Here is a 72,089-nt window from a genome sequence, read left to right on the forward strand (position 1 = left end):
CTTTTGATGTTGTAGGATGAGTGCCTTGCCTTCGTAGATAGAAGATGGTTTCTTGACAGCGGCTGCTCAAGGCACATGACCGGTGACATATCGCTTTTTATAGACTTCAAGGCGAAGAAAAAGGGATATGTTACTTATGGAGAGAACAACAAAGGAGCTATACTCGGCAAAGGTAGTGTAGGTAATCCCTCCACCACTACTATTTCAAATGTCCATTTAGTTGAGGGACTTAAACACAATTTGTTAAGCATAAGTCAACTATGCGACATGGGCTATAAAGTGTCGTTTACAAAAACTTGCTGCATAATTGAACATGTTGAACAAAACATTGTGTTTAAGGGTGTAAGAGTAAACAACATCTATATGCTTGACTTGTTTGATGTACCGTTAACAAATACTAAATGTCTAGTCACCTTGAATGATGATTCTTGGCTTTGGCATAGACGTTTAGCTCATGTTAACTTCGATTTGCTAAACAAGGTTGTATCTAAGGATCTAGTAGTCGGTCTACCAAAAATAAAATTTCAAAAAGACCACCTATGTGACGCGTGCCAAATGGGAAAGCAAACAAGGGTGTCTTTTAAATCTAAAAATGTAATTTCAACTTCACGACCCCTTGAGCTTCTCCATATGGACCTCTTTGGACCTTCTAGGACAAAGAGTCTAGGTGGAAATTACTATGGCTTTGTAATAGTTGATGACTACTCTAGATTCACTTGGACTATATTCCTTCATAGCAAAGATGAAACTTTTTTTTCTTCTGCTTTCTTTTTCCTTTTTACTGTTCTTTTCCCTTCTTCTGCTTTTAAAAATTTTGCAAATCTGTCCCAAAACAAAATGAATTCCAAAATAGTTACAATTCGTAGTGATCATGGTGGTGAGTTTCAAAATTACCACTTTGAGAAGTTTTGTGACAAGTATGGCATTGAGCATAACTTTTCAGCTCCTCGCACTCCACAACAAAATGGTGTTGTGGAGCGTAAAAATCGTGTTTTAGAGGAGTTGGCAAGAACAATGCTTAATGAGGGTGGATTACCAAAATACTTTTGGGCCGATGCTGTTAGCACAGCCTGTTATGTTCTAAACAGAATCTCAATTCGCCCTATTTTAAACAAAACCCCTTATGAACTTTTGAAAGGAAGAAAACCAAACTTGTCACATCTTCACGTATTCGGTTGTAAATGTTTTGTTCTGAATAACGGTAAGGAAAACATTGGGAAGTTTGATGCAAAAGCGGATGAAGGTATTTTTCTTGGTTACTCAATGTCAAGTAAAGCATATAGAGTGTATAATAAGCGTTTACTTACTGTTGAAGAGTCGGTTCATGTTTCTTTTGATGAGTCTTATCCGAAAAATGTCGGAAAAGGTATTTCTTTTGATGACGCAGGTGTATCTACAGAAGACATACTCAAGGAAGCTGTTGAGGAAACTGATCAGTCCAAAACAGCTGCCCATGAGAAGGAGGAAGATACAAGTCATGAAGAAATTGAGGAAGAAAAGACAGCTGAAGTGAATGATCTTCCAACAGCTTGGAGATCCTCAAAAGACCATCCCATTGACAACATTTTGGGAGACATTTCAAAGGGAGTAATGACCCGGTCTAAGATAAGTAACTTTTGTTCTCACTTCGCGTTTGTTTCACAAGTAGAACCTAAAAATGCCAAAGAGGCCTTGATTGATGAATTTTGGCTAATGGCCATGCAAGAAGAGCTTAATCAATTTAAAAGAAATGACGTTTGAGAACTTGTCCCTCGTCCGCGAGATCATCATATCATAGGCACTAAGTGGGTTTTTAGAAACAAACTTGATGAAAACGGAGTGATTACTAGGAACAAGGCACGCTTAGTAGCACAGGGATATAACCAAGAGGAGGGCATAGACTATGAGGAAACTTATGCTCCAGTTGCTCGCCTCGAAGCTATACGTCTTTTGCTTGCCTATCCGTGTTCTAAGGATTTTAAGCTTTACCAAATGGACGTAAAGAGTGCCTTTCTAAATGGTGTCATAAATGAAGAAGTATATGTTTCACAACCTCCCGGTTTTGAAAATGCTGAAAATCCAGATCATGTTTACAAATTAAAAAGAGCTTTGTATGGTCTTAAACAAGCCCTCGGGTTTGGTATGAAAGGCTTAGCAAATTTCTAATTGATCATGGATATTCAAGAGGTAAAGTGGACAATACTCTCTTTATTAAACACAAAGGGAAGCACATTCTTTTAGTTCAAGTTTATGTCGACGATATCATATTTGGTTCAACTAACATACACTTGGTCGAAGAATTTTCTAAGGTTATGCAGGGTGAATTTGAGATGAGTCTAATGGGGGAGCTGAACTACTTCCTAGGACTGCAAATAAAGCAACTTGATGAGGGTACAGCAGTATGTCAAACAAAATACTGCAGAGAACTACTCAAGCGCTTTGGAATGAATGACTCAAAATCGATTGACACCCCAATGCCTACCAACGGAAATCTAGACAAGGATGAGCATGGTAAGTGTGTAGATGTCAAAAGGTTCAGAGGTATGATCGGATCTCTCTTGTATCTTTCTGCTTCTAGGCCTGACATCATGTTTAGTGTTTGTATGTGTGCACGCTATCAATCAAATCCTAAGGAATCGCACCTTAAAGCGGTAAAGCGCATATTTAGATACCTTCACGGAACACCTAAATATGGGCTTTGGTACTCCAAAGGAAGTGATTGTAGCTTAGTAGGGTACTCCGATTCTGATTTTGCTGGCTGCAAATCAGATAGGAAAAGCACAAGTGGCACATGTCACCTGTTTTCAAACTCCTTGGTCAGTTGGCATAGCAAAAAGCAAGTTTCTGTGGCTTTGTCAACTGCTGAGGCAGAATACGTTGCAGCCGGTAGTTGTTGCGCTCAGATTTTATGGCTGAAGCAGCAACTACAAGACTTCAACATTCAACTCAAACGTATTCCTATCAAATGTGACAACACTAGTGCCATAAACCTTACTAAAAACCCTGTTTTACACTCACGCACTAAACACATAGAGATAAGACATCATTTCCTTCGTGATCATGTTGAAAAAGAAGACGTTGTCTTTGAGCACGTTGATTCCAAAAATCAGCTCGCTGATATTTTCACTAAACCATTGGCAACGGAACCTTTCTTCAACATTCGTCGCGAATTGGGAATTTTAGATCTTTCTCAATTGATGTCATAAACATGTTATCTCTTAATTATATTATGCCTCACCATGGTTAATAAGAGCTGTTTTAGATGTCAATTATCCATCACACGAGTTCTCCAACAGAGGTAATATCAATCCTTTCTACAATTTTCTTATTGCTAAGTGATTGTGTATGTTACATCAAATTGTCGCATCCTGCGAAAAATCAACCGGCGAGACTCAAAATAAAAACACACAGAGCCGCCACTGCGCGTTATTTATCCCAAGATAGGGAAAGGAAACGCTCAGAGAAACCTGGAAAGACATGGTCTCGCGACCAGAAAGAAAAGGTTCGGGAGTCGGTTACGCGAGGGGAAGGTATTAGCACCCCTCACGTCCTAGGTACTCCTAGGGATCCACGTCCTAGAAAAGAAAAGGTTGCTAAACATCACACACACACAGGGGAACGCAGGTGGGGTTAGGAGAAGGGAGCTCGATAAGGTATCGCACCTTATGCCTACATATCTTGTCTGGAACAAGAATCAGAGCCTCTGTAGTTCGGCTTACGCACGCCAAACAACACAAAACAATCAAACAAACAAAGGTGGCAAACATGGAGCCCGACAACCACTGGATGGAATTACGTCGGCATCCGAACCAAAACACACTCAAAAGGGCAAACGTGGAGCCCGACTGCCAATCCTGGGCTTACGTCGGCATCCGAACCAAAACACGCAGTCAGATAATAAGTAAACGCACGCAAAAAAGAAAAAGGTTGCCCGGAGTGGTCTCGCACGACCACCTGCCTACATACCTCGTCTGGAACGAGGATCAGGGCGATGTAGTTCCCCTGAAAGGGACTAAATTGCTAACCAGAAACCGGGGAAAGACACGCGACTAGGGAGCTGAGACTCGAGCCTAATGTTGTCATGCATCGTTTACCCTAAGTTCGGTTTTCTATCCTACTTGCATAAGCAAACTAACCTAACCAGGAAAGAAGCTAGCACACAAGCATACAATCATATATCATCAAATGAGAACAGGCATCTCAAACAAGCATGTCAATCAGAGATTCACAGAGCACGCACTATAGCCAAAACAAGGGGCTCACACAATAGGTTTGACTGCCTCAGCAAGTCGTCTGTACGGGCTGTGTTTGCTCTTAACCTTGCCATTACGAGGCTAAGGTGAAGCAGATGAAAGGATGAAGTGAGGATCAGACCTCACAGCTCTTATCCCTAACCAGGGAGAGCTTCTGACAAATGAGCATGGGTCCAGAATGGGGGGACCCTTCTATACTCGATGACTCTGACACAATGTGCACTGCACAGGATCTTGGGCTTTTGATCTCAATGCTACAACCATGTAATGGGAGCAAGGAGAAGACTCAACTGAATAGTGGGGGGTAGGCTGCATACCCCTACCTTCCACCAATTGCCTTATTTAAAGGACTTTCACCTGCTTGGGCTTAAAAATAAACAACCACAATCATTGCCTCTTAAGGAGGACTTCAGACATTTATTTGCCCGGCCCGGTAACAGCCGGGTCTCCAGACTACATGAAGTCAAGAGGACTTACCTCAATGCGAGTTCCTTAAGCAAAGCAAAGCAATAGTTCACAAGGAACTGAGCAACTAAAGTACCTGGAAACAGTCACACACAGTTAGTACTCAGACAGACAAAACCAAACAGCAAGTGTTCAATCAATCAAACTATACAAAACAATGCACAACAAAGCAAGCTCAAAGCTTAAACCTAAGCTTCATCACCTACAAAACAATGTTATGTTAGTGTACAAACATCAACAACATCAATTAAAATTGATTTGAACCATTATCCACAAGCTTTGCCTTTTGATCCTGAAAAATCAAGCAAACATTAGCAACTAGACCACTAGGCTAAGCCTAGGGTCCAAAGCAAGGGAAAAAATAGTAAACAGCAAGGTATTCACCAACCAAAATCAAATTAAAGTCAAACAAGAGCAAACATCATTGGTCTCATGTTTATATCATCCATCATGTTCATGCTATGCTCAAAACAATTCACATTAAGTCAAATGGAGCATCAAACATACAAACAGAAGTATTGCATTCAAATCCACACCAAAACACATCCAAAAATTCTCAAATTAATTACACCTAAACAGGGGGCAATCAAGGTCTACCATGTCAAATTTGAGCTCAATTGGGCAAATAGAACCATGTCAATGAAAATCAACAAAAACAGTCACAATTTCATGCTTCAAACCACAACATCCATGCATACATCCACTTCAAAAATTCATAACTCAATGAAAACAATAAAGAAATGGATGAGACCAAAACAGGGAGGTCCTAAAATGTGTCTAGTTCATGCATATCAAATTTCATGACCATACAATACAACATGAGCATTTCTCAATCATTCTACCAACCTATGTCATATGAACTTGCAAATTCAATCACCAGAAATGAAAAATCATGATCAAATAGAAAATACAGTGCAAAATTCCACAAAAATTCACCAAGCATCCTAACATGTCAACAATTCACCATGCAAAATTTCAATCAATTTCAACAAGTATAAGCCAATCAAAAAAATCCAGCAAGTTGACATAATGAGGCGTGACACAAATTGTCACACCTAAGTTCCAGAATTTGCTGCTCATTGACCAGGTATCAAAAATGCATGAAATTTACATAGAAATGAGCATCAATCAGTCAAGAATCATCACAAAAATTTTCAAGAATTTATTTTACATCATGTGCATTTCCCAATTAAAATGGTAAAGTGTGTCGAAATGTCATACATGTGAAAGAACCTTAGGTCAAACCAAAAATATACCATGCACAACTTTGACCAATAGGTCAAAAAAATTCTACACTCAACCACAAAGTCAACACAAAAATTTCCATATTTTTCTGAATTTTCTACTATTTTTTATGAATTATTAAACATGTTAATGAATTTTTATGATTTTCTAATGAATTAATATTAATTAAATTAAAACAATAATGGCAGAATTGTAATATTCAGTGGCGGGGGCGGTAAACGCGTTTTTTGAATTTTCAAAATGGAAATTGGATCAAACGAACACACATCATCATCTCCATCCATGAATTTTCCAGAAATATGAAGAACACTTCAAAACACCAAATCCGCAAATCCTAACCAAAATGCACAAACTCATAGTCGTTGGAACCGTATGAGCGAGAAGAACACGAATCTCAACTCCAATCAACCTAAAAATTCCTAAATCTCAAGAATCGTGTGATCTAGGGTTTTACATCTAAGTTTCGAGTCGCGATTTCTCAGCGCACAATCAACCATTTGCAATTCTAAAAGTAGCATGATAATCTACGTGACCTGCTCTACCACACGCACACAATGATTAGGCGAAAGCTTGAGATCGAATTTGGACCTACCTGCTATGGCAGCAGCGAATTATGATGAGTTGGCGCGCGATTTGGCGAAACAGTGACAGTGCAAGCTCGTGGCAGCAGTATGTGATGCTCAGGTTTGGTCAATTGTGCTCCTGTTGCTCGAAATCCAATTTCACCATGAATGAAGCTTCTTAGCACAGCTGCGATTTCATACTCTTCTCCCTCCAAATTAGCAAAACAGTTTGAGAGGATGATTATAGTGGTTGAATGCAACAAGAATCGTGTAAATTGGTTAAGGTTTGGTGAAGAAACTTGGATTTGAAGATTTTTGAGTTCTTGATGATTTTGAGAGAATTGGAATGGTTTTGAGATCTGAACTTGGTAATTGTGCATTCTGTTATGATTAGAAGGAGATTTAGATTATATATGATACCTTAATCTTCCACTAATCCACTTAATTAACCAAAAGCATTGTTAGTGTAAATGGCAATTTTCAAAGGAGGGGTAAAATTGGAATTTCACCATGACAGCTAGTGCCACCTGTTTTGACAGCACATACACCTTCTAAATATCACATGTGGACTGTAGAAACTTGTCCCATGCTTATTGGTCATGTATTTCTCAAAATCACATGTGGATGCAAAAATGTCCAATTTTCACCATTTCATTTTTCAAACCAAAACTCAAACCATATGCTTTGGCCACAAAGTGATGATTCAAACAAGCTTAAAATGCCATTCCTGAGGTGTTGGAAAAAATCCCATTCAAAAATTCCAATTATTTTGAGAGTTGGACAATTTTGCCCCTGGTCCAATTCAGCTGTCCAGTTGAAAAGCGACTTTTTGCCTTGGCCATTTTTGAACAAATCCAATGATGCACCCTCAAAGTACATGTCAAATGGAGTTTGTGCATATAAAGAACTTGCAATTTGGACAAAGTATGTGGTAATTATGGCCTCCTGATTACGGGTCATTTTTGAAATTCACTGAGCCATAACTTTCCAACCATACATGGGATTTTCAAGTTCTTGGACTTTTTGGAAAGGTGAGTTCAAGATCTACAACTTTCATGTTGAACACTTTCTCATTTGAAGCTTCCTTGGACACGTGGCTTTGAGGTCCAAAACTTTCCATTTTTGGAAACTTCAGTTACAAGTCACTTTCTATTTTTGGCAGTTTTTGTCCTGACTTGATTTTCTTCATTTTTAAGCTTTGCAATGTCAAATAACACTTGTTCCAACATGAATGAAGTGTATCCAACTCATTTCCACCTCCAAATCCATCAGATCATGTACAGTTGACCACAGTTGACTTTTCAACTGACAGATGAATTCGGCAATGCATAAATCAAATTGAGCTCCAATCTTCAACTGAAATGGCTCAAGGGTGCAACCCTAGCCTCCATAAGCACAAAATAATCACATAATGAACCCCATAACCATCATAACCCCATCTCCTGATCATGCCCTGACTGGCCCAATACAACTGATTAGGGTTGACCAGTGGTCAAAACCCTAATCTCAAGGAATCTTCTTCAAACTTCTGATGATACCCCACCATGATGATGATGATGTATCACTTCAATCAAGATGAAGACCAATATCCATTGAGAATCATGAAACCCTAATTCACAATCCAATCCTCAGATGGCCCATGATCAATCAATAAAACCCTAGGCTTGCCTTTGACTTTCCCATCTTCTGATCAAGACTTGGGAGGATAGCTTGCACAATGTAACCACATGATATGCAATATGCAATGCCTAATGACCTAAAAATGATATGTACAATGATAATGCTAGTCCCAAGAGAGGAGGGCAAATTTTGAGGTGTTACACAAATGTTCTTACTATAGTTGACACAAAATTTGATTGCATATACTCCTGTCCATATTGTGTGCACACTAATGAATTGACTTCTGAATCTCTGTTGAGCATAATCATCATGACAGTGCATAATGCATATTCATACTGCATTAAAATTCATTAAAAACAGGTTCAGCATCAGTATGCATCGACACAAACGAAGCCTGCATCGATCCATATATTCAAAAATTCAATTTTTTTCAAAAACTGCTTCAGGATGCATCGATGCATCCTTCGCATGTATCGATACACAGGGCAATTGTAAACATTTGGCATCGACGCATCCATCGCATGTATCGATACACATGACAATTCTGAATACTAGGCATCGACGCATGACTATCTGCATCGATACATACTGATGCTATCTGAATTAAATGCATTTCTTTCTCTCTCATGCATCGACACATCAGCCAATCATATCACTTCCTATCTCATTACTTCATCTCATCTGCCCTCAAAAACCCAAAACCAGTAGCTAACCTTAATCCTCCTCATCCTCACTCTCTCTCATAAACTTGGTAAAACCCTAAATCTCACATCACCATGCCTCCACGCACTATTCCAGCCAGAGCCAAAGGAAAAGGAAAGGGAAAGGAAGCAGCCGGTACTTCTCAGCAACCACCAGATGTTCCTTCAAACGCCTTAGACATTCTTCATCCTGCCATCACTGCTGAATTTGAGGAATCCTTCAAGACCAGGTTGGTAATGAAACCTCATATCTTTGATAAAACAGATGTTGTTCATCTGCACCTAAATGAAGTAGTTGAACTGTTACATGCACAAAGACTTGGGTCCTTTCTATCTACAAAAGATGACTATCATGAGGATTTCATCCGGGCCTTTTATGCTGGTTTACAAACTGGTAGAGGCTATATGTTCCGGTGTTCTATCGGTGTCAGAACATATACCTTTGAAGCTTGAGTCTGATTGGGAAACGGTATTTCAAATGCCGTCTCCGTCGATGGTTTTCAAGTGCTGGCATGACCTGCACTTTGATCCTGAATTTGACCTGAAGGACTTTACAACTTCTATCCTAAAGATTGATAGACCGTTGAGTGAGGACGAACACGTCACGTCAGGTATGATCAAGCAAACTCCGCGTATTCTTCACTGGCTTATCACACATATTCTGCGTCCAACAAACAGCGGACACTCTCGGTTGGACAGGCCCAGCATACATCTTCTCTACATTCTGCAAAATAAGGTTCTCCTAAATTGGGCGAACTACTTTGTTAAACGTCTATTTTTTGTGCGAGACACCTCCAAGAATGTGGCTCTAGGTTATGCATCTCAGATAATGAAAATTCTTAAGTATTGGAAAGTTGCAATACCCATTGTGCCCCTCCTATCTCCGTCGGCAGCTCAAGAGTTTGATTCTGCCACTCTATCGCATATGGGATATAGGTGGGACAAAGACCGCAGATGCTTCTATTTCTTCGAAAGAAAATCCAAAACCAGAATTTACAACTTTGATGTGCCTTCGGAACGCATCCATGTTGCTGAAGAACAACCTGATGAAGAAATGCAGGATGCGCCTGAAACAGAAGTGCCTCAACCTGAGGCCAATACTGGTTGGGGTGAGTGGGTGCCACGAAGGTGGTCTCCCACCAACTACGTACCTGAACCTGCAGCCCCTCCATTCGCCGGTGGTACTTCAGCCTCAACACCAAATGCGGACATCACTCACATGCTTCAACAGATGGAAATCGTCAACAAAGAACGCCATGAAGAAGCACGGTACTGGCATGTTCAACAAACTGAATGGCACAACGAGCATCGGGACTGGCATGATGAGCACACACGGATGTATCACAATCAACACGCTTGGCACCAAGACTTGGTTAAATGGCATCAGGTTTTCTACAACGAAATGTCCGGCTTTATGGATGATTGCCGTGAAAATCCTGGGATTATGGACAGCTTTAGAAGCATTGAAGTTCAGAATCGATTTAGGCGATACTCCTTCATGGGCCAAAATCCAGACACAATGCCTCCTCCTCCGCCTCCGCCAAGCTACCGAGATCCTGACAGACATGATGAGGAGTCCTATGGTGGCAACAATCCAAATTAACCAACCACCCTTCCATCTCACTGCATTCCATTTCATATTGCTCATGTTTTTATTTTGTTGCACAATATATGGTTTAGCTTATGTAACTCTTAAACTCGTTCGCACACTTAAAATGCTTTTCAAATTCTGTTTACATCTATTTGTTATTGCCCTTACTTTTTGAATGATTCTTTTGTGAATGATTCTTTAACTTGCAGCTTCTTTCTTTGTGATTGATAGCCTATTATCAAATCTTGCCATGCCCTGCTACACTTTCTGCTTGATAACTATGTTTCTTCCTCTTTTTGATGTTGACAAAGGGGGAGAAAACGCAGATATGCACAAACTCAGGGGGAGTATCACACATCTTGCCAAGAATTTGCCATCATCAAAAAGGGGGAGTTTGTGAAAGAATTCTTTAACTCGAATTAATTTTTAATGATAGCAAATTGTGTGATCATCATCCAAATTGATTGTGCATTGCATTACATGATATATTTGTGTTCTTATTTTGTCCATCATCCCACTTTATTGTTGCATAAACATACATACAAATCTACATTGAAAATTCCCTTCAAATAACAATTAAAATGCATTTTATATCAGTATGTATCAATACATGAGCCTCTGCATCGATACATGTAGCATGTGATTAATCACAAAACAATTTCTGTTCAGTATGCATCGATGCATACGAGCCATGCATCAATACATGGAAGGGCAAAAACTCTATGCATCGATACACACGAATTCTGCATTGATACATGACCACTTGAGACAGCCTGTGCATCAATACATGCGCAATAGGCATCGATACATGACCAACTTGAGACAGCCTGTGCATCAATACATAAGCATTAAGCATCGATGCATATCAGTGTAAAAATCACATGCATCGATACACACGATTTATGCATCGATACATGAGTAATTAATTTCACCAAATATTCACACAACTTACAGTATGTATCGATACACACTCCTATGCATTAATACACAAAGTTGTTTTAAGTCATAACAGCAACTGTTTTCTTGCAGCACATATAAGAACAGGTCTCTACAACAGATGAAGGCACGAATTCATTGAGGGAAAACAATTGAACACAGATCAAAAGCAGTGTTGGAGCAATTGTTTGTGAGCACATAGAAACCTGAAAGAGACTTCATCTTCTTCATCTTCTCAATCACTTCTCTTCAAGAACAATTACACATAACAATTCTTGTTCTTTGGATTAAAGAAGGATTGAGATAACGTTCAGTGGTACGATCAAGGATCTAGCTGTGGGTTGCAGTGGAACGATCGAGGATCTAGCTGAGTCGAAGATTGAAGGGGGTTTCTAGGAAAAACCTACTGGTTTGTCCTTCAAGAACTGGTGTGTTCTTGAGGGTTTGGGAGTCACATTTGCAGAACATATTCAGCCGCAGCGTTGCGTTTGGAGATCGGGGGATTTCGCAAGCAGGTCGTGGAACCGGTGAATTGTTTGCAACTTTGTGCAGGAAAATCTTGATCGAGCTCAAATCAAGTGAAGGTTTATACAAGAAGAGGTTCTTGGAGTTTAGAAATTCTGTCTTTGTATCAAAACCTTGTATCAACGGATTCGGCAATAATTGATAATCAAAGTTCTCAATTTCATTTGAAATTGAGAGGGAGACGTACCCACACGCGAGGACGACGTGGGGAACTTCCTTAACAAATCTCTGCGTATCGTACTCTTACCTTAATCTTCTTTACGTTTCAAAACTGTTTTGCAATTTCTGTTAGTGTGTGGTGATTGATCATTTTTTTGGACAACAGTGATAATAAAACCTTTAGTCATACACCATTTCTGTTTATCATCAAACACACACACACCAACTGTTTGACAAAACGGTTAACTTGATTGTGTTCATTGGAAATAGAATTTGAGGATAAGCGCATTCAATCTGTTAAAATTCTGTGTGTATTATTTCTGTCATTCTCATTAAAATCCAGCAACTGCACTTGCGTGTCCGGCTTTCTAGTAGCAGTTCAGAATAGACGGAAGTCGATTCGGGACTGCTTTTTCCGCCGCTTTTGAAAACTCTAATTAAACGTTAAATCCGTTAAATTTTTTTGGTGATCTATTCACCCCCCCTCTCGATCACTAGCCACACCGTCTAACAATCATTTGGATTTGGAGGTAGGCTAGTGTGCAGTGAAAAATATTTTCGAGAAACTTGTATCTTGTGAGATTAATACACACCCTTTCATACGCACTTGCTATAAGATGACCCATTTCAGAAAAGCACGTCAAAATTTCCTCCTGTACCGATCCACTAGTGCAAGGAATAAGACATTCATGAATTGCATCAAATTTTCTTTTTCCGTATACTCATGTGTATGGTTCTTTATAGGCCTTCACCTCTTTCATAAGATGTTGGGGGACAAATGAATGATCATCCTCTCCTTTACCGAGCAAAGTAGAAACAACTCGAAGACCATAATCACCCTCACCCTCAACATTGACGATCCGTTCAATCTATTTGTACATAAAAACTAGTATCTCGTCTATGAATTGTATTTTTGGTAGAGGCGGTGAAAGAGGTGGTTTGCTAATGCGAGCTCTTTTAAAAACACTTTTTTTTTGAGATTTTAGAATTGTAGAATCCGGAAAAAGTTTGCCAACATGTTCAAAATAGGAAGGAGACCACATCATTGAATTGACCTTCTTAGGAGCACCTTTTGTTTTTACCGGTTAAGATAGTGGTTTCAAATCATTGGTTTCTGGATATGCAATATTTCTCAATTGCTCTATGATGTGGAGTTTCATATTGTCATCGACTTTCAAAAATCTCTCTTGTATCATTTTCCATTCGGTTAAAATAAAGATATTAAATTTACTGTCCTTCATTACACCACCACCACCACCACCATCATCATCATCATCATCATCACACCAGAGCCTTTTCAGATGAGTGCAAACCTCATCCATTCATATCGGGCTATCAAGTTTCACCTTGTTTAAAATTAGACATGCACGTGGGAGCTAATACATTTTCCTAAGTGTGCAACCATACTTTGAGATATCAGAACCTACACTCTCACCTCGTTTGGCTTCATGAAAAAAAAAATCCAGGCATGCTCGAGATATGTTGTCGACCAACTGAAAATAAAGTTTGTTGTCTCGAAATCAGTGTTCCAACAGCGTGATGCTGCGACTAAATGATATATGTTTCTCATTATGCTTATTTTGGATCATTTGGTTCACAGAGTTCCAATCTCTACACAAACCACCCTTACTATTTTCCAACAAATTATTATGTGTAGCATGGGTAGAGTCAACTCGGTTAGTTATTGTATTTCCAAGGTATCTAACCTGATCAGTCCAAGCACACACAATCTTTTCCTTCATCTGGTCCAAAATTATACTTTCAACATATTTCAACAAATCTGGATATTTCTCACAAACCTTCCTGAAATGTATAACAACATCGACATATAACTCTTTTGTAGAAGAATTTAATATAACATTCCATGCATCTATCATTCTTTCCACTATCACGCTAACTTTGACAATCATTTTGTCTCCACCCTTAATTTGTTTCATCCCAACCACATATTTAACCCGACTTTTCACATTTTTTATGATGTGATACTTACAAAGTAATGCGTAAGAAGTAGGAAATACCTTTGCAAATGAGTTCATCAAAGTGGTATCACAATTAGTGACAATTACTTTTGGCGTGTCTTCTTTGTCCTTCAACATTGCCCAACACACTTCTAAAGCCCAAGTGACATTTTCCTCTCCTTCGCTCTCTAGAAATGCAAATCCGTTAGAATAAGTCTTCTCAGTAGAGGTAACACCAATAATTTCCAATAGTGGAAGCCAATACTTGTTGGTGTTATACTTCGAATCAATGATGAGCATAATAGGAAACATGTTGAACAAATTTATGGAATCAAGATGAGTCCGAAATATATCTCGAACGGTTACTCCATCCTCGCATGTTCTGTACCTAGATACATAATTGTTATCATCTAGAAGTTTCAATAGTTGTTGCATTTCAGTTCTATCTCCCTCAACGCGTTGTTGTTTAAGGCACGAATATTATACACTTGCTTAATATTTGAGATATTTTTTGGTCTTTTATGTTTCAAAGTTGCAAGTATGTTTTTAGGTTGCACCATATTCAATGTCATGTCCGAAACAATTTCCTTCTCTTCCAGCATAAGGCGACATGCAATTGGATGCTCAACTAACTTTTCACACATGTCATGGTTATGTAAACCACATGTCACATTAAATCTCCATTTGTTATTTGAGAAAATATAACCACATAACTTAAAGGGACACTCACATTTTCTTGAACCGATGTCATCTCGTTTGAATTTTTAGAGAGGAGTTTTATACTTCCTACTTCTTTCGCACCCTATTGTCTATCATCAGACCTCTTATATATGAACCATTGTCAGACCTTTCGATTACAATACCAAACCCCAATTTGGATGCCTCAGTGCGAATCCATTGAAGCATATAATCACATGATTCAAACTCTTGTCCATTTGTAAATTGGTTTCCAACATCTATCTCCTTCACAATAACACGTTTGACATTCGTTGACACAATAGGTTTGAGAAAAATATCTAGGTCCATCGTATCTAATGCAAACAATAACATAAAATATTCAAAAGCATATTGAAAATGAACAAAGAACGAATCTCGAAATGCGTCTCTGGAGGAATTCATATAGAATTTGGAAATGCATTTCCGGACACAACCTAATTTTTTCAACTACAAAATAAGATTAATGTGAGCAACGAAGAATGAATAAATGATATTTACATTGAATTATAACTTTGTTTTGCTCCTTTTTTATGTAATGAAACACAAAATTAAAGTTTTAGAGTGCAAATTTTGAATGAGAATGAAAAGTTTTTTTGGTTTTGAGAAAAAATAGTTATGGAGTTTTATCATATAGGATGATGTTTTATTAAATATCACATTTGATAGTTCCGAAAATGCATCTTCGGAAATAACTATATGCAAAGGTGATAAATTTTCAAATTTCAACTTCACAATTTCGAAAATACATCTTAAAAAAATCACTGAACTCTTAAATTAGAAATAAGTTATTAGGGTAAATTCAGAGATACATCTCCTAACTAAATTTTAGAAATAATATAGGATTACACTCGGTTTATACGCAAGTAAGATATAAAATATGTTTTGGAATCAAAGAAACATTTTCAAATTTTTATAAAATATTTTTCACCATTTAAGAGGGATGAACAATTTCCAAACAAGAATAACCCATAGATACACATTAAAGCCCCAATGACCCATGTGATAAAAAATTCCATAGATAACAAAACATATAGTATAATTCATAAAATAGTAAAACTTATAAGAAATTAGTGAGAAGGTGCCGTGTAATGAGACAAAAGCACAATAAATCCAAAAATGTAAATTAGGAGGTAGTAAATGAAATGAAGCAAAGGAAAGGAATCAAACCTTCCCCAAGCTCGACGCATTAGTCCACGATCATGACACATTTGACCCAAGCCATCAACAAAGAATTTTCACAACCCATACAACACGGAAGGTGAACTTTTCCACACCCGACCCGCATACTAACTTTATATTTAATTCCATTTTAAATATATAAAATTAATCTTGACCAATAATAATGTCAATAAATAGCTCACCATTCTAATTATTGTATGTAACTAATTTTACAAAATAGATGATTGGGTGTGCACACGTCACAAATTGAAAAAGGGTAAATGAGTCAAACCACACTACCTATCTTTCTCTCTCCCTCTCATCCACCAAATTGAATTGAAGATAGCATACTCTAGAATCTTCTCTTCAACTCAACCAGCGTAGTTAACAATACAAATCTCTCTCTCTCTCTCTCTCTCTCTCTCTCTCTCTCTCTACCGTATCTTATACATATGCTTTGACGCATCAGCTTCTCCTATCATCACATGAAAAACAAAATCACTGTATAGAGTAGTAATATAAACTAAGTTTTGTACAGTTACATCTACTAGAACGAATCTTGATCTTTGAAATTGAACTTCTTAAAGCAAGATCGGAGATCACCGGATTCAGATTCAGATTCAGATAACATGGGCGGAGTTGGAGCAGCAGCACCGAACACGGAGGTTCAATACACCACGGCGAAGATTTCCGTATGGTGGGATATAGAAAACTGTCACGTTCCCAAGGGTTTCGATCCTCACCAAATAGCACAGAATATCAGTTCAGCGCTTGTTCGGATGAACTTCTGCGGCCCCGTTTCGATCTCTTCCTACGGCGATACAACTAGGATTCCCGCGTCTGTTCAGCATGCTCTCTCCAGCACCGGAATTTCCCTCAATCATGTTCCTGCTGGTAACTATATGTAGCCAATTTTAGTATAAATTGAAATTGGAATTTTGTTATGAAAAGTGTGTTTTCCAATTTTGTGATTTTTTTCTTTAACCGAACACAAGTCAAATAAAATATTAGGATGATTACTTACTAATTTACTATATTTTTATTAAAATTGTATTCAAGTATCATCTATAATTTAGGGTTACTTTAATTTCAAAATGGTCCAAAGATAGATCCTTATCATTTTTAGTAATTCTTTTATCATAATAAGAATGAAAAATAAATCATAATGTTAATAAGCTATATAGCACAGGCATTTCTGAAAAAAAGGTGTCTGTGTTGGACAATCCCTCTTAAGCTTTAAACTAAGATGGTTTCATTTTATTGATCTTAACATGCCCTAACATTTTATTCATAATAATAATTACTAACATATGTCTTAAGGATTTTGAAATGAGAAAACACCTAATTTCTTTTACCATGTCAATTTTTATCACATATTAAATTATTTTGCACATTAATCATGGCTAAAGTTTTATTGTACTATGTTTTTTTTTTAATATTTAGAGACAGCTGAGTATTTTTTTGTTCACATAAATAATGACTCAAAAACTAACAAGCAAGTTATAGAACATTCAAAATCCTTTGAACTATTTATTTCTAAATCTTACATAAAATATCCTTAGAACTATTTATTTCTAATTCTTACATAAAAAATCCTTCTATAAATACCAGATGATAACACTTTTTTTAAAACATTCTCTCAATTTCCCTTGCGCTGGGCGCAAGTGAATATCTAGTTTCTGTGATGTACAATCATATGGGACAATTGTGGGCTAATGCCTTAACCAATACTACCACAACTGCAACATTAGGGGCTTCAATTTAAAGCCTTGATTTGGCATGAACAATTTGATTTATGAAATTACTTTAAATTTTGATGACTTGTTTGCTTCCTTTCTCGAGTTTTTTGGGCATAATCTGTTATGAATTTATTGCATTGCAGATAGCGCGGAGTTTGGATTCATTTAGATATTTGTGTTAATTTTTCTTTAATGTTGGTAATAGGTGTGAAAGATGCAAGTGATAAGAAGATCCTTGTCGACATGCTGTTTTGGGCAGTGGACAACCCTGCACCTGCAAACTATTTATTGATTTCAGGTGATCGAGATTTCTCTAATGCCCTCCATCAATTGCGAATGAGGAGGTATAATATTCTTCTTGCACAACCTCAAAAAGCATCTGCTCCCCTAGTCGCAGCTGCTAAGAACGTATGGCTTTGGACTAGTCTCTTATCCGGAGGACCTCCGTTATCTAATGGAGAATCACAACAGCTTGGTAATGGTAGTCTCCTATCATCTTCTGAAACTTTACAAGTTCCTGTATCAAATGCCACTCAGACACAACAACAAGGGGGTCCCTACTCTGAAGTTCATCCTGGAAATTCAAAATATCAAAATGGAGGAAGGGGGTTTGATTCTAGATATCAGGGGAGGCCGAATTGGAGAAACCCGAATCAACCTAATGGGTCCAAAGCCATGAGTCCACCTCCAGTTGGACCTCAAGATAACCGTAATAACGTAAACAATTATCGACCTGGCAACTATAATCCAAATGCTCCTCATAGCGGCCCTGCCATGAATTTTGTCCGCGCCAATTCTGATCAGTTATGGAGCAATAATGGCCATCAACATCCTTATTCCCAACCATTAAGACCGAACGACTTCCCATTGCAGCCTCCTTTTGCACCTAGTAATTCATTTTCTCCAAATTCCCATACTTTTGCAACTACACCGGTGCCACCTAGGACTAGTGGCCCCAATTTCGGTACAGGATCAAATACACCTGTGCCAAACATTGGTAATCTGAACATTTCTGGTCATCCTAATAATGCTCATAACCCCCGTACTGTTCCGCAACGGAGTGGAGAGTTGAAACCTAATCCTAAGGGTACTCCACTTCTGGTAAGATCAACGAATGAACAAAATGGACATATGGTGCATAGCAGTAGCACGCAAGGCTATCCACATGGTCCACCAGAATATCAACCTACATCGTCGGCAGCAATGGGTAATAATAATAAACTTCCTGCTAATGGTAAGTGGGGATCTTCAGGAATTTCTAAACCTTCTGAATATGTACAAGGCCTTATAGGGGTTGTATTACTTGCCCTTAACTCACTAAAAAATGCAAAGATGATGCCGACTGAGAAAAATATTACTGATAGCATCCGTTATGGAGATTCCAAGCATCGCAACACTGATGTTAAGAAGGCTCTGGAGAGTGCAATGGAGCAGCAGATGGTGGTGAAACAGAATTTAGGTGCTCTGACGTTGTATGTAGGTAAGAATGATAAACTTTGGAAATGTGTAAATCCTTTAGGTGGAAATCCTAAACAGCACTCAAAAGAAATTTGGGATGAAATTCAAAATTTTTTAACAACCCCTGCTGGAAGATCAGCAATAATGGGTACACAGTGCAAGTAAGAATATTTATATTTAGAATATATTAATTGACAAAAAAATAAACTATTCATTTTCTTAAAGGTGTCAGTGTTCTAACGAGTCTTCTTTTTCTCTAGGTATGAAGCAGGTATGGTGATAAAGAACATGTGCTTTAAAGATCTTGCTTTGGGCGATGTCCTTCAGATATTGAATATGTTGATTCTCCATAAAAAATGGATAGTTCATCAGCAGTCTGGCTGGCAACCACTCATCCTTACTCTTCCTGAGTCAAATCTCGATTCAGGGGTCACCGCTGGTGCATAGCAGCACCCCGATTATGGTAATGGAAACTTGAAAGGCACCAGAGAAGACTCATAAAAGTAATTGAATATATCCCGAGCCAGTTGGACCAGTAATTACTCGAATAATTCTCGTTTTTCTCGTATGAGTCAAACCATAGGTAGTGTAATGTTGAACTTTAGTATTCAAGTATAATTAGTATTTTTTTTGTTAATCAACACCTTCAGTTCGTCTTGGGAGAGAAGTAAAAAACAGAAATATTAAAGCAGCATTTTGATGATACCCGAAAAATACCAAATACTACAGTTTGGGATGGTTGTTGACGTTACTACTATGTCCTGCAATATATCACAGTGGATCTATCTTGGAATTACTTTTCGCATGTCTAAGGCTTCTGCTCAACTTCAGTCTTCCTACAAAGTTACTTGGTTCCTTTTAGTGATATATTTGATAAATGTCCGAGATATTAGTTAGATTCATTTTTCCTGAAGTGATATGGACCTTCAATCTAGTTCCGTAACCAACACTGGTGCTGTTTGTTTATCATTTAAGAAATGATCTTCCAAGTCAGATTCTCCAGGGTGGTTTGTGAATTGGAAATCCAGAATCTTTTCCATATGAGGCTATGTCTTCAAAGTTTCAAAGTTGTTGTAAGGTTAATTGCTCAAAAGAGATTGCTTAACAAAATTGGAACTGCACTCAAACTCCTACATGAAGCTCTTAAGTTGTTATCTGAACACAAATACAAGGTATGTTTATTATGATGGAATTTGGTTATGAGAAATCACATTTATACAGTTTTCAACATGATTCAAAGCCGGTGAAATAGTGCATCCCATTGCATATCTTGTTGCCGATGGTGCACATATGATGTTGAATTATTTGTTTGGAATTGGCTTTTGGATGTCTGACTCAATATGCTGAATTTGCTGATTCAGACGCGAATTGATCTCTGGTCTTTCTGCTTTCTATTGCCTTTTAATGTTGGTAACTGCAAGTATAACCCGCATTTAAATTTGCATTGTACTTGTATTAGTTGTTTAATACTCTTAGTCTTGATGTTTGGAATATCGTTATAAATGTATTCGGAACTAAAACATCGATCAATTTGTTTGATCTGATTTGTAGTCAAAACGTTGTTATTACAAGTTTTCTCTAGTAATGGTTTTTACCATTTCATTACAATGCCATCATGGTAATGATATTGTGAAAAGTGGATGATTGTATGAAGTTTACAGAAATATGGATTTCATTGCCGCATGACCCTCTCAGGTCTGGAAGTTTTATCAGGTTTCAAAGAATAGAATGCCCAGTTTTCAATAATTGCTGCACAACAAGCTAGTCAGTTACCCAACAGCTCAAATTTCAATTTAAACTAAGTGAGTCTCAACCATTTATACTGGATGTAGTTGAAGAGAAATGTAGATACAACAAATTACAACCAATCCTTATCTAATTTCTTTAAAATATTCATACTTTCAAAGAACGAGTGTCCTACGCATCAGCCACTAATTTCCTTTAAAATTATCTTTTTTTCATCTAATTTTCTATCATTGGATATTTTAAACCCAATGATCGAGAAATTGATCAAAAGAAAAATAAGAAGTTAAATTTTTTTTTAAATTATGAAAAAAAGAGATGATAGGACCAACAAAATGCATTTTCTAATACAAGAGATCAAGTAAAGAGTGTTAGAGTGGTATGGAAAGAATTCGGTATCATAAAAATTAGATACCTAACTTTAAATGTTTAAGCCTACGATCCAAATATATATATATATATATATATAATATATATATATATATATATATATATATATTATATATATATATATATATATATATATATATATATATTTTTTTTTTTTTTTGACGTAAGTTATGTTACAACTTCGAAAAGATCTCAAAAATGTGTGTTTAAATATGATTTTGATTGATTTTGTTAGAGATTTTACAAATTCATTGTTAAATGTTTGAGTTAAATATGTTTATGACCTTCTTGAATATTTTAAATTTTGTTTAGTCGCTCAAAATATTCCCTTCAAAAAATAGTTTTTTTAAAAATTTTTCATCTACGCTTTTGGTCCTTAATAATAAAATTGTCGCTAACTCAGTCGCTAAGTAATAAACCATCGCCAAAACTATCACTAAGTTAAACGTTGCTAAGTTGCATGAGAGATTAAAAGTGTGGATGAAAATGAAAATTTTTATGAGGACCATCCTTTAAAGAAAATATTTTGAGGGACTAAAAATGAAAATTGAGATATTTAGGAGGATCACAAACATATTTAACCCTAAATATTTTTGTATGTTGATTGTGTGATTACCTTGTCAAATTGAGTGAATAAATGTGAGATGAGAGATAAGTTGAGTATTTGCAATGTTGGAGTAACTTTTCCGAGTTAATTAGATTGAAGTGGGAAATGAACGTGTTGATCAGAAAAAGAAAGATGACGTTCATTGATAAGGGTAAATATTTTATTTCTGATAAAATTTTCAGTGTGCAGACATGTTACTTGAGGACAATCAACATAGTAAGTTTGAGATTATGATAATACTCGGTCATTATGTAATATTTGCGAGCAATTTCGGACAAATAGATGAAATTATGAGCAAAAATCAAGGCAAGAAGTTGAAGCAGTAAGCAAGAACTCCAAAGGAGAAGAGTGTTAAGACTTAGTGAAAATCAAAAGAGAAAGGAAGCAAAAAGCAAGAATTTGCCATTGATTTTTTTTGCGGTCGCGATGCTGACATTGTGGGCGCAATGACATCATATCGCGTTCACGATGAATGCTAACGCGGCCGCAGTGACACGTTTCCCTGACACGTGTTTTCATCTTTTTTAAATAATTTTTGCTTTATTTTAAGGTTACGAATTTTAGAGAGAAAGTGACAGCCATGAGCTTTTGGTGAGCGAGTTTAGAGAGCATTGATGTCATTGGAGAACATATTTTTCATTGATTTTGATGAATATTTCTTATTAACTCATGATAATTGCTAATTTCACTATGAGTAGCTAAGTTATTCTAGATTAGGTCTTTTGAGATTAACCTAATTGTAATATGTTGGATTATATGATTGTTTGAGATTATCTATTTTTTTATGTTATAATCGTTATTTAATTGTTCTTGTGTTAATTGTTTTTTGTGTGTTGACGAGCATCCAAATTGATCTTAGATGAGTAAGGATTATTGACCGTAAATCTATCAATCTGAAATATGACAACTATTCAACTTAGTAGTTAACTAGGAATAGGTAAGTATTGTAACACCTCAAAATTTGCCCTCCTCTCTTGGGACTAAGCTTAACATGTTGCATATCATTTTAGGTCATTAGGCATTGCATATTGCATATCATGTGGTTACATTGTGCAAGCCATTCTCTCAAGTCTTGATCAGAAGATGAAGAAGTCAAAGTGCAAGCCTAGGGTTTATTGACTGATCATGGGCCATCTGAGGATTGGGCTGTGAATTAGGATTTCATGACTCTCAATGGATGTTGGTCTTCATCTTGATTGCAATGATACATCATCATCATCGTGGTTTGATATCCTCAGAAGATGCAAGAGATTGAAGCTGATTCCTTGAGATTAGGGTTTTGACCACTGGTCAACCCTAATCAGTTGTATTGGGCCAATCAGGGCATAATCAGGAGATGAGGTTTATGATGGATATGGGGTTCATTATGTGATTATTTTGTGCTTATTGAGGCTAGGGTTTCACTCTTGAGCCATTTCAGTTGAAGATTGGGGCTTAATTTGATCAATGCATTGCCTAATTCATCTGTCAGTTGAAAAAGTCAACTGTGGTCAACTGTACATGATCTGATGGGTTTGGAGGGGGAAATGAGTTGGATACACTTAATTCATGTTGGAACAAGTGTTATTTGACATCTCAAAGCTTAAGAATGAAGAAAATCAAGTCAGGACAAAAACTGCCAAAAATAGAAAGTGACTTGTAATTGAAGTTTCCAAAAATGGAAAGTTTTTGACCTCAAAGCCACGTGTCCAAGGAAGCTTCAAATGAAAAATTGTTCAACATGAAAGTTGTAGATCTTGTTCTCACCTTTCCAAAAAGTCCAAGAACTTGAAAATCCCATGTGTGGTTGGAAAATTAGGGCTCAGTGAAATTCAAAAATGACCCATAATCAGGAGGCCATAACTTCCACTTGGTTTGTCCAAATTGCAAGTTCTTTATATGCACAAACTCCATTTGACATGTACTTTCATGGTGCATAATTGGATTTTTCCAAAAGTGGTCAATGCAAAAAGTCACTTTTCAACTGGACAGCTAAATTGGATCAGGGGCAAAATTGTCCAACTTTCAAAATAATTGGAATTTTGAGATGGGACTTTTTGCTACACCTCATGAATGGCATTTTAAATATGTTGGAATCATCATTTCATGGCTAGGCTTCATAATTTGAGAATTGGCTTGAAAAATGGAAGTTGAAAAATTGGACAAATGCAAATACAAGGTGAAATTGAGCATTACACAACCAATGAGGGTGAGACAAATTGCAACAGCTCACACATGGCATTTGGAAGGTGTGTGAGCTGTCATTGAGGTGGCATGAGCTGTCCTATGGAAATTCCCATTTTGCCCTCACTTTGAAAGTTAACCATTTCACTTAACAATTGCATTTTGTTAATGGCTTGATTAATCATGGATTAAGGTCACATATATAAGCCTAATCATCTAATAATCATAACAGAATTTCATTTCACCAAATTCAGATCAAAATCATCAACATTCTCTCAATTCATTCAAGAACTCAAAAAACCAAAATCCAAAAAACTCCATCAATCTTTGATCATTTTGGAAGATTCTTTTTGCAGTGATCTTGTACTAGCCTATGCTCGATCTGTTTGTACCTTTTAGCAACCAAAACCGCGCCCTTCTCAACTGCACCTTCAAGCTCCTCCAATGGTGAATTTGATTTTTGCGCATTAGGAGCAGCTTCGGTTGAATTGGAGCATTGCGTTCAACTTCTGGAAGGTCATTCTACATCTGTTTGGAGCTTTCACGTGCCAATTCGTCCTGTTTCACTACTGCCATAGCAGGTATCATCGGAATTCGATCTCAAGCTTTTGTTGAATTGTTGTGTGCGTGATGTAGTCCTTTGCTCGTAGAATACGATGATGCTTTTGGATTTGCAATTGGACAACTGTAGGCTAAGAAATCGTGACCTGAAGTTTAGATCTAAAACCCTAACGCGTTCGATTCTTGAGATTTAGTGACTGTTAGGTTGATTGGAGTTCATATTTGTGATCTACGTGTCCGTACGGTTCTAACGGATATCTATTTGTTCGTTTTGGTGATGGTTTGAGATTAAGGTGTTCTTGAGGGGCCTGGGTTGAAGAAGACGAAGCTTTGCGCAAAACTGAGTTTAATCCACTTTTTCGTTTGAAAATTTGAATTCGGAGTTTACCGCCCCCGCCTAATTTAATTACAGAATTGCCATTGTCAATTTCTAATTAACTTAATTAATTCTTAAAAAATTACAAACACATTAAAAAAATCATAAAAAATTGTAGAAAATTCAGAAAAATGTGGAAATTTTTATGTTGACTTCCTTGTTGACTGTAGAATTTTTTTGACCTATTGGTCAAAGTTGTGCATGGTAGAATTTTCATTTGACCTAGGGTTCTTTAATACATGTCCATTTTTGATACCTTGCACCATTTGGCTTGTGGAATGCACATGATGTAAAATAAATTCTTGACAATTTTTGTGATGATTGGTGACTGGCTGATGTTCATTTATATGAAAATTTCATGAATTTTTGATGCCTGGCCATTGAGTTATGAATTTTGGAACTTAGGTGTGACAATTTGTGTCACACCTCTTGATGTCAACTTGCTGGATTTAATTGAGTGGTCTATACTTGTTGGAATGAAATGAAATTTTGCATGATGGTTGATTAACATGTTGAGATGCTGTATGAATTTTTGTGGAATTTTACATTGCATTTTCAAATTGATTGTGATTTTTCATCTCTGTTGGTCAATTGTGCAAGCTTGTGTGACATAGGTTGGTAGATTTGATGTGAAATGCTCCTATTGTATTGAATGATCATGAAATTTGATATGCTTGTAATAGATACATGATGTGACATCCCTGTTTTGGTCTCACTCATTTCTTTACTGTTTTCATTGAGTTATGAATTTTTGAAGTGAGTTCATGTATTGATGTTGTGAATTGGAGCATATAATTGTGTCTGTTTTTGTTGATTTTCATTGACATAGTTACCTTGGTCCAATTAGGCTAAAATTTGGTATGCTAGACCTTGGATAGCCCCTATTTAGGTGTAATTTATTTGAGAATTTTTGGAATTGCTTTGGTGTAGATTTGAATGCAATAGTTCTGTTTGCATGTTTGATGCTTCATTTGAACTAGTTTGCCTTATTTTGTGCATAACATGAGCATGATGAATGATATGGACATGAGACCAATGATGTTTGCTTTTGTTTGACATTAATTTGAGTTTGGATGGTGAATACCTTGCTGTTTAGGAATTTTTCTTACCTTTGGACCCTAGGCTTAGCCTAGTGGTCTTGTTGCTAATATTTGCTTGATTTTTCAGGATCAAAAGCATAATGCACATGGAGAATGAATCAAGTTAAATGCAATTGATGTTGTTTGATGTTTGTACACTAACATAACATTGTTTTGTAGGTGGTGAAGCTTGGGCTTAAGCTTTGAGCTTGCCTTGTTGTGCATTGCTTTGTATAGTCTGACTGTTTGAACTTTTGCTGTTTAGTTTTGTCTGTCTGAGTACTAACTGTGTTTGACTGTTTCCAGGTACTTTTAGTTGCTCAGTTCCTTGTGAACTTTTGCTTTGCTTTGCTTAAGCAACTTGCATTGAGGTATAACTTCCTAATTTCATGTAGTCTGGAGACCCGGCTGTTACCGGGCCGGGCAAATAAATGTCTGAAGTCCTCCTTAAGAGGCAATGATTGTGGTTGTTTATTTTTGTGCCAAGCAGGTGAAAGTCCTTTAAATAAGGCAATTGGTGGAAGTTAGGGATAAGCAATCTATCCCCCACTATTCAGTGGAGTCTTCTCCTTGCTCCCATTACATGGTTGTAGCATTGAGATCACAAGCCCAAGATCCGTGCAGTGCACATTGTGTCAGAGTCTCTGAGTATAGAAGGGTTCCCCCATTCTGGACCCATGCTCATTTGTCAGAAGCTCTCCCTGGTTAGGGATAAGAGCTGTGAGGTCTGATCCTCACTTCATCCTTTCATCTGCTTCACCTTAGCCTCGTAATGGCAAGGTTAAGAGCAAACCCAGCCCGTACAGACGACTCGCTTCGGCAGTCAAACCTATTGTGTGAGCCTCTTGTTTGGCTATAGTGGGTGCTCTGTGGATATCTGATTGACATGCCTGTTTGAGATGCTTGTTCTCATTTGATGTATGCTTGTATGTTGTTTGCTTGTGTGCTTGCTTCTTTCCTGGTTAGGATAGGCTTGCTTATGCAAGTAGGATAGAAAACCGAACTTAGGGACGACTTTGCATGACAACATCTAGGCTCGAGTCGTAGTCTCCCTAGTGTTGTGTCTCCTTCTGTTCTGGCTAGTAATTCAGTCCCTTTCAGGGGAACTACATCGCCCTGATCCTCGTTCCAGACGAGGTATGTAGGCAGGTGGTCGCGCGAGACCACTCCGGGCAACCTTTTTCTTTTTTGCGTGTGTTTAGCTTGTTATCTGATTGTGTTTGGCTCGGATGCCGACGTAAGTCCAGTAATTGGCTGTCGGGCTCCACGTTTGCCCTTTTGAGTGTGTTTTGGTTCGGATGCCGACGTAATTCCATCCAGTGGTTGTCGGGCTCCATGTTTGCCACCCTTGCTTGTTTGTATGTTTTGTGTTGTTTGGCGTGCGTAAGCCGAACTACAGTGGCTCTGATTCTTGTTCCAGACAAGATATGTAGGCATAGGATGCGATGTCCTATCGAGCTCCCTTCTGTTAACCCCACCTGTGTTCCCTTGTGTGTGTGTGTGATGTTTAGCAACCTTTTCTTTTCTTAGAACGTGGATCCCGTCGAGTACGACGGACGTGAGGGGTGCTAATACCTTCCCCTTGCGTAACCGACTCCCTTACCCTGTCTCTTTGGTCGCAAGACCATGTTCTTTCCAGGTTTCTCTGAGCGTTTCCTTTCCCTATCTTGGGATAAATAACGCGCAGTGGCGGCTCTGTGTGTGTTTATTTTCGAGCTTCGCCGGTTGATTTTTCACAGGATGCGACAGCTGGCGACTCTGCTGGGGATATGCGGTGTAGACCTATGCTGGTCCATCTTCCCTAAGCGAGTCCTTCCTAGCGTTCTAGGATAGTTTAGGTTGCTTGTGATGTTTGATTTATTGCATTTATTATTCTGACTGTATATATATTTGCATTAATGTCTGCATGCATCATACTATCATGTTGTTGCCGTCCTCTATGCAGGTGGTTCCTCTGTGTGGGGTGGGTGTTCTGAGTGGGGCTAAAACCCAGGCCCGAGTATACACCTAGGACTAGTGTGGTCTCATGTCGCCTCTTTCATGTTAGGTCAACATGTGCCTGGCGGCGTGATGTACCACAAGCCGGACGAGGCTCATTTGGTAGTGCTCATCTCTGTGGATATTCCGCTTTGTTTGAGTTACTCCATCTGGGTTATTGACTCTGGTGACCGATCATTTCCCGGATCTTTGGTTTAGACGATCTCAGGAGAGCTGCAATGGCACACCCGAAAGGGCAAACCCATTGAGTATCTCTGCCCGATTGTCGAGACTATTGTCCGCCTTAGGATGACCTGTTTAGAATTTACCTATGAGGGGAGGGTGTTTCTTTCAGATGCATGTTCAGATGGTGACTCAGATGGTGACTAATTGTTCCGTGGATCAGAGTCCTACTTATAAGTCGGATCTATGGCCGTTTATTTCTGAGACGCCGGAGTGCTGTCCGTGATTTATCAGTGGGGATCCGTTTATTTCAGGATTCCCCGGGCCGAGATATTTATCAGTGGGGATCCGTTTATTTCAGGATTCCCCGGGCCGATTCAGATGATGATGGGTATCTGCTCAGAGATTGGTGATGGTGATGATGATGATGTATCTTTCTTCCGTTTATTTCGGGACCCGTGGGTCAGATTTGTGGTTACACATTCCTCAGATGGTTATGATCAGTTCAGAAACCAGGCTTCAGCGCAGATGATCAGATGACTTGGAGGATGGCAATGCATTGCATTCATTCATCTGCATCATTCTCATTTTGCATTCATCTGCACCAAACCTACGTCTAGCCATATGGGGAGTATTATGGATTGAGAATCTGGTTGAGAGACATCCGGATGTCAGAATATTATTGATGAATTTTTATCTGTCTCGATGAAACCAGAATCAAAGGACAGAATCTTCCTCATATGGATAGACGTTGCATTCATGCATATTAACCCGTTTGCTGTTTTGCAGGAATCATTGCTCGTGCTCACAGAACTGTACCTTTGCACTCAACCCGTCCTCACAGATACTTCACCAGACGCAATACTCCCAGACTGATGAATCCGTCCAACGCCGACGTTCTCGAGCTGAAAGAGAAGATGTGAGAGCTGATTCATGTCATGCAAGAGTTCGCCTTGGGGCAGAAAGTAATTGACGAAAAGGTGGGGAGGATTGAAGACTGGCTGAAGATGGGGAACATGCAAGGAAACGCTTCGTCATCTGGACCGAAGAAATCTTTTGGTAATGACCAGCACAAGGATGAGGGTGAATCGAGTGCTGTGTACGCCCAGAGAGGACACGGTAGGGGTCGTTACTACCAGCACACCGCTGCGGTAACTATTCCTGCTGACAATCAGCCTGCACAACAGCAACAGCAGCGTCAGCCATTTCAGCGGAGGTCTCAGAGGGTAGGATATCCAGTCAGGAGGAGGATGAGTGATCGGCATTTTGACAGGCCGCCTGTGACATATTCTTTCCTATTGAAAAAGCTGAAAGATATGGGGCTGGTACAGTTGAGGACTTTGGCACCTATGGGACCTGATCAAAGGCCAGCCAATTTTGATGAAAATGTCAAATGTGAATTCCATTCGGGTGCTCCCGGGCACAGTGTAGAGGACTGCAAAGCTTTTAAGCACGTAGTCCAAGACCTGTTGGATTCCAAGGCCCTCAATTTTACATTGTCATTGAATGCTGATGCCAATCCCATGCCGGCGCATGGACAGGCGATGGTGGGTGCAATTGCTGAAAATTCAGATCGCGCCTGTGCGGTAGGTGGAGAGACTGACAGTGACTGCAAGTTCAGTGGTTGGATAAAGCCGTGCGTACCAGGAAGCTGAAAGGCCTAAACAAGATCATCACTGACACTCGTCCGGAAGAGTAATATTTCTTGTTTTCAGTTTATATGCATGGAAGCCATATGTGTTGCCCGACACGTAATGGTTCATTGTAAGGGCCACCTCATGTTTAAATTTGCATTTTCTGCATCATAAATAAATGGATGTTTTTCAGTCAAAAAGCGGTGTTCCCTGTTTTTCATTTATTTTTGCAGTTTTAAAAAACAAATAAAAATGGCAATGTTTTCATTTTTCCTTTTTGATTTGTCTCGTTCCGACTTCAAAAATATTCTCCGGATCTCGTTGATAACGATTCGGTTACACCTCATATGACTTCGACAAACCGAGCAATCATGCCGAAGAAGAATACGAAGAAGATTGTGATCTGCTGGAATTAACCAGGATGTCGAAACAAGAGGAGAAGGTGATTCAGCCGCATGAGGAGCGGGTTGAGGTTGTTATTCCAAGCACTGCTGAGGTCAGGAAAGAATGAAAATTGGAGCCGCTTCAGAGGCAAGTCGAGAGCAGAATGGTAGCCTTGTTGAAGGAGTATGTGGATACCTTCACCTGGTCATGTCAGGATATGCCAGGGTTGAACACCGATATCGTTGTGCACAAGCTACCATGGAGAGAAGACTGTCCTCTAAAGAAGCGGAACGCCAGTGCCTGTATCAGAAAGCTATGGTGACTTTGTTTCATGAGATGATTCATCGTGGAACCGAATGCAATGCTATGACATGATAGCAAAGTCCCAAACAGAAGAGGGGCATCTGGCAGATCTGGCCAAGTCGTTTGACCAGTTGGGACAATTCAAACTGAGGTTGAATTTAGATGAGTGCACTATCAGAGTGCGGTCCGGTAAGATGTTGGGGTTCATTGTAAGGGAGGAATCGAGGTTCATCCTGCTTTAAAAAAAAGGAAAAAAAAGAACAATAAGAGAAACGCCTGAACCGAGAAAGAAAAAGAGAGGTTCGTGGTTTCTTAGAAAGATTGAACTATCTGTCATGGTTCACATCTCATCTAACAGCCACGTGGGAACCCATTCAAGATGTTGAAAAAAAAAAGGATCAAACGGTCAGGTGAAATAATGATTGCCAAGGGGCATTGGAAAATAAAAGAATAAGTTGCAGGAACCTCTGATTCTGATACCTCCTGTGGAAGGGGCAATTATCAATTCTGGTACTTGACAAGCCTTCGAGGGGTTTACGGGGTGAAGTGGGTCAGCTTGACTAGTCTTGTCGAAAAGAGCATGCAATTTACCTTAGCAAAAAGTTTACCGACTGTGAAACAATACATTCACTGTTCGAGAAAACTTGATGTACTTTGGCATAGGCTGCTCGCCGACTGAGACAGTATATGCTGGTTCATACCACTTTGTGGATTTCCGAGATGGATCCGATCGAGTATGGGTTTGAGAATCCAGCATTGACCGGACGGGTTGTGAAAAGGCGAAAGATGTTGACTGATTTGGGATACTCTCAGAAAGCCATTGAAGGGGTATTGTCTGATTACATCTCTCAGCAACCCGTGGAGGATTATCAACCGAGGAAGTTTGAGTTCCCTGATGAGGACATCTCGAGGTGCTCTAATCGAAAGATTGAGAGTAACCGATCCCGGAGGAGGGGCCTGACCCTGAATCCGAACGGATTCTGATGTCTGATGGGGAGGTTAAGGTGAATAAGCTTTTGTTGCCCGGATAACGTTGGAATACACCGAAGGTGCGATTGTGCAGGAAATGGTGGTAACCTACAAAGACTGGCATGAGATGTTGCCGTTTGCATTGCATGGGTATTGAACCTCGGTGCATCTACTGGGGCAAACGCCTTTCTCACTCAGAGAGCTTGATTGAGGAAAAGAGGCTAGCAGCCATCTGTCATGGGCAGTTATACCAGCAAAGGATGAAACGGGCTTTTGACAAGAAGGTGCGACCTCGGGTATATCACGTAGGTGATATGGTGCTGAAAAGGATCCTTCCTCCTCAAAACGATCGTAGGGGCAAATGGACACCGAATTATGAGGGTCCATTCGTGGTCAAGAAGGTTTTCTCTGGCGGAGCCTTGTTGTTAACGACCATGGATGGCGAGGATTTTTCATCCCCTGTGAATGCGGACGCAGTTAAAAAATACTTCGTATAAAAGAGACCCGCTGGACGAAAAGAACAAAATAGTCCAGGCAAAAATGGGCATCCCGGCGAACCAAAAACAGAAAAAAGGTTCGAGCAAAAATTAGGGATATAGATGAAAAAAATGTACACCCGGCAAGTCGAAAACCTGAAAAGGCGACTTGGGCAAAAAAGGGTATCCCGGTGGACTGAAAACCCGAAAGGGTGGTCCAGGCAAAAGAGGGATTGAAACGAACAACTGCGTCCAGCATGATCGTTTGCGCTTTGGTTAAAGCACCATGGATAATACCCAGTAGGGATCAGTTGGAATCGTCTTGTTCAGAAGGCAGAAAGCATGGAGAGTCTGAGGACATGCGGGGTGTAACTGAGTTGGAACTCGATGAGATCACGGGTTTCACATTGCCATTAGGATAGATTTTTCCTTTTGTGCGCAATTACCTCTTTTCAGGAATTGCTTCCTTTTGTATTGCTCATTTGAGCCACACTTTTCCAATCAATAAAATGCACATTCAGTCAAATAATTTTGTTTTTGTTTTTCATTACCGCTTTGATTGCAAAAACATCCAGATATTTTTGATAAAGAATTTTGCATTTTAAGACATACAGGTACCTTCCAATGCATGTTTATAAGATGGAAAGCTTGAAATCTTATTTGGAAGGTTGAGCGACCCAAGTGTTGAAATCTTGACACGCCTGAGGCACGGTTTTATCTGACGATCTGTTTTGCAGGTACTGTTAGTTATTTTCACTCACTTGCAGGTTGTGATGTGGAAGCTTTGTAATAGATCCCCAGAGAGTTTGCTCAGGAATGAAAGAAATGACGAAGATGTTGAGACGTACGACGATCCTTGATGGTAATCAAGAAGACTCTTCAAAATCAGAAAATTGGAGAGTATGTAATTCCCCGCAGAGTCCGGTCAGGGACGAGTGCATGAAGAAGGAACGGAGAGACGACGAGACGTCCGACGACCTTTGGAATTAACCAAGAAGACTCTTCAAAGTCGGAAAATTGAAATCTCTGTATAACTCCCAGGAGTACGCTCTCTCGTCGAGCGCGGAGTGACTTGGAATATAAGATGATGGAGCAGAAAAGGTCCAGACGAGTCTGGGAATTCTCAAAGGTGGAAAGTTGATATGAGTATTGGAGGTAGATACCGTGGTTCGATGAGTCGACGGGTGTTCTGTGCCAATTATTCTCATTTCCCAGCTAAGTCCCCAAGCAGAATCATAGGACTAGCTCCCCAGCAGATCCAAGGTCTGTGGATTTCTCCAGCCGAGTCAGGATGGTTATCCCCGGCAGGTTTATGACGATGTTTCCTCAGTAGCCAGGCCAGAAGGTTGCTATTCCCCGAGTGGAGCGGGTTTCAAAGAAATATATCTCCAGCAGTTCCCCGAGTGGAGCGGGTGTCAATGAAATATATCTCCAGCAGTGTTCATCCTACCAGTGGATTGAACAAGTTCCCGTAGCGGATGGACTTTTGCATCTCCAGCTGAGTTGATTCTACCTATGGATTGCATGGGTTATCCCCAGCGGAGTAGTATGCATTTCCTAGCAGGGTCAAGGTGGTTATCTCCAGCAGGTGATGTATTGATGTTTCCCCAGTTGAGCCTGGAGGTTGCTATTCCCCTAGCAGAGTCTCTGTGAGTGTTTCCCCAACGGAGTCAACAGGTATCTGTGAGGGTTTTCCCGAAGCGGAGTCAGGATTGATATCCTCAGCAAGTCAAAGATTGGTGTATCCCCACATAGTGTTGGTGGTGCTTATCCCCAGCAGTTCCTCGAGTGGATTGGGTGCAAAGGAGGTTCTTCCCCAGCAAGGGTTGCCTTTCCCCAGCAGCAGTATTATTCCCCAGCATGGTGGAAGTCCGAGCGTTGACGAGTTCCTCAGCAGAGCGTCTCGTGCTCCCCAGAAGAGTCCCTTGAGGGGGATACTTTTTATGCATTCATCATGTAAAATAAAGCATAGCATATTGCATAGAAAAAATAATAATAAATCGCGTAGCATTTCCATAATTATGGAGCATTACGCAGAAAAATCAATCATTCATCATTGCAAGCATAAGCTGGTCTCAGACCGTGGTTACCGTTCGAGAAGTGGTTTTGCCCAAAGGTGAAGAGGTGTTACTCCGAGGAGTTCAGCATCGTGATTGAATCGAAGATATTCCCCAGTAGTGCGATACTGGAGTAATTGTTTTCCGTCAAGCCGAGATGGGAAATGTTTGGCGTTCAGCGCAATTCAAGCCGTGGTTACCGCTTGAAGCTTTGGTGCACCAAGTGGTGAGGATGTTACTCTGAGGAGTCTAGCATCATGACGTCAGATCAGCAGTGTTCCCCAGTAGTGCGATATTGGAGGAAATGTTTCCATCGGACGGAGATGGAAATAAAGTCAGAAGGACGTTACGCGATCAGCGCGATTCTGGGGTTCAGATGGAGAAAAGGAGATACTGAGGTATTTTCTGGGGTTCAAATGGAGATAGAGTTGAAGATTATATCCAGGATGAGGTCCTTAGGATTATCTTCTGTTCATGTGTCGCCTTAGACTCTGGCTGAGGCCAATGGAGGTCGTTATAGGTGTCTTCTGAGGAAGAGTTACACATGCTGCCTTCTTTATGAAGGTTTACCCTCTGACATGTCGCCCTCAGAGTGGTTTGGTGTTATTTCCGACGTTGCCAGCGGAATTATCACGAGAGATTGGAGAAAAGGATATGCTGAGGCATTTCCTGGGGTTCAAACGGAGAAAGGGTATGCTGAGGCATTTTCCTGGGGTTCAAATGGAGAAAAGGAGATGTTGCGACATTTTCTGGAGAACGGGGTTCATATTGGCGATCGCGAGTTATCGTCAGGCGACTGGGGTTCAAACTGGAGATTGGGGTTCATTATTTTGACGTAAGTTATGTTACAACTTCGAAAAGATCTCAAAAATGTGTGTTTAAATATGATTTTGATTGATTTTGTTAGAGATTTTACAAATTCATTGTTAAATGTTTGAGTTAAATATGTTTATGACCTTCTTGAATATTTTAAATTTTGTTTAGTCCCTCAAAATATTCCCTTCAAAAAATAGTTTTTTTAAAAATTTTTCATCTACGCTTTTGGTCCTTAATAATAAAATTGTCGCTAACTCAGTCGCTAAGTAATAAACCATCGCCAAAACTATCACTAAGTTAAACGTTGCTAAGTTGCATGAGAGATTAAAAGTGTGGATGAAAATGAAAATTTTTATGAGGACCATCCTTTAAAGAAAATATTTTGAGGGACTAAAAATGAAAATTGAGATATTTAGGAGGATCACAAACATATTTAACCCTAAATATTTTTGTATGTTGATTGTGTGATTACCTTGTCAAATTGAGTGAATAAATGTGAGATGAGAGATAAGTTGAGTATTTGCAATGTTGGAGTAACTTTTCCGAGTTAATTAGATTGAAGTGGGAAATGAACGTGTTGATCAGAAAAAGAAAGATGACGTTCATTGATAAGGGTAAAATATTTTATTTCTGATAAAATTTTCAGTGTGCAGACATGTTACTTGAGGACAATCAACATAGTAAGTTTGAGATTATGATAATACTCGGTCATTATGTAATATTTGCGAGCAATTTCGGACAAATAGATGAAATTATGAGCAAAAATCAAGGCAAGAAGTTGAAGCAGTAAGCAAGAACTCCAAAGGAGAAGAGTGTTAAGACTTAGTGAAAATCAAAAGAGAAAGGAAGCAAAAAGCAAGAATTTGCCATTGATTTTTTTTGCGGTCGCGATGCTGACATTGTGGGCGCAATGACATCATATCGCGTTCACGATGAATGCTAACGCGGCCGCAGTGACACGTTTCCCTGACACGTGTTTTCATCTTTTTTAAATAATTTTTGCTTTATTTTAAGGTTACGAATTTTAGAGAGAAAGTGACAGCCATGAGCTTTTGGTGAGCGAGTTTAGAGAGCATTGATGTCATTGGAGAACATATTTTTCATTGATTTTGATGAATATTTCTTATTAACTCATGATAATTGCTAATTTCACTATGAGTAGCTAAGTTATTCTAGATTAGGTCTTTTGAGATTAACCTAATTGTAATATGTTGGATTATATGATTGTTTGAGATTATCTATTTTTTTATGTTATAATCGTTATTTAATTGTTCTTGTGTTAATTGTTTTTTGTGTGTTGACGAGCATCCAAATTGATCTTAGATGAGTAAGGATTATTGACCGTAAATCTATCAATCTGAAATATGACAACTATTCAACTTAGTAGTTAACTAGGAATAGGTAAGTATTGTAACACCTCAAAATTTGCCCTCCTCTCTTGGGACTAAGCTTAACATGTTGCATATCATTTTAGGTCATTAGGCATTGCATATTGCATATCATGTGGTTACATTGTGCAAGCCATTCTCTCAAGTCTTGATCAGAAGATGAAGAAGTCAAAGTGCAAGCCTAGGGTTTATTGACTGATCATGGGCCATCTGAGGATTGGGCTGTGAATTAGGATTTCATGACTCTCAATGGATGTTGGTCTTCATCTTGATTGCAATGATACATCATCATCATCGTGGTTTGATATCCTCAGAAGATGCAAGAGATTGAAGCTGATTCCTTGAGATTAGGGTTTTGACCACTGGTCAACCCTAATCAGTTGTATTGGGCCAATCAGGGCATAATCAGGAGATGAGGTTTATGATGGATATGGGGTTCATTATGTGATTATTTTGTGCTTATTGAGGCTAGGGTTTCACTCTTGAGCCATTTCAGTTGAAGATTGGGGCTTAATTTGATCAATGCATTGCCTAATTCATCTGTCAGTTGAAAAAGTCAACTGTGGTCAACTGTACATGATCTGATGGGTTTGGAGGGGGAAATGAGTTGGATACACTTAATTCATGTTGGAACAAGTGTTATTTGACATCTCAAAGCTTAAGAATGAAGAAAATCAAGTCAGGACAAAAACTGCCAAAAATAGAAAGTGACTTGTAATTGAAGTTTCCAAAAATGGAAAGTTTTTGACCTCAAAGCCACGTGTCCAAGGAAGCTTCAAATGAAAAATTGTTCAACATGAAAGTTGTAGATCTTGTTCTCACCTTTCCAAAAAGTCCAAGAACTTGAAAATCCCATGTGTGGTTGGAAAATTAGGGCTCAGTGAAATTCAAAAATGACCCATAATCAGGAGGCCATAACTTCCACATGGTTTGTCCAAATTGCAAGTTCTTTATATGCACAAACTCCATTTGACATGTAATTTCATGGTGCATAATTGGATTTTTCCAAAAGTGGTCAATGCAAAAAGTCACTTTTCAACTGGACAGCTGAATTGGATCAGGGGCAAAATTGTCCAACTTTCAAAATAATTGGAATTTTGAGATGGGACTTTTTGCTACACCTCATGAATGGCATTTTAAATATGTTGGAATCATCATTTCATGGCTAGGCTTCATAATTTGAGAATTGGCTTGAAAAATGGAAGTTGAAAAATTGGACAAATGCAAATACAAGGTGAAATTGAGCATTACACAACCAATGAGGGTGAGACAAATTGCAACAGCTCACACATGGCATTTGGAAGGTGTGTGAGCTGTCATTGAGGTGGCATGAGCTGTCCTATGGAAATTCCCATTTTGCCCTCACTTTGAAAGTTAACCATTTCACTTAACAATTGCATTTTTGTTAATGGCTTGATTAATCATGGATTAAGGTCACATATATAAGCCTAATCATCTAATAATCATAACAGAATTTCATTTCACCAAAATTCAGATCAAAATCATCAACATTCTCTCAATTCATTCAAGAACTCAAAAAACAAAATCCAAAAAACTCCATCAATCTTTGATCATTTTGGAAGATTCTTTTTGCAGTGATCTTGTACTAGCCTATGCTCGATCTGTTTGTACCTTTTAGCAACCAAAACCGCGCCCTTCTCAACTGCACCTTCAAGCTCCTCCAATGGTGAATTTGATTTTTGCGCATTAGGAGCAGCTTCGGTTGAATTGGAGCATTGCGTTCAACTTCTGGAAGGTCATTCTACATCTGTTTGGAGCTTTCACGTGCCAATTCGTCCTGTTTCACTACTGCCATAGCAGGTATCATCGGAATTCGATCTCAAGCTTTTGTTGAATTGTTGTGTGCGTGATGTAGTCCTTTGCTCGTAGAATACGATGATGCTTTTGGATTTGCAATTAGACAACTGTAGGCTAAGAAATCGTGACCTGAAGTTTAGATCTAAAACCCTAACGCGTTCGATTCTTGAGATTTAGTGACTGTTAGGTTGATTGGAGTTCATATTTGTGATCTACGTGTCCGTACGGTTCTAACGGATATCTATTTGTTCGTTTGGTGATGGTTTGAGATTAAGGTGTTCTTGAGGGGCCTGGGTTGAAGAAGACGAAGCTTTGCGCAAAACTGAGTTTAATCCACTTTTTCGTTTGAAAATTTGAATTCGGAGTTTACCGCCCCCGCCTAATTTAATTACAGAATTGCCATTGTCAATTTCTAATTAACTTAATTAATTCTTAAAAAATTACAAACACATTAAAAAAATCATAAAAAATTGTAGAAAATTCAGAAAAATGTGGAAATTTTTATGTTGACTTCCTTGTTGACTGTAGAATTTTTTTGACCTATTGGTCAAAGTTGTGCATGGTAGAATTTTCATTTGACCTAGGGTTCTTTAATACATGTCCATTTTTGATACCTTGCACCATTTGGCTTGTGGAATGCACATGATGTAAAATAAATTCTTGACAATTTTTGTGATGATTGGTGACTGGCTGATGTTCATTTATATGAAAATTTCATGAATTTTTGATGCCTGGCCATTGAGTTATGAATTTTGGAACTTAGGTGTGACAATTTGTGTCACACCTCTTGATGTCAACTTGCTGGATTTAATTGAGTGGTCTATACTTGTTGGAATGAAATGAAATTTTGCATGATGGTTGATTAACATGTTGAGATGCTGTATGAATTTTTGTGGAATTTTACATTGCATTTTCAAATTGATTGTGATTTTTCATCTCTGTTGGTCAATTGTGCAAGCTTGTGTGACATAGGTTGGTAGATTTGATGTGAAATGCTCCTATTGTATTGAATGATCATGAAATTTGATATGCTTGTAATAGATACATGATGTGACATCCCTGTTTTGGTCTCACTCATTTCTTTACTGTTTTCATTGAGTTATGAATTTTTGAAGTGAGTTCATGTATTGATGTTGTGAATTGGAGCATATAATTGTGTCTGTTTTTGTTGATTTTCATTGACATAGTTACCTTGGTCCAATTAGGCTAAAATTTGGTATGCTAGACCTTGGATAGCCCCTGTTTAGGTGTAATTTATTTGAGAATTTTTGGAATTGCTTTGGTGTAGATTTGAATGCAATAGTTCTGTTTGCATGTTTGATGCTTCATTTGAACTAGTTTGCCTTATTTTGTGCATAACATGAGCATGATGAATGATATGGACATGAGACCAATGATGTTTGCTTTTGTTTGACATTAATTTGAGTTTGGATGGTGAATACCTTGCTGTTTAGGAATTTTCTTACCTTTGGACCCTAGGCTTAGCCTAGTGGTCTTGTTGCTAATATTTGCTTGATTTTTCAGGATCAAAAGCATAATGCACATGGAGAATGAATCAAGTTAAATGCAATTGATGTTGTTTGATGTTTGTACACTAACATAACATTGTTTTGTAGGTGGTGAAGCTTGGGCTTAAGCTTTGAGCTTGCCTTGTTGTGCATTGCTTTGTATAGTCTGACTGTTTGAACTTTTGCTGTTTAGTTTTGTCTGTCTGAGTACTAACTGTGTTTGACTGTTTCCAGGTACTTTTAGTTGCTCAGTTCCTTGTGAACTTTTGCTTTGCTTTGCTTAAGCAACTTGCATTGAGGTATAACTTCCTAACTTCATGTAGTCTGGAGACCCGGCTGTTACCGGGCCGGGCAAATAAATGTCTGAAGTCCTCCTTAAGAGGCAATGATTGTGGTTGTTTATTTTTTGTGCCAAGCAGGTGAAAGTCCTTTAAATAAGGCAATTGGTGGAAGTTAGGGATAAGCAATCTATCCCCCACTATTCAGTGGAGTCTTCTCCTTGCTCCCATTACATGGTTGTAGCATTGAGATCACAAGCCCAAGATCCGTGCAGTGCACATTGTGTCAGAGTCTTTGAGTATAGAAGGGTTCCCCCATTCTGGACCCATGCTCATTTGTCAGAAGCTCTCCCTGGTTAGGGATAAGAGCTGTGAGGTCTGATCCTCACTTCATCCTTTCATCTGCTTCACCTTAGCCTCGTAATGGCAAGGTTAAGAGCAAACCCAGCCCGTACAGACGACTCGCTTCGGCAGTCAAACCTATTGTGTGAGCCTCTTGTTTGGCTATAGTGGGTGCTCTGTGGATATCTGATTGACATGCCTGTTTGAGATGCTTGTTCTCATTTGATGTATGCTTGTATGTTGTTTGCTTGTGTGCTTGCTTCTTTCCTGGTTAGGATAGGCTTGCTTATGCAAGTAGGATAGAAAACCGAACTTAGGGACGACTTTGCATGACAACATCTAGGCTCGAGTCGTAGTCTCCCTAGTGTTGTGTCTCCTTCTGTTCTGGCTAGTAATTCAGTCCCTTTCAGGGGAACTACATCGCCCTGATCCTCGTTCCAGACGAGGTATGTAGGCAGGTGGTCGCGCGAGACCACTCCGGGCAACCTTTTTCTTTTTTGCGTGTGTTTAGCTTGTTATCTGATTGTGTTTGGCTCGGATGCCGACGTAAGTCCAGTAATTGGCTGTCGGGCTCCACGTTTGCCTTTTGAGTGTGTTTTGGTTCGGATGCCGACGTAATTCCATCCAGTGGTTGTCGGGCTCCATGTTTGCCACCCTTGCTTGTTTGTATGTTTTGTTGTTTGGCGTGCGTAAGCCGAACTACAGTGGCTCTGATTCTTGTTCCAGACAAGATATGTAGGCATAGGATGCGATGTCCTATCGAGCTCCCTTCTGTTAACCCCACCTGTGTTCCCTTGTGTGTGTGTGTGATGTTTAGCAACCTTTTCTTTTCTTAGAACGTGGATCCCGTCGAGTACGACGGACGTGAGGGGTGCTAATACCTTCCCCTTGCGTAACCGACTCCCTTACCCTGTCTCTTTGGTCGCAAGACCATGTTCTTTCCAGGTTTCTCTGAGCGTTTCCTTTCCCTATCTTGGGATAAATAACGCGCAGTGGCGGCTCTGTGTGTGTTTATTTTCGAGCTTCGCCGGTTGATTTTTCGCAGGATGCGACAAGTATAAGTTCTGCCTTTTGAATTAACAAACTTAGAACATCAGATTTAACTCTGAATTGACTTAAGGAATTAGAGAATTATTGTGTAAATTAGTGAGTTGTAAATCAAGGAATCAGGTACAATGGTCTTGTTAGTTCACTGTGATATTATTAGGTAATTGTTACTCATGTGATACACAGTCATCAATAAGTATAATTAGGGACGCCAAGAGTAAAGAGTTAAGAGAAAATAGGAACGCCAAGAGTTATAAAGGATCATTCAAGAAATGACTTAGTCATGTCCCCAAGAATTGATCTTGAGAGTATCCAATAAACTTGAGAGTTTTTAGTAAATTATACTCGCGAACCCTCCTTATACAAGGAAAAATGGAGTTTAAGGTTGACTTCAACTAAATAATAAATAGGGGAGTGAAGCGGGGAGTCTTCTTCCAAACATCGGATCGAAGTGGTTAGTCTCCTTTCCACGAGAATCTTGAAGTTGTTAGTCTTCAAGCTTCTAAACAAAATTTGCGAGCTTTTATCACCGAGATGAGCTCACGAACCTTAAACCTTAGTTTTACCACGTGATAACCAATAATCTGAGAGATTTTAACACCGAGTTAATCTCGAATCTTAGCAAGCTTTTTATATCGGGCTAAGATTTAACCTTAACTTGATTTTATCACGGACTAACCAATAATCTATGAAAGCTTTTATCACGGGTTGAACTTTCGAACCTAAACTAGGGTTGTATCACACAATCCACAGAACCAAAGCTTTTGCTGTAACACCTCAAACCTCAAAACTTATATAAAAATATTTAACCGACAATTTAAGATGTCACTATGACAACCATCCAAAAACTTTCAAAAATATTTAACAACATGCATCATAAATTAACATAATAACAACTTCAAAATCAAATTTCTCAAATAAAGTATTAGGCTTTAAACCACATTATTCAACATTAACTCAAAACATAATAAAAACTCCTCGTTCCCGATGTTACAGATCTGAGCATTTAACCGGCTAAAAACGGTAACGATAAAATAAATGAAGACGAGCTCCAAGAAGCTGTCTTCTATTCACATCAAACAAAATCTACTCCTAATTATCTGCAAGATGTCCATGATGGACAACATATAGCATATGGGTGAGAATACACTCAAATATGTTAGCGGTGCAAAAGATCAAGAAAGGTAGCCTAAACAACAACAACAACAACATTCATCAACAGGTAATGTATTCACACAATAATCATTGATAACATAAACTCACACAAGCAATTACTCATATGTATTAACTCATATAAGCAACTAACTCTTACTCAAGACAAATATGTATGCAATGCTCAACTCCTTAACTCTGTTAACTCTATATGCATGTTGTACTAATTCAACAATGGTTCTTCATAAGAATCGGGTCCTAATATCTGAACCCCGAGCCCCCTCTTTGAGCTTCGAGCCCCTTCTATGAGCTCCAATCCCCCTCTCTGAGCTTGGGACAAATCACAAGTTCCCACATGTGAACTTGTAACTCGCATATTTCACAACAACGACAATATATGATGCATGACATACGATAATGCAACGACAACAACACAACAATCATTATAACCTCACATATGATTGTAAACAATCATACAACGACAACAACACAACAATGATTAAATCCCCACATATGGCTGTAAACAATCATACAATGACAACAACACAACAACGATTACAACCCCACATCCGACGGTAAACAATCATGCATTTAAACGCATCAACAATAGTTTTCACTCCGAACTACGCATGTCAACAATCTTCAACAAATATTTACAACAACTCACATAATTATACTTACATTTTACATCATATATTCACACATCTAATAAACCTCAACACAACACTCAATCGCGTTAACTCATATTAACATTGCTTCATTATTAATTCATTCAGTTACAATGATTAACCGTTCGTTCGTTACCGTCAACTATTACGTAATAAGTAAAATAGTTATTTTTCACAAATTCCAGTATACATCTAAACTTTTAATACATCACTATTGGATATCCATACATGTTAGATTTCCAACGCTTCAAACCGCACATTATTTGGATTTACAGAACTAAAGTTATGGCAAAAATAGTTGAATAGAATAATAATAAAGACAATTGATGGCTACTCCAGAAAGCATGCTGAGGGACATGAGTGACCTAGATAGAATTTGTCCATCTCGCATGATAGGATATATGTCTAAGAGCTCAATATTAAACTGGACAATGGTGACACCGTCTATGCATTGTGTTCAATATAGACATAAGGGCAAAATGATAATTGTACATAATAATATTATCTCGCAAATATTTTTCCATATCACATGACATTTTCGTGACTTGGGTAGTAGAGATGTGTTGCTAGATACTGTTCACTATTTATTATATTAAATGTGTGATTTAGTATAATTATCAACATCAGTAGAACCTACATGGTCACACACATAAAGACAAACGATGAGAGATAGAATGAATAAGTGAAATATGGTACACAATAAGGTATGATGTACTTAAAAGAATTATGAAAAACCGTAAAGTACAATGTACTTAAGTGGAATATGAAACACCGTATAATATAATAATAATAATAATAATAATAATAATAATAATAATTATAGTTATTATTACTAATATAAAATAATAATAATAATAATAATAATAATAATAATAATAATAATAATAATAATTATTAAATATAATATTAATAAAAGTGTGTTTATTATAATAATAACAATAATATAATAGTATTATTATATATATGGTGCACTGAATTTGTGCTTTTTCAGCTTATTTCTCCCACAGGTGGTTCTATGAATATAACTCTTATGTAGAAGCTTTTAACAGTTGATGAAATTTGGTTTGTGAAACCCTGACCGTAATTTCTCTCTTTCACTCTCGCTCAAAGTCTTCATTCGTAATAGCTAGAACTGAGATTGAATGCACTTTGTTCATGTGGAATGAGCAGAGGCGTTGTTCTTCATTCAACGCTTGTGATTATTACTTTTATTCGACATCAAAGGTGTTAATTGATACAAGAGGTAATCATTTTATCATTGATCATGCATCATTCGTAAGGATCAACTAAAGGGAAGTTTTTGCTTTCCACTGCGTATTGTATAACGATTTCTCTTCACCTTTAACTAGGATTGTAAGTGTTAGAGTACATGTTACCTTATTGGGCATAATTCATCTGGTCTGAAACGAGTTCAAGTAACAAATGGCATGCAACACCATTGTGGCCGGCTACTCCACAGATTTCCCAATTGATGGCTACAAGGGTTGTAGTAGCAATAGGAGTGATGCTTAGGTTTTTTAAATTTTGGTATAGTTCATCCACCTTTGTGTGCATGTGGTCGAGGTTACTAACTTCATAAATTCCACCCTTTTATGCAGTATTCTCAACGGGACCGCATTCACTCTTCCAATGGTAATGGTTTTGAGCCATATCTTCTATAAGTGCATATGCATCAATGAATGACTTGTTCATGAGAGCCCCTCATGCAACAGCAACTAGGGTCATTCTCGTGTTGTAGAGAAGATCATTGTAGAATATGTGAACTATGAGCCACTTTTCTAGCCCGTGATGTAGGTATGCTCTCATTAGATCCTTGAATCACTCTCATGCTTCGAAGAGAGATTCTCACCCGTCTGCCTAAAGCAGATAATTTGGTTCCTAAGTTGTGATGTCTTACTCGATGGGAAGTGTCTGGATAGGAACGTTTTCTTAAGCTCATTCTATGTCATAATGGAATTAGACGGGAGGGATTAAAGCAGTGCTCTAGCTCTAACCCTAAGGGAGAACGGAAAAGTCTACGTCGAATAGCCTTGGGGTTTAGTCAAATGTACTTCTGAGTATCAACGAATTGCATAAAGATTGAAAGGTATACATAGTTTAATTATATCTTCATTTCGATTTTATTTGGTCTATTTTAATTAGTTTGAAATACATTTGATTAATTTATGTTAAGTCATTTTGTCACTAAAATAACACTACAAGGACATTTGTGGAATTAAGAAAAATAAAACCTAAGTCATACCATATACATGTTAACAAATGACTGATGAATGGATGACCAATTGACCTAGACCAATCAAAGATACATCAATGACGCTCTTAAAGATATATTTCAGATTTTTCTATTCAAAAAGAAAACAAAGAGAAGAAACTTTTAGAGGATCCATGATCCTGCTTTGATCTATGGCGAAAATCTCTCCCTCCCTAGCTCACCTTCGATCTGCACCCTTACCCAATTGTGAAAATAATGAACTCCATCACCACAAACTATTGTTGTGTCGGATAACTGCATCATACTCCTTCGCCTCCTACACAGGCCAAGCCACCCTCGCCCATGAGCTCCATCTGTTAACCACGAAAATCGCCTACCATCGAAAACCACCACGTAAACCACCGCTGCATTTTCCGACCTACCCTCTTTAATACTGAAAGTCAGATGCAAAACCAAATCTTTTTCTTACAGTTTCGTAGTAGATGTTTATTTCTTGTTTGCCAATTAATCTTCAACCTGAAGTCTCGCTTAAGGGACTCAACTTAAAATCTTGCCTAAAGGACCCCAAACTAAATCACTTTGCTCTTTATAAAACCTCGTGCTTAAGGGACCGTGTATTGGGATAATTTTGTTTTGCCTAAGAAAAGATAGACCGAAGGGAGGCAAGATAAGCCAATTTGGGACGAGTATGTAGCTGACACCATAAGTTGCCCAGGGTTGGGTTCTAGTCTCCATCTACCAACACGTGCCTATTGTGTGTAACACTCCCCCATTATTAGCATCACTCGCCCCATGTTGGATTTTGATCAAACCATCCATCACACATTTATGGATGTGAGAATTGACGTGTTCATAGACACTAATGGCAGAAAATCTTAGTCAAAGGAGGAGCGTGGTTCTCTGAGAAAATAAGGGAGTTGCTATCAATTAAATATTATAAGTAAAAAAGATTTAAAAAAAACTAAATAAAAACTATATATCTCATAAAAAATATTATATATACACATGTAAGTTTTGATTTTATTCATTGAAATTTATTTTTATATTAAATATTTATTGATTTTATTTTTTTTAAAAAAAGACACCATCTCACTAGAAAAAATTGGTCTGATGTAACGGTTTCTTATTTTTATTATAATAATTATTAATAATAAACCAATTTTAATGTGGTCCATGATTTAACGGTTTCTTATTTTTATTATAATAATTATTAATAATAAACCAATTTTAATGTGGTCCATAGTTTTGGAATTTTGGTTCTGAAAAGGGTATGATTTATTTTGGTTTTAATGTAAATTGACATGACCATTTAATTGGGTGGTAATGAATTTTAATGGCTTTAAATTCTTGATGGTAGAATCAAGCCTATAAATAGTCTTTGATCCCCAAAGCTTTCTCTCATGACAAAAGAAATACACCATCTATATTGAGAGAGCAAGAACTTGGAAGAATCAAAGGCAGTGCACTCACAACACTGCAACAATGACTGGAGGTAAAACCTCTAATTCTATTTCCGCATATTGTTTTATTGAATGTTACCGCTGGGCTACTTTGTTAAACATGTATTTTGATTTTGTTCATATCCATACGATTTCATTTTTACTGATTATTATGCCTTATTATTTAATCTTTGAATTAAATTTGTGCAAAAATTAAAATTGATTTATAATGTTATTATTTTGTTAAGCAATTGTATAAGAGATCTTATTTATTTATTTTTGTTCTCTCATATAATTGAGTTACTATGTCTAGTGATTGTTATAATTTTGATTAATTTGGATTAGCCACAACATCCTTAAATTAATTGAGATTATTTTTTTAAAGTTTTGAGATCACATAAATTATTAGACATAAAATTGTAATTAATTATACGTGGTATAATGAATTTTATCCTACAAGAATTTTTATTATATTTGTATGATTAATTGGGATAAAATGTCAAAATATTTTCATAACTTGCCCACAGGAATTATGAATTGGTACATAATTTGATAGTTTTATCATAAAGTATTAATTTTGGATAGAAAAACAAAATTATATCATGCACGTAAAGTGTGAGGTTTGAAAAATCTATCGCAATTTTTTTTAAATCTTATTACATTAAAATTTAGCCCACATGTAATTTTTATGTTGCAAGATTTATTTTATGGTATGTTTATATTGATAATACATACAATTCGGATAATATTTATGCCTCAAATTTTGACATCAATTTTGTTTATTTTTTTACCTTCTCAACCTGCTAATTTTTCTGATATCCGATGTGATATTCCCGAGCTCAGAGGAGATAACTATAAGGTGTGGAAGGAAAGAATTCTCCTCCATCTAGGATGGATGGACATAGACTATGCTATTAGGAAAGACGAACCACTTGCAATTACAGATGAAAGTACTCCAGCTGCAATCGCACTATATGAGCGGTGGGAGAGATCCAACCGGCTCAGTGTGATGTTCATTAAGATTAAGGTCACAGGTGGAATATGTGGTTTTGTCGATCAACATGAGAATGTCTGTGATTTGCTGAAAGCCATTGACGATCAGTTCGTCACTTCTGAAAAGGCTTTGGCAAGCACATTAATTATGAAATTTTCCTTCTACCGACTCATCAGTGTGAAAGGTGTGCGTGAGCACATAATGAAAATGCGTGACATTTCAGCTCAACTTAAGAAACTTGAGGTTGATATGTCTGACTCCTTCCTGGTGCACTATATTCTGAACTCTCTTTCGTCTGAGTATGAGCCTTTCAAGATCTCCTACAATACACATAAAGACAAATGGTCAATCAATGAATTAATGACCATGTGTGTTCAGGAAGAACAAAAGCTTGTAATGGAACAAAGTGAGAGTGCATTGCTGACAAGCACTCGCGGGAAGAACAAAGCTTTCAAAACTGACAAGTCACAAGTAAATCATAAAGGGAAATTCAAAATACCACCGCAAGGTGATATCAAGAAAGAAGCAAAGTGTTACTTCTGTAAAAAGGGAGGACACATGAAGAAGGAATGCCCTGGATTCAAAGAATGACTTGAGAAGAAAGGTAATTTATTCTCATTTGTTTGTTATGAATCTAATATGACAGATGTTAATATTAACACCCGGTAGATTGATTCTGGATCAACAATCCACATAACAAATTCCTTACAGGGTATGCAAAACCTAAGGAAGCCAGTGGGAAGTGAGCGGACTGTCCTATCAGGAAGCAAGATGGGCTCACATGTGGAAGCTATTGGAACTTGCAATTTAATTTTGAATAATGATTTTGTTTTGAAATTAGAAAGGACCTTTTATGTACCAAGTTTCTCACGAAACTTGATTTCAGTTTCTAGACTTGTACCTTTTGGATATTCCTTTAATTTTAAAGACACCTTGTTTGAATTATTTTATAATTCGGAATGTGTTGGGAATGATATATTGTCTGATGGTCTTTATCGTATTAATTTACAAATCGAATCCATTTATAGTTCAATGCATGTTCAAACTGCCACTAAGCGGTGTAATATTAATGAGAATTCTTCTATGTTATGGCATCGGAGATTAGGACATATCTCCATAGAGAGAATTAAAGGTTAGTAAAAGATGGGGTACTTAATACTCTAGATTTTGCTGACTTTGAAACTTGTGTTGACTGCATTAAGGGAAAGCAGACCAACATGTCTAAGAAAGGTGCCAATGGAAGTTCAAGTATATTAGAAATAATTCATACAAACATATGCTGTCCTGATATGGATGCACATGGTCAGAAATATTTCATCACTTTCATAGATGATTACTCACGATATATGAATATTTATTTGCTTAACAATAAATATGAAGCATTGGATGCCTTCAAAGTCTTTAAGGCTGAAGTTGAGAACCAGTGTGGAAAACAAATAAAGATAGTGAGATCAGATCGGGCTGGTGAATACTATGGTAGATACACTGAGAGTGGACAAGCACCTGGTCCATTTGCTAAGTTTCTCCAAGAACATGGGATTGTTGCCCAATACACCATGCCCCCTTCTCCGAACCAAAATGGTGTTGCAGAAAGAAGAAACCGAACATTATTGAACATGGTGCGGAGTATGCTTAGCAACTCTAATCTTCCTAAATCATTGTGGAATGAAGCACTAAAGACGGTTGTCTATATTATAAATCGGGTTCCATCCAAGGCTATCCCAAAGACACCATTTGAGTTATTTAAAGGATGGAAGCCGAGTTTACGACATATGCGCGTTTGGGGATGTCCGTCTGAGGTGAGGATTTATAACCCACAAGAAAAGAAACTAGATCCAAGGACCATTAGTGGGTATTTCATCGGATATGCCGAAAGGTCTAAAGGTTATAGATTTTATTGTCCATCTCATACAACTAGGATTGTGGAGTCAAGAAATGCAAAGTTTCTTGAAAATCATTTGACTAGTGGGAGCGATCAAATCAAAAATTCAATTTCTGTGCATGATCATATAGAGTATGAATCTTCCACTTCAAGTAATAGATTGGTTACTATTTACAACATACCTCAAGTTCAAATGAATGTTGATCAACCAATCATCGAGACTCCATAAGCTAATGATGATCCAGTAAATCAAGTTGGTCATCAAGATGATGAACAATTAGTTGAACAATAAGATCCACAAGAAAATATTGATCAAACATAAGAAGATCTACTAGGACAAGAAAATCAGCTATTCCTAATGATTACATTGTGTATCTACAAGAATCTGACTATAATGTTGGAGCTGAGAATGATCCTGAGAGCTTTAGACAAGCCATGAGTTGCAAAGAGTCAAATTTGTGTATGATGCCATGAATGATGAAATGAATTCCATGAAAAACAACGACGTATGGGATCTTGTAGAGTTACCTAATGGGGCAAAGACCATTGGTTGTAAATGGGTCTTTAAAACCAAGAAAGATTCATTAGGCAACATTGAGAGATACAAGGCCAAACTCGTTGCTAAGGGATTTACTCAAAAGGAGGGAATCGATTACACTGATACTTTTTCTCCTGTATCTAAAAAAGATTCTCTTCGTATCATCTTGGCATTAGTTGCACATTTTTACCTTGAGTTGCATCAAATGGATGTGAAAACAACCTTTCTTAATGGTGATTTAGAGGAGGAGGTTTATATGAAACAACTTGAAGGTTTCTCTTCTAATAATGGTGAGCATTTGGTTTGCAAGCTTAAGAGATCCATATATGGTTTAAAACAAGCCTCTCGTCAATGGTATCTTAAATTCCATGAAACGATATCTTCATTTGGGTTTATTGAAAACCCCATGGATCAATGTATATACCAGAAGGTCAGTGGGAGTAAAATTTGTTTTCTCATTTTGTGTGTGGATGACATACTACTTGCAACCAATGATAAAGGTTTTCTACATGAGATGAAACAATTCCTCTCTAAAAACTTTGATATGAAGGATATGGGTGAGGCATCTCATGTCATTGGCATTAAGATCCACAGAGATAGACTTCGAGGAATTTTGGGTCTATCACAAGAAACCTACATCAATAAAGTTTTAGAGAGATTTAGAATGAAAGATTGTTCACCAAGTGTTGTACCCATTGTCAAGGGCGATAAATTTAATTTGAATCAATGCCCTAAGAATGATTTTGAGCGGGAACAAATGAAGAACATTCCATGTGCTTCTGTTGTTGGAAGTCTTATGTATGCTCAAGTATGCACAAGGCCCGACATTGCATTTGCTGTTGGAATCTTAGGAAGATATCAGAGTAATCCAGGTATGGATCACTGGAAAGCTGCAAAGAAGGTGTTGAGATATCTTAAAGGAACAAAAGATTACATGCTAATGTATAGGCAGACAGACAATCTTGATGTGACCGGCTATTCAGACTCCGACTTTGCTGGTTGTGTTGATTCTCGCAAATCAACATCAGGATATATCTTTATGATGGCTGATGGAGCTATTTCATGGAGAAGTACTAAGCAAACCTTGGTTGCTACTTCTACTATGGAAGCCGAGTTTGTCTCCTGTTTTAAGGCTACTTCTCATGGTGTATGGCTTAAGAGTTTTATTTCTGGGCTTAGAATCATGGATTCTATTTCTAAACCTCTGAAGATTTTTTGCGATAATTCAGCAGCTATCTTTATGGCTAAGAACAATAAAAGTGGAAGTCGAAGCAAGCACATCGACATAAAGTATTTAGCCATTAGAGAAAGAGTTAAAGATAAAATAGTAGTTATTAATCACATTAGTACTGATTTAATGATCGCTGATCCTTTGACTAAGGGCATGCCACCAATAAAATTTAAGGATCATGTAGAGAACATGGGACTTGGGTCCTCCTTATGATTGTATACATATAGTTTATTAGTAAAACTCTTATATTGTGATGTTTTCTCATTTTCATGCGCACATCAGTTTGAGAAAATATGTTACATCTGGACCAAGAGTAAACATTGGTTTATTCATCAAGTTAGTTACCACATTACAGATATATACTTGAAAATAGACATGTTGTAATACATAGATGAGACTACTCGCTTTAAGAGGGACTATCTCTATGATTCACATATTTATTTCTTGAGTAAGTTTTCCATGACTCATTTATGCCAATAATTAGTTCTATGGACCAAGTGGGAGAATGTAACGGTTTCTTATTTTTATTATAATAATTATTAATAATAAACCAATTTTAATGTGGTCTATTGTTTTGAGATTTTGGTTCTGAAAAAGGTATGATTTATTTTGGTTTTAATGTAAATTGATATGACCATTTAATTGAGTGGTAATGAGTTTTAATGGCTTTAAATTCTTGATGGTAGAATCAAGCCTATAAATAGTCTTTGATCCCCAAAGCTTTCTCTCATGACAAAAGAAATACACCATCTATATTGAGAGAGCAAGAGCTTGGAAGAATCAAAGGCATGACACTCACAACACTGCAACAATGGCTGGAGGTAAAACCTCTAATTCTATTTTCGCATATTATTTTATTGATCTTGTTGTTCTTTTGTTATCAGGAACATAGGATCAATATATATATTAATCTAACATGATAACCTCAAAAGACATGATTTAAATCATATAATATATTTATAAAAATATAATTAATACTAAAAATATTAATATAAATCTATTTTTTCCTAATTTTTATTTAAAAATATTTATTGATCTTATAATGTCGCAGCCTAAAAAATAGGAATGCGAAAAAACAACCGGCGAAAAGGAAATGACAGAAGAGTCGCCACCGTGCGTTATTTATCCCAAAGGAGGGAAAGGAAATGCTCGAAGTAAACCTGGAGAAAGGAAAGGAAAAGACAAGGTCTCGCAACCAAATCTTGGGTTCGGGAGTCGATTATGCGAAGGGAAGGTATTAGCACCCCTACGCATCCGTAGTACTCTACGGGATCCACTCTTGTTGTTCTTGTCTAAAGGGTGTGCGTTTATCTAATGTACTATTTACTAAAAGAAAAGGTCAAAAGAAAATGACTCGCACGGATGTCGCATCCACTGCATACGTATCTCATCTGAATATGAGAATCAGAGTCTTCGTAGCTCGGCTACCTATGGGTGAAGGAGAAGTGTGCTCGCTCAGACATCGCGTCTTATGCCTACGTATCTCATCTGGAATGAGAATCAGAGCAAAGCGTAGTTCAGCTACCTAGGGATTGCCATCTGAACATGGACTTACAAAGGAAGACACCAGTTGTGTCAAAGGAGAGTGGGCAATGTATTCACGTCCTAGCAGTAGGTGTCGCAGCTCGCTGAATCGAGTCTTAGGCAGTTACCTCTTTGCAATAGAACGGACTACATGCCACAAGATCGGAGACACACGGAAGGTCTAAAAAATGGGTAAGCTCTGCCCTAGAGTTGTCATGCAATGTGGACCTAAGTGTTAGGATTTACAAATGGGGACATCTACCTAATGTTAGCATGCAAAGAAATAAGGGAAATCTACCTATGTTATCATACAAAAGAAATAAGGGAATTATACCTATGTTATCATACAAAAGAATATGGGAATTCTACATATGTTATCATACAAAAGAATATGGGAATTCTACCTATGTTATCATACAAAAGAATGAGGGAATTCTACCTATGTTATCATACAAAAGGGTTCTACCTAATGGGTGCTACCTAAACGGAACAAGAATCGACGAATGGAGCAAGGAGAGGAACCATGGGTAAGGGTAGATGGCGATGAATGAAGCAATCGACTTACAGGTGGTAGATGGCGATGCCTGAAGCAATCGACTTACAAGAGAAATGGCGATGCATGAAGCAATCGACTTACAAAAGGATGGATGAATACGTGCTGGTTCTGTTAAGTTTTGAAAATGATTACTCGACGTTGGATCGAGGTTTTGATCTTATTTGAAATGGTTATAGGATGTTCATTTTATTTCTTGTATTAACAGTTGAATGAAGACTGAAAGAATAAACATTATACACTTCATGGGAGAGGGGTACATTTGTTATGAATGGGGATTGTTCATGGCAATCATACAATAATAAATATATGCCTCATACAACATACAAGTAGGCCACAGTTAATTAAACAGATAAGATATAAGCAAGTATATGATCAAATCAAATAATCAAAGAATGAAATAAATGAGCATTAGAAAATGTATGAGAATTATAAACATGTTAAACAATCAAACAATAGAAGCATGGATGAAAGGAACAAGTATAGAAAATATCAGATGAATCAGACAAGTGAAACTATGCACACAAAGAATCAATGAATAATTTAATCGGGAAATGATGCAAGGATCAAATGAAATCAAGATGAAAGGCCTCTAATATGTGGCATATGAGACGAACAAGGGAGGATCGAAAGATCTCTTCAATTGCCCTAGGCAATCCCCTATGTCAAACATCAATCATAAAAAAGTCAACTAAAAAGCCAAGTCAACTTAAAAATTATCAAATAAAAAGTAACTTAATTCAATAAATTATGAAAAAATAAATTAAAGGAGTTGGGGTCAGGACATCATCATCCCCAAAAAAGATTTCAAAAATAATGAAAATTGATGTATAAATTAATTGAAATAAAATAGAAGTCAAATGAAAAGTCAACCAAGCAAACTAGATAAAAAATAAATCCAAAATAAATTGAAAATGGGAAATAAAATTCTAATAAAATGTCAAGTTGACCATGAGACATTGGTCAACCCTCACCCCAAAAATCAGAAGTTAAAATTAATTTTAAGTCAAGAAAATAAAATTAATAAGAATATGTGTGTTAAAATGAACCACTTGAAATAAATAATTAAAATAAAATATTAACATTAAATAAAATATGAAAATTAAAATCAAATAAATTAAATAAAACACTAAGGAAAGTAAAAAATATTTTTTGGTATTTTTATGAACATATAAAATATTTTATTAATTTAAAATGAAAACAGAAAAATAAAAATGAATTGAAAAAATAAAATGGAATGGAATTGGGCTTTGAATGTGGGGGGAAAATAGCATCCAGCGCTAAGCCCAGGCCCAACGAAATGAAAACAAACGTGTGACATAAAATAAAAGAAAGATAATGTTTTATTATGTAAACCAAGCCTCAACCGGTCATGTTGGAATAAGTCATGTAAGACAAAAACAAATACTGGACGATCATGATCACTTCGCACATGTGCGATCTAGTGGCTGTGAGAGGGTCACGTTTTCCTTCTTCCATGCAACGTAACAACATAACAACAGCCATGCAAAAATGTAGAGAAACACAACAAGAATGGAGCATACTCTTTCAATCTTCCAGCTAACATATCTCATGCTACAGGGCTCCAAATGAGATGATGTAAAAATCAAAGTTTGAGTTTGGAACATGTAGAACACAATGGTGTCTTGTTTTATTAAAAATAATGGCTCTAGCATAGAGAAAAGCGAACAACAAGGTAGGCTCATGCAAGGATACGACAAAAATTCAATGTTACAAAATCAAGCTCAATCACAATGCCTCTTGGTGAGGGCTTCATAGACAAACATGACACATTATTTACATGGAAAAACAACATGATACAAGCATGGCCATAGCATGAAAACAATAGTAAGCATAAACATGGTAAGCATGAAAAACAATAATGAGCAAGCAAGATATTCATGGCCATGGAAGGTTGGGATAAGGAGGTTACCTAGTGGAAAACAGTCCACTGCTTCTTGGTAGTGGAGAAGATAGAAAAGGAGAATGCTCTTGGTGCTTGTGCTTGAGAAATGGAAAGTGAGGAATGGATCTTGAACTTGCCAAGTTATTTTGCTCTTAGAAAATAGCAGCCTCCAACCTTAACTCGAAAATGACATTAGCTTCTCTTCAGATTAGGGTTTATGCCCTTTAAATATGGTGGGTTAAAGTGCTCTTAATGGGCTTAAGTGTATGGTTTTGGTTCATGAGCAAAATGCCACAAAAGGTGAGGTGTGAAATGAAACTCTAAATGTGGCAAAACTTAAGTGAGTGAACATTAAAGTGCATGACCAAATGAGGTAAAAAGTATGTTGATTGGTTTTGTGGTCTGACTTGGTTTTTCTTGTGCAGCATAAAAACAAACCAACTAGGTGACTTTAAGGCTTTGTAACTTGATGAATACATGTCCAAATGACAAGGTAATGCAAACAGTAGAAAGAGGGCATGGAGCTTAACATCTTTCATGTTGAACACAAATTGAAATGATGAGTGGAAAGAGGTGAAAAATAGCCATAAAGTTCAGGTCCCATAGCTGCAAAATGGTTGGGCCAGTTTGGCCTAAATGCTGTCAAAAAAATCAGCCTATGATACCAATTTTAGATGAGTGTATCTTCCAAACCAATAATCCAAATGGGGTGGTTTCAAAAAGGTGTGAAAGAGGACATATCAAGGTACAACTGTCATGAAGAAAGTGTTTTCAAAAGATGCCTTGAAGTGCAAGAAATATGGTCCATAAATCTTGACAAATTTTGCAAATTTTGGACTTAGAAAATTTTCTAAGTGTCCTAAAATAATGTCTTACTTTTACCAAGCATAACTTTCTCAATTTTAATCCAAATGAAACAAACGTTATATCTATAGAAAGCTTGGAACAAGGGGAACAACTTTCATGTTGGAGAAAGTTTCAAATGGAGCTTGCATCTTGATGGAATATAGACTTAAAGTGGGTGCAAAAACCATAAAAACTTGCCTTAAATGGAAAGTCAACTATTTCCAAATTTAGTAACTTTTCCAACTCCTGATTAAATGATGAATCCATGATCCAACCTTGATCAAATTTCACATGTAGGCTCCCTTAGGCATGAATTTTGAGATTCCATTTTCAAAATGTCAGGAGTTGACGTTTCTGGCCCCACAGTTGACTTTTTTCCAAATCTATTTGATTTCCGATTCCAATGATCAATTGAAGCACCTCTGGCTCAAATAAAGAGCTGATTTTTTTGCATGTAGATCCTTGTGGACATGTGGAGGGCCATGGAAATGAGTTTCACTCAAGGAATCAGAAATAAACCGATTTTATACCAAACCCTAGTTTTAGGGCAAAAATGACTAGGAACTGATTGCACTGATTGCCAATGGGTCTTTTTGTGATAATTGTGGATCTTCTTAGGCCAAGATGCCTCTATAATCATGACATGAATGAGCCCCTTCACTTCCAACCAAACCTTGCCTGTTGCAGGTAGCCATGAAACCCTGATTTATGATTAAATCCATATGCACACTCTGAGAGCTCTGAATCTTCCACTGATGAACTGAGGACCATAATAGGACATATGGAACCCCTTGAGACTTGTATAATTGGAGAATGAAGTTCAATTCTCAGTCTTGCTCTATGTGGGCTCCTTCCGGTAAGGGGTGACCAATCAAACCCTGATTTCCCTAGTCACTGATGCAGTATGCAATGAGTATGACCTAGTATGATGCTAATGAAATGTAAGACACAATTACATGCTTCCAAGAAAAAGTGAAGGGTAAATTTTGGGGTATTACAGCTGCCCCTATTCAATCAACTGGAGACTCGAAAGGAAGATATCAGCGGCTTTCGCACTTTCGAGGTATCAAGGGATTGAATACAAAAAAAACCCAGAAATTTACACTGAAGTGAAATGAAATAATAATGCCTGTCAGAATCGGCAAAGAGATGGTTTTGAACAAGAATCCGTATGGTATGGTGAGAGTCGGTCTGAACACCGAAAAAGAATGGTAGTATGAAGACCAAAATAAATGGTCACAGAGAAATTCCCATGGCCTGAATGTCGCTCATCAGTTTGAATACTGGAAATGACTTTGATCTGAGCATCGGAAGATATGAGATTATTAACATTGGTCTGAATACCGGGAACTGGCCTGAATGCCACTTTGGTCTGAATACCGGAAAATTGGCCTGAATGCCACTTCGGTCTGAATACCGGAAACTGGCCTGAGTGCCATAAGTTGCATCGACCTGAACGTCGGAAACTTCTTCGATCTGAACATCGGAAAAACTGGCCTGAATGCCACAAGTTGCGTTGACCTGAACGTCGGAAACTTCTTCGATCTGAATATCGGAAAATTGGCCTGAATGCCACTTCGGCCTGGATACCGGAAACTGGCCTGAATGCCACAAGTTGCGTCGACCTGAACGTCAGAAACTTCTTCGATCTGAATATCGGAAAATTGGCCTGAATGCCACTTTGGTTTGGATACCGGAAACTGGCCTGAATGCCGCAAGTTGCATCGACCTGAACGTCGGAAACTTCTTCGATCTGAATATCAGAAAATTGGCCTGAATGCCACTTCGGTCTGAATACCGGAAAAACTTTCATGCCTGTCAGCATCGGCAGAAATAAGGAAAATGATAATTGAGGCGGCACGTGGGCCAACGACCTATGCTGGGGATAATAAGTCATGAATAACCCTTAGTCTGGAAACAATCTTCTGGTTTATCACTTGGGATACCGAGGATGTCTTATGCTTTACATGCGTATGTTTGAATTTTTCAATGGCGTAATGCTCCATGAAAATGGAAGTGCTACGCGATTTGGGAGGATGCAATGCAATATGATTCTACATGCAGGGATGTGAAATGCTAGGGGGAATGCCAAGCCGAGGCAAGGAATTCTGCTGGGGAAATGATTACAATCTTTTGGACCCTGACATTGCTGTTGGAGATGCACAGCACAATGAACTCTGTGGGGAGATAACCAGCCACGCGGTGTTCTGGAAATAACAAGATACCGAGACTCTGACTGGAGAGAGAATGGCACTGAAAGCCTGTTGCTGAGGAAAGCGACAGTGGTTCTGGAAACCATGATCTGCGAGAGAAACGACTCAGCAGGGGAAGCAAACACCGATATGGTACCGAGATTCTGCTTCAATGAAAGAAACCCTGGATCTGGCGTCAAGATCATCGATCTGGCATCGAACTCTGAGGAGCAGCTGCTTCTGCTGGGAAGATACAGTCTGGCAATGTCAACTCCGCTGGGGATATACAGTCTGGCACCGTCAATTCTACTGGGGAGTGCATAATCTGAAGCACATGCTTAGGGAGTACAGTAGTGAGAAACTGCAGGGGATTGAAGAATCCAATGCTCGGATCAGCTTTGCAGGGATAAGATACCAAGTACCACTGTTGAAGCAAAACAATCGCGATCGTCTGCTGGGAACCTCAAAGAAATGCCCCGAGTGTACCTGTTCTTAATGGACGATCCAAAGCACTTAAAATTTACAGCAATTTTAAACGTTTATTGAGCATGTACCTGTAAAGCCCTTATGTTTCATGATGCAATGTTTATCAAAAATTCGGACGTCATTTTTGCAAACAAAATAGTAAAATGAAAAATGAACACAAAGATATTCTGAATAGCATGATTTTATTGATTGAATGGCCTCTGAATAGGCATTTACATCAGGAAGCAATCCCTGGAAAGAGGTAATTGCACAAAAGATAAAAACAAAAATTAATCTAATGGCAATGTGAAATTGATTTCTATCGGATTCCAATTCTGCTATGACTCGCTCGTCTTCAAGATCCTCCAGATGATCAGCTTTCTGAAAAAGGTGATTGGACCGTTTCCTATCCTTCGAAAGTTTCCAATTATCGACACGGGATGAGGTTCAGAACTAATCAGAACGCAATCATTCGCTTAATCCCTAACTTTTGCCTGGATCGCCCTTTCGGGTTTTCAATCCACCGGGATACCCATTTTTGCCTAAGTTGCCTTTTCAGGTTTTCAACTTACCGGGTGTACAATCTTTTCATTTTTAATCCCTAACTTTTGCCCGAACCTTTTTCATTCTCTTGGTTCGCCGGGATGCCCTTTTTTTTCCTGGACTATTCTTTTTTGTCCAGCGGGTCTATTTTATGTGAAGTATTTTTTAACTGCGTCTGAGTTCACAGGGGAAGTGAAGTCTTCACCATCCATAGGTTCAAGCATTAAGGCTCCACCATCAAAAATCTTGGTGACAATATATGGTCCCTCGTAGTTAGGAGTCCACTTGCCCCTGTGATCTGTCTGAGGAGGAAGGATCCTTTTCAACACTAAATCTCCGACTTGGAAACAACGAGGACGCACTTTCCGATCAAAGGCTCTCTTCATCCGACTCTGATACAACTGACCATGGCAAATGGCTGTCATTCGCTTCTCTTCGATAAGATTCAACTCGTTAAACCTTGTTCGAATCCATTCAGCTTCGTCTAACTTGACATCCAACAGGACTCTTAGAGAAGGAATCTCCACTTCAACAGGTAGGATTGCTTCCATACCATACACAAGGGAGTAAGGGGTTGCCCCTGTCGACGTACGTACTGAAGTACGGTACCCATGCAAGGAGAAGGGTAGCATCTCATGCCAATCTCTGTACGTAACGACCATCTTCTGCACAATCTTCTTTATGTTCTTATTTGTTGCCTCAACAACACCGTTCATCTTAGGACGATAAGGGGAAGAATTGTGATGCTGAATGTTGAAGTTCTGGCACAACTCCTTCATCATTTTGTTATTGAGATTAGAACCATTATCAGTAATGATTCTTTCGGGAATCCCATAACGACAAATGATTTCTTTCTTAATGAATCGGGCAACCACATGTCTGGTGACCTTCGCAAATGACGCTGCTTCGACCCACTTGGTGAAATAGTCGATGGCAACAAGGATGAAGCGATGCCCATTGGAGGCAGTCGGCTCAATCCTTCCAATCATATCAATGACCCACATAGCAAACGGCCATGGCAAAGACATCACATTCAGAGGATTTGGCGGCACATGTACCTTATCAGCATAAATCTGGAATTTATGACATTTTCGAGCATATTTGAAACAATCAGATTCCATGGTCATCCAGTAATAACCCGCTCTCAGCAATTTCTTAGCCATTGCATGTCCGCCGGCATGAGTACCGAAGGAGCCTTCATGAACTTCCTGCATTAACATGTCCGCTTCGTGTCTGTCCACGCATCTGAGCAAAACCATCTCGAAGTTCCTCTTATACAGCACATCGTCTTTGTTCAAGAAGAAACCGACTGCCAATCTTCTCAAAGTCTTTCTGTCATTGTTGAATGCCCCTGCCGGGTACTCTTGATTCTTCAGAAAGCACTTGATGTCGTGATACCAGGGCTTGTTATCAACTACCAGTTCAGCAGAAAACACATACGCGGCCCTGTCGAGGCGCATAACATCAATCTTGGGAGTGTGGTTCCACTGAATCACGTTGATCATGGAGGATAGAGTAGCAAGAGCATCTACCATCTGGTTTTTATTACGGGATATATGATACAATTTTACTATTGTGAAGAAAGTCAACAGTCTTCTCGTGTAATCTCTGTAAGGGACCAGAGTAGGCTGGAGAGTATTCCAATCACTGTTCACTTGATTGATCACCAGAGATGAATCTCCGAAGATGTCCAGAGTCTTGATTCTCAAATCAATGGCTTGCTCAATTCCCAAGATGCAGGCCTCATACTCAGCTTCATTATTGGTGCACTCGAAAGTTAGGCGAGCGGTGAAAGGCATGTGGGCACCTTTCGGAGTAGTAATGACAGCACCAATTCCACTTCCTCTGGCATTGACGGCTCCATCAAACGTTAACATCCACTTTTCATCTAGATCAGGTCCCTCCTCGATAACTGGCTCTTCACAGTCTTTCATCTTAAGGAACATGATGTCTTCATCTGGAAAATCAAACTTCATTGGCTCATAGTCTTCAATCGGTTGTTGAGCAAGATAGTCTGACAGAATACTCCCCTTGATGGATTTCTGGGATATATACTGGATGTCGTACTCTGTCAGTACCATTTGCCAATGAGCAACCCTTCCGGTGAGAGCTGGCTTCTCAAATATGTACTTGACTGGATCCATCTTGGAGATCAGTAAGGTTGTGTGAGTCAGCATGTATTGTCTCAATCGCTTAGCAGGCCATGCAAGCTCATAACATGTCTTCTCAAGCATTGAGTATCTTGACTCGCAATCTGTGAACTTTTTGCTCAGGTAGTAGATTGCATGCTCTTTCCTACCTGTCTCGTCATGTTGACCGAGAACACAACCCATGGAATTGTCGAGTACTGTCAAATACATAATCAGCGGTCTTCCTGGGACTGGAGGCATGAGGATAGGAGGATTCTGCAAATACTCTTTTATCTTCTCGAAACCCCTTTGACAGTCATCATTCCACCTGATGGTCTGATCTTTCCTCAACAACTTGAAAATTGGCTCACACGTGGCTGTTAGGTGAGAGATGAACCTTGCAATGTAGTTCAACCTCCCTAAGAAACCACGGACTTGTTTCTCTGTTCCTGGCTCAGGCATTTCTTATATTGCTTTTACTTTGTCAAGATCCACCTCAATCCCTTTTCCACTAACAATAAAGCCTAGCAATTTTCCAGATCTCACTCCAAAAGTGCACTTGTTCGGATTAAGCCTCAGCTTGAATTTCCTCAAACGCTCAAATAGTTTCTGCAGATTCACCAAATGTTCCCCTTCTGTCTGAGATTTGGCAATCATATCGTCAACATAAACCTCGATTTCATGATGAATCATATCATGGAATAGAGTTACCATAGCTCGTTGATATGTTGCCCAACGTTTTTCATACCAAACGGCATTACCTTGTAGCAGAAGGTGCCCTATGGGGTTATGAAAGTTGTCTTCTCCATGTCTTCTGGTGCCATCTTGATTTGATTATAGCCAGAAAAGCCATCCATGAAAGAGAATACCGAGAACTGAGCTGTGTTATCCACCAAAACATCGATGTGAGGTAATGGGAAATCATCTTTAGGGCTAGCTCTGTTCAGATCCCGGTAGTCAACACACATCCGTACCTTTCCATCCTTCTTAGGTACGGGAACAATGTTTGCAACCCATGGCGAATAATTGGTAACCGCTAGAAATCCTGCATCCAACTGCTTTTGCACTTCTTCTTTTATCTTGACAGCCATCTCTGGTCTTGTTCTTCTGAGCTTCTGCTTGACCGGAGGACAACCCTCTTTGAGAGGCAAACGGTGTTCCATAATGTCTGTATTAAGCCCTGGCATGTCCTGATAAGACCAAGCGAAGATGTCGACATACTCCTGCAGCAATTCACTCAACCCCTTCCTCACATCGTCTTCCAAAGCAGCCCCTATCTTGATTTCTCTCTTGGCGTCCTCGGTGCCGAGATTAATCACTTCAGTAGACTCTAGATGCGGTTGAATGATCCTTTCCTCCTGTTTTAACAACCTGGCAAGTTCTTCAGGGAGTTCACAGTCTTCATCACCCTCTTCTTCAGCTTGAAAGATTGGACTTTCGAAGTCGAAGCGAGCCATAGCAGAACCGTTATCGATAGGATCCGGTGACGTGCATCTGCATGAGTGATGGTATGTGCTTATGAGTGTGAAGAGTGAGTGAAAACTAAATAAAACATTGCCAAATATTTTTTTGATTTTTTTTGAATTTTGAAAACTGCAAAAATAGAAAAACAGTGAACAAAATATTTGAATGCAAAAGGACGTCCTTTATTTATGATAAAAAAATGCAGGTAGTCACATAGATGAGCCCTACAACGAGTCATTACACCCTGGGCGGAACGTAAGACTTGGACATGCATGAACAAACAAGAAAAATTACTCTTCAAGAAGAGTGACTTGAATAATCTCCTCAGAAGACCAATTGTTGATGACTTCACCCGGGACCCTTGGACGCACCCAGTTGTCAATGTCGCAATCACTATCCCCATCTTCGTCGTTGATTGAAGAGATCTGGCCATACCGAATGATGCCAGCGCTGGAGAAAGTAATCGGCCCCTGACGAGTCTGAGGCACTGAAGTTGTAGAAGTAAGAGCTGGCTGATACCCAATCCCGAACTTGTCTTCTTTCATTGGTAACTCCACCAGACGTCCCCAACCGAGAGCAACACCTGAATCTACCAAGGCCTGTGCCTGCTTGAATGACGAGATAGAGGCACCCGCTTTAACCTTTTCCATCGGAGCCGCGTCCTTGATCTGAACTGCCTCAAAGGCCTGACATATGGTCTCATGAATTTCACCTTCTACCTCTACATACTTGAGTGTAGACAGGTTACTGACCAGAATGTCCTCCTCACCGCAGACAGTGATAATTCTTCCATTGGCTGGGAATTTCATCTTCTGATGTAGAGTTGAAGAGACTGCTCCAGCGTTGTGGATCCAAGGACGACCCAACAGGCAACTATACGAGGGACTGATATCCATCACATAGAAGACGGTGTTAAAGGTTTGCGATCCAATTTGAATTGGCAATTCTACCTCTCTGAACACCGACCTCTTTGAACCGTCGAAGGCTCTCACAATAAGATCTGAAGGCTTCAAGACCAAACGTTCTACTTCTAACCTTGACAGGGCTCTCTTGGGTAGCACATTGAGAGAGGAGCCTGTATCCACAAGAACATGTGATAGCACAATGTCTCTGCATTCCATCGAGATGTGCAAAGCCTTGTTATGATTGCGTCCAACTGGTGTTAAGTCAGAATCAGTGAATCCCAACCCGTTGCTTGCATGAACATTGGCAACGATCCCTTCTAGTTGGTTCACTGAGATCTCCTGAGGCACATATGCAGCATTTAGGACCTTCAGTAGTGCCTCTCTGTGTGCCTCCGAATATAACAGGAGTGAGAGAATAGATATCTTGGACGGAGTCTGAATCAACTGATCAACTACCTTGTAGTCGCTTTTCTTTGTGATCCTTAAGAGCTCGTACACGTCATTCGCGAAAGTAGGCTCAGAACCAGCCTAGGGTGCAGAGGTACCCTCATTCACAACTTGCTTGCCCTTGGCCTTTTCCGCGGCGTCATCATTATCAGTTTGGGTAACGGGTGGTGAGAACAATCTACCACTCCTGGTGAATCGCCCGATTCCACCAACATTGTCCATTGCGGGATCTTTTACTTCAGATTCAGACTTCTGATCCTGCACCTCTTCTGCTTTCAGTGGCTGTTCCACCCCATGATCGTGCGTGTACACACTTCCCCCATAGTGCCAAGGAATGGCCCTTTCGCTGGTGAAAGGTAAAGGACCAGGGGTCGTGATGGTCATAGTGGATGGTCGCACTGGTGGCACTGGTTGTGCTTCTGGCACACTGATCTGAGCAGTTGGGTAGAAAATGGTGATAGTAGCAACATCACAGTCATACTCAGAAATCTCATTCATTGAAATGCAAACATCCGAAATATCGGAATCAAGTTCAATTACATCAGCATCAACCACATTGTTTGGGATATCAGCAACAACATTGGAAAAATTAAATACATCATTATGAATTACAGAATCAACAAGAACAACATCTGTGAATTCATCAGCAACATCTTCAAACACCTCTTCCACAACCCCTTCAACAGACTCTTGGACAGACAAGTCTTCAACTTGGAGGATACCATTGTCAAGCAAGGCCTGGATACCCTGCTGCAGCTTCGAACAACCCTTGCTCTGTGTAGCACAATCCAAACAACCATTCCCACAACCGGGGAAAACATCGGCCTTCAGCAAGTGTTCTTTAATCTCCAACAGCGGAGTCTTCAATTTCAACACATCCTTGATGGACTTGACTTCTCCTTCCAGCATATTAACATTTGCACCACCATGCTGCGGCATGGGATTATTGACGACGTTAGGAGCCGGCGCAAAGTTGATGGCCTTCGAATCAATGAGGTCCTGAACTACGTGCTTAAAAGCTTTCAGGTGCCCCTGAGTGGAAGTTACACCTAGCGTTGGCATCATAACCCACTGGAAGCCTGCCAACTGGAGGAGCCAGAGTGCGTAACTACACAAGTTGTAATTGTTGAAGACTAGGGAGCAACTGAGCGTACGACATTGGAAAAGTGTCGAAACGCCTGTCCATCATCTTTTGCCTCTGTTGGTAGGCGGGTCTGTTACCCTGTTGCTGTTGTTGGTACTGAGTTGGTTGACGTTGTGGTTGTTGTTGTTGTAGTGGTGCTGTAGCCGGAATAGTCACAGCCGCAATATACGGTTGTTGATGGTAGTTCTGAAAATTGTTCCTTCTAATACCCCTACTTTGATATGAAGACAAAGAATTCACACCCCCCTCTCTCTGCTTCTGTCCTCCAATAAACGGCTTCTTCACCCCTGATGAAGATCCACCTCCACTCTGGATCTTGCATGTCTTCAGGTAGTTCTCCACCATCTCACCGGTAGAGACTACATCAGCAAAGTTGGAGGCATTGCAACCCACCAGGCGCTCCAAGTAAGGTCCGGGCAGAGTGTTCATGAACATGTTAGCCATTTCCTTCTCCAACATAGGAGGTTGAACACGGGAAGCTGTCTCCCTCCAGCGTTGAGCGTATTCCCTGAAGCACTCATTACTTTTAAGAGACAGATTCTGAGGTTGAGTTCTGTCCGGAGCCATGTCTGTATTATACTGATACTGCTTCACGAAAGCCTCAGCCAAATCCCTCCAGCAACGGATGTGGGCTCTGTCCAGCCTCATATACCATTCCAGGGATGCCCCAGCTAAGCTATCTTGGAAAAATTACATAAGCAACTTTTCATCGTCAGAGTATGCAACCATTTTACAGAAGTAGGCTTGCACATGAGTCTTTGGGCAAAAGCTGCCATTGTATTTGTCAAAGACTGGGACTTTGAATTTCGGTGGCACCCTCACGCCTGGGACCAATCCCAAGTCATCAACGTCTACTCCTAGAGGATTCTGTCCTTCCACTGCCTTCAGCCTCTCCTCTAATCTTCTAAACATGGGGTCCATGCCATGGCCCATTCCAAAGTCTTCCTGCATCTAGGTGAACTGATCGTCCTGATCATCATGGACGGGCTGTTGACCGGAGTTGACATGTGGGATCGGGGTAGGCCCCAGTCCACTGGGCTTGTTAACCTCTCCAGCTGGAGGATCAGTCAACGTCTCTGGTTGAGTAGTGGAGGGATTCCTTTCCATCATCTGTTTGAGCTCTTGCTGTCCTTGAGCTACTCCCTGAACCACATCCATGAATTGGATCCTCATCTCGGCGAGTTCTGCTTGTAGGCCCTCCATAGCTCTCTGCTGGTTTCTGCGGGTACCGTACCGGTGAATTCCTGAATCAGCTATCCTGCTAGTGGAACACCAAATAATATGAGAACACCCCAGCGGTACCTGTTATGCAAGATATGCAAATGAATATGTTAATGCAATGACATGTTTATCGATTCCAAAGGGTATTCTAACCCATTGATTCCGGTCTCACGAGAAGATCGAGCCATAGATAAACTTCGGAGATCAAGATGCAATAGAGAGAAAACCTTCATACAGATAAATTCAAAGAGAAAGGCCTTGGCCAATAGTATATCAAAAGAGGATTCCCACAACAAGCCTGTGGATCATCACTACAACACAATAAGTAAAGAGAGGAACACAAATCAGGAATCAACCTCCTGTATACAACCCATAAGGACCGCTCCTCACTTCAGCCAGTAGTGCCACTGTGTCAGGATGATCGGGAGATTCTGTCAAACGCCGGATAAGCAAATTCCTTTTATGAATAACTCCATCCAGTTTGTTGATGTGCTCTCTGTAGTAATTCCCATCATCTTCTCCGAATACCTCTTCAAGTCTGGACTTCTTCAAACCTGCCAGCACCTTGAGTTCTTCAATCTGTTCTTGAGCCTTGTCGAGTTAATTTGTGATGTATCCATTGGTTGAACGGGCGCACAGAAGCTCGTTGTTCTTCTCCCTCAGCAGAATCTTCAACTTCTCCATCTGACCAGTCAATTCGGCCACCATCTCCTCCTCTTTTGGTTTCCGAGAAGCTGAAAATGCATCCCATTGCTCTTGCCACCCAGCTAATTTACCATGAGCATCCGTTAACTGCTGCTTGACTCACCTCAACTCAGAACTGGATGACCCCAAGGCTTTGTCCGTCTTCCTGAAGAAGTCCACCTCCACAGCTAATTTCTTCTCTGCTTCCTCTTGCAACCTGATAGCTTCCCTCTTCTGATATTCCGCCTCATGGTACAGATGCATACAGTCTTGCAACTTTGCACTCACCCCCTAGTTTTCAATTTGAAACTTCTCCATGGCATCCTTCAATTTGTCATACTCTTTTCGGCTCACCATTGTTGACTGCTCAGGATTTGGCGGATACAAAGGTTCTTCAATAGGAAATGGCAGACCAAACTCTTCAACTCTTCCCTGAAGCCAATCTTCGTACTGAGGATAAGTCCTGCAATCTCCTTTTCCAAGCACAGTTCTTCCTCTCTTGATCACCTTGAGCCAGGCCTCTGCTGCCTTACAGGATACAGTCAAATCAGGCGAAGAATGGAAAAACAGAGATTCTTCCACATCTTTTTCAAACGGCGGAGTTTTCAAAGCATATCCAAACTGTCTGACTGCAAGAGAAGGATTATAGTTGATCCCTCCTCTTCTGACCACCAAGAAATATCTTCATCTCTTAACCCCATCAGCCTCTTCGACCAACTCAACGGGTCCTTGAGATCAACGAACGCTCCTGACTTGGGTAGGTGAGAGCTGAACCATTTATAAAACAAAGACGCACAATAATTCACCAATCCTCCTCTTCTATTCTCATTCCTATGATGCACTGAATGAAAGAAATCTCCCAACAAGGTAGGCACTGGATTACCCAACACGAAGAGGCGTATTGCGTCTACGTCCACAAATTTTGCAACATTAGGGAACAAGACAATCCCGTATACGCACAAAGCCAACACAACATTGAAACCCCTCTGATCACCCCCTTCGAGCTTCTTCTTGGCTTCTCCTACCAAGAAACTCAGATGAAAACCGATGACTCCTCCCTTTTGACACATATTAGCCTTCAAGACTGACTTCCCCAAATATGTGGCTGAAGCAACTATGCTGAGATCGGGCAGAAGCTCAGAACTGTAGAATAGCAACTGCGGCTTGATAGGAATTCTGAGAAAACTGGCAACCTCCTCCAAAGTAGGGACCAAGATATAATCCGAGAATGTGAAACACCTCAATGGAGGGTCATAGAACTGCAGCAGTGTGAAGAGAGCATCGTGTTGATCTTTGGAAAGAACCGTGATGAAACTTAGAATCAAACCGTACTCCTTCCGGAATCCTTCTAGAGAATCGTGACTCATGAACTTCATAAGTTGTTGAATAGGCTCCAAACAAACCACAGGAAACTTGTAGGCGACATGTCTCTTTCTTCCAATATCCATCTCAGGAGAACCAGAAAACCCCGACCGGAATCAAGAAGAAGATGTAAACCCCCTAGAAATGGATAAACATGTGTTAAATGATATGAATGCAGAATGATGTGATGCAATGCAATGACATGGAAATCAGGACTGCTGTATCTGCTTGAACATCTGTCGGGTTGCACTGTCTGAAGAGAAAACCCACTGAGGAATATAATGTGAAATCAAAGCTCTGCTCCAGAAAACCGGGTTGGTTGAAGGTAAGGTTTCCTGAATTTAGCCTGCCCCTCACTGGTAGGTTCTAAGAACAGAAGTTTGTCAGCTTCAGCCCTTCAATAGAGAATAATACGTTTACCACTGAAGGTTTGGCATTATTACGGGATAAAAGACCTCCACTGACTCCCCTCAATAGGACATCCTAAAGCAAGTTCCCAGTCTCGGGGTCCTCGGATTGAGCAGCGAGAATGCGCCCACCAGAGCTAACATAATCACGTCTCGGAGGAGAGGCCTCGACTGAGTTCTCGGGAAATGGTCACCAGAGTCGACGATTTCTAAAGGAATATCTGTCGTTATGGAACACCCATAGGATAAAATGTATCCAACAGAAACCTCGTCTGGAATGTGGGTCTCATGAACGACTTAACGTAGCAACATGCCACGCAAGCCTCATGACTATCCACTCTAAAATCTGTGTGTACACTCAAGCCTGGGTAATGGGCTTATCTCTCATAGAACATCCCACCCCAACAAACAACCAACCCATAGAACCCACAAATACAACAGACATATGTACGTGAATGCAATAAGGTAAAGCAGGTAAATAAATAACTGTACAAAAGAATAAACACCCAACAAACAAGAAACCTACAAAAGCTAGGAGGGACTCGCTTAGGGAAACCGGGTCCCCAGCAGAGTCGCCAGCTGTCGCAGCCTAAAAAATAGGAATGCGAAAAAACAACCGGCGAAAAGGAAATGACAGAAGAGTCGCCACCGTGTGTTATTTATCCCAAAGGAGGGAAAGGAAACGCTCGAAGTAAACCTGGAGAAAGGAAAGGAAAAGACAAGGTCTCACAACCAAATCTTGGGTTCGGGAGTCGATTATGCGAAGGGAAGGTATTAGCACCCCTACGCATCCGTAGTACTCTACGGGATCCACTCTTGTTGTTCTTGTCTAAAGGGTGTGTGTTTATCTAATGTACTATTTACTAAAAGAAAAGATCAAAAGAAAATGACTCGCACGGATGTCGCATCCACTGCATACGTATCTCATCTGAATATGAGAATCAGAGTCTTCGTAGCTCGGCTACCTATGGGTGAAGGAGAAGTGTTCTCGCTAAGACATCGCGTCTTATGCCTACGTATCTCATCTGGAATGAGAATCAGAGCAAAACGTAGTTCAGCTACCTAGGGATTGCCATCTGAACATGGACTTACAAAGGAAGATACCAGTTGTGTCAAAGGAGAGTGGGCAATTTGTTCACGTCCTAGCAGTAGGTGTCGCAGCTCGCTGAATCGAGTCTTAGGCAGTTACCTATTTGCAATAGAACGGACTACATGCCACAAGATCGGAGACGCACGGAAGGTCTAAAAAATGGGTAAGCTCTGCCCTAGAGTTGTCATGCAATGTGGACCTAAGTGTTAGGATTTACAAATGCGGACATCTACCTAATGTTAGCATGAAAAGAAATAAGGGAAATCTACATATGTTATCATACAAAAGAAATAAGGGAATTCTACCTATGTTATCATACAAAAGAATATGGGAATTCTACCTATGTTATCATACAAAAGAATATGGGAATTCTATCTATGTTATCATACAAAAGAATGAGGGAATTCTACCTATGTTATCATACAAAAGGGTTCTACCTAATGGGTGCTACCTAAACGGAACAAGAATCGACGAATGGAGCAAGGAGAGGAACCATGGGTAAGGGTAGATGGCGATGAATGAAGCAATCGACTTACAGGTGGTAGATGGCGATGCCTGAAGCAATCGACTTACAAGAGAAATGGCGATGCATGAAGCAATCGACTTACAAAAGGATGGATGAATACGTGCTGGTTCTGTTAAGTTTTGAAAATGATTACTCGACGTTGGATCGAGGTTTTGATCTTATTTGAAATGGTTATAGGATGTTCATTTTATTTCTTGTATTAACAGTTGAATGAAAACTGAAAGAATAAACATTATACACTTCATGGGAGAGGGGTACATTTGTTATGAATGGGGATTGTTCATGGCAATCATACAATAATAAATATATGCCTCATACAACATACAAGTAGGCCACAGTTAATTAAACAGATAAGATATAAGCAAGTATTTGATCAAATCAAATAATCAAAGAATGAAATGAATGAGCATTAGACAATGTATGAGAAGTATAAACATGTTAAACAATCAAACAATAGAAGCATGGATGAAAGGAACAAGTATAGAAAATATCAGATGAATCAGACAAGTGAAACTATGCACACAAAGAATCAATGAATAATTTAATCGGGAAATGATGCAAGGATCAAATGAAATCAAGATGAAAGGCCTCTAATATGTGGCATATGAGATGAACAAGGGAGGATCGAAAGATCTCTTCAATTGCCCTAGGCAATCCCTATGTCAAACATCAATCATAAAAAAGTCAACTGAAAAGCCAAGTCAATTTAAAAATTATCAAATAAAAAGTAAATTAATTCAATAAATTATGAAAAAATAAATTAAAGGAGTTGGGGTCAGGACATCATTATCCCCCAAAAAGATTTCAAAAATAATGAAAATTGATGTATAAATTAATTGAAATAAAATAGAAGTCAAATGAAAAGTCAACCAAGCAAACTAGATCAAAAATAAATCCAAAATAAATTTAAAATGGGAAATAAAATTCCAATAAAATGTCAAGTTGACCATGAGACATTGTTCAACCCTCATCCCAAAACTCAGAAGTTAAAAATAATTTTAAGTCAAGAAAATAAAATTAATAAGAATATGTGTGTTAAAATGAACCACTTGAAATAAATAATTAAAATAAAATATTAACATTAAATAAAATATGAGAATAAAAATTAAATAAATTAAATAAAACACTAAGGAAAGTAAAAAAATATTTTTTGGTATTTTTATGAACAAATAAAATATTTTATTAATTTAAAATGAAAACAGAAAAATAAAAATGAATTGAAAAAATAAAATGGAATGGAATTGGGCTTTGAATGTGGAGGGCAAATAGCATCCAGCGCTAAGCCCAGGCCCAGCGAAATGAAAACAAACGTGTGACATAAAATAAAAGAAAGATAATGTTTTATTATGTAAACCAAGCCTCAACCGGTCATGTTGGAATAAGTCATGTAAGACAAAAA

The 72,089-nt window shown here is 38.9% G+C and overlaps 2 protein-coding genes and 1 non-coding gene across 3 annotated transcripts; all 3 read left to right on the plus strand.

Annotated features, from left to right (window-relative positions):
* The first annotated feature begins 16,216 nt into the window (after window positions 1–16,216).
* Window positions 16,217–20,675, plus strand: LOC127132492 (uncharacterized). The gene is made up of 3 exons (XM_051061441.1): window positions 16,217–16,764; window positions 17,815–19,228; window positions 19,328–20,675. Exons 1-3 carry the CDS (start codon window positions 16,500–16,502, stop codon window positions 19,512–19,514), a joined length of 1,866 nt encoding a protein of 621 aa, XP_050917398.1. The 5' UTR covers window positions 16,217–16,499; the 3' UTR covers window positions 19,515–20,675.
* Window positions 20,676–44,766: 24,091 nt separating this feature from the next.
* Window positions 44,767–44,871, plus strand: LOC127134019 (small nucleolar RNA R71). The gene has a single exon (XR_007807802.1). It is a non-coding gene; the product is annotated as a small nucleolar RNA R71 (small nucleolar RNA).
* Window positions 44,872–47,532: 2,661 nt separating this feature from the next.
* On the plus strand, window positions 47,533–48,222 carry LOC127129624 (uncharacterized). The gene has a single exon (XM_051058776.1). It carries the CDS (start codon window positions 47,533–47,535, stop codon window positions 48,220–48,222), a length of 690 nt encoding a protein of 229 aa, XP_050914733.1.
* The last annotated feature ends 23,867 nt before the right edge of the window (window positions 48,223–72,089 follow it).

Source organism: Lathyrus oleraceus, chromosome 3 (assembly GCF_024323335.1).
Source record: "Lathyrus oleraceus cultivar Zhongwan6 chromosome 3, CAAS_Psat_ZW6_1.0, whole genome shotgun sequence".
Taxonomy (NCBI): Eukaryota; Viridiplantae; Streptophyta; class Magnoliopsida; order Fabales; family Fabaceae; genus Lathyrus; species Lathyrus oleraceus.

Bases quoted from the DNA above. Each gene is read 5' to 3' on its own strand.
- LOC127132492 (XM_051061441.1), top strand. From the start codon at position 16,500: ATGGGCGGAGTTGGAGCAGCAGCACCGAACACGGAGGTTCAATACACC. The intron at 16,765-17,814 runs GTAACTATATGT...TGTTGGTAATAG, and splicing joins CCTCAATCATGTTCCTGCTG to GTGTGAAAGATGCAAGTGAT. The intron at 19,229-19,327 runs GTAAGAATATTT...CTTTTTCTCTAG, and splicing joins ATAATGGGTACACAGTGCAA to GTATGAAGCAGGTATGGTGA.
- LOC127129624 (XM_051058776.1), top strand. From the start codon at position 47,533: ATGGACATAGACTATGCTATTAGGAAAGACGAACCACTTGCAATTACA.